The 71,805-nt window shown below is 43.6% G+C and overlaps 1 protein-coding gene and 1 pseudogene across 10 annotated transcripts; one reads left to right on the forward strand and one right to left on the reverse strand.

Annotated features, from left to right (window-relative positions):
* Positions 1–16,020: 16,020 nt before the first annotated feature.
* Positions 16,021–52,865, forward strand: ADNP2 (ADNP homeobox 2). Of its 10 annotated transcripts, none has more exons than XM_070628005.1 (5): positions 16,687–16,891; positions 18,097–18,308; positions 22,965–23,085; positions 33,784–33,873; positions 34,657–36,560. In XM_070628005.1, the coding sequence occupies exons 3-5, from the start codon at positions 22,978–22,980 to the stop codon at positions 36,328–36,330; spliced, it is 1,872 nt and encodes a 623-aa protein (XP_070484106.1). In that variant the 5' UTR covers positions 16,687–16,891; positions 18,097–18,308; positions 22,965–22,977; the 3' UTR covers positions 36,331–36,560. The 10 variants fall into 10 exon arrangements, with proteins under 10 accessions (XP_070484107.1, XP_070484104.1, XP_070484102.1 ...); XM_070628004.1 differs by having other exon boundaries at positions 16,705–17,264; XM_070627999.1 differs by lacking the exon at positions 34,657–36,560 and adding an exon at positions 48,106–52,865 and having other exon boundaries at positions 16,706–17,264.
* A 312-nt stretch (positions 52,866–53,177) lies between these two features.
* LOC139084617 (phosphatidylinositol N-acetylglucosaminyltransferase subunit C-like) lies at positions 53,178–54,890 on the reverse strand (annotated as a pseudogene).
* Between the last annotated feature and the right edge of the window lie 16,915 nt (positions 54,891–71,805).

The raw sequence follows: 71,805 nt of genomic DNA on the forward strand, positions 1-71,805 counted from the left end.
GTGTATCAAAGGATATTATCAGGCAAGAAAAAAGAACCTACAGAATTGGAGAAAACATTTGCAAATTATACATTGATGAGTTTACTATTTGTAATATATAAAGAACTCTTACAACTCAACAACAAAGACAAACAACCCAATTAAAAAATGGGCAAAGGATCTGAACAGACATTTTTCTGAAGAAATATATAAATGGCCAACAAGTACATGAAAAGATGTTCAACATCACTGGCCATTAATGAAATGCAAATCAAAACCAAAATGAGATACCACTTCACATCCACTAGGATGACGATAATAATAGTAGTAATAGTAATAGTAATAATAGTAACAATGAAAAGTGGAAAATTTGACCAGGATGTGAATGCATTGCAGCTCTCATACATTGCTGTAAAATGATGCAGCCACTATGGAAAACAGATTGGCAGTTCCTCAAAGAGTTAAATACAGAATTATCATATGATCCAGCAATTTCACTTCTACGTATATATATCCAAACAATATGAAAACATATATCCTCACAGAAACTTGCACACAACTGTTTATAACAGCATTATTCAAAATAGCCAAAATGTGGAAACAATTCAAATGTCCATCAATGGAGGAATGGATTAAAAAAATGTGGTCTATACAATACAATGGAATATTATTCAGCCATTAAGAGGAATGAATTATGATAGAGGCTATAATTTGAGTGAACCTCAAAAACATTAGGGTAAGTGTAAGTAGCCAGACACAAAGGATCCCATATTGTGTGATTCCTTTTATATGAAGTGTCCAGAATAGGCAATCCATAGAGACAGATTAGTGCTTGTCTGGGGCTGAGGGGAGGGAGCACGAGGAGTGATTACTTCATGGGTATGGGATGTTAGTAGTTCACAGCTCATCCTCTGTCTTCCTCTAATATCCTTGCTCAAAAATTATAATTTCTCTTATGTTTTTAACCCATGCTTCAACATTGCCGTAATATATTGCTGTGTGTGAAAGTCCCTCCCGTTCCCCTTCTCCATCCATGTCATCAATCTTATAAAGTCAGGTGATAACGTAAATTATCGAGACTCTTGCCATTTTCCAGTCAATAAGGACAGTTACGATTTGTCTTTGATGTTATCATTCTCTAGAAGTGAGGCTTATAGCCTTACTCCATGGACACCAATGCATGTCTGCAGGCGGAAGGGAGACATCATCTGAGGGCTGGCCAGGTTCCAGGCACTAGGCTCAGCTGTTTACATGTGATATCTCATTCCATTTTCATACAAATCCTGCGACAAGTATTATCCCCAGTTCATAAATGTGGTGATCTAAAGTGGAGTTTCACAGCGGCCTGAGGACAGGCAGCTGCAGGAAGAACCTGTGTTCAGACTGTGCATTGTGTGAACCCCGCGCCTGTGTTGCCCCCACTGTGAACTGTGCCTTCCTAGCGAGTTCCTTAGAGCCGACCAGTCGTCATATCACCAAGGACGATTCCTCTGTTGAGTAAGGCCCTATAGCTCAATGTCCTTATTTTAATACACTGAGTGAGGCTGGGGCTTTCCAATATTAAGACAAATATTTATGAAACTCAAGCATTTTCTCTTTACTGACAGTTATGATTGTAAAAAAATTAAGAGACTTCAGACCAAGAGGCAAATGATTATAGTTGAAAGTAGCGTAGTCAGAGTAATACACTTGTCAATGCATTTTTTTGTTTCACAACTGGATCCTCTTTGATTGTGGGAAATGCACCAGCATCAATAACTTACTCTCAATCTGTCAGTCCAACACCTTGAGAAGAGGTTCTGTGGCAAGGGGGTGTGCCAAGCCTTCACCTGTTCCCTCTCCAGCAAGCAGAGCACTCACATGGCAGCCAAACCCACCAGTGGTTACTGCACAGCGGGTGTCCAAGACGGAAAGACACAGGGCAGTGCTGCCCGGGTTCATGGCTGGGGCAGCCTCAGAGGCAGGAGCAACGGTCCCTCATGTCAGATGAGCAGATCCTGGGCTATGAGCCCACGGCTGTCACTTCATTCTTTTGTGTCTTATAGACTTTCCTGGGTTAAAGTACAAATACCTCGAGGAAGGGCCCTGATCAGCTGGCACCTGACTCTCCAAATTCACCCCTCACTTACACATTTCTCCCTAAGTGCTGATTAGGTGAGAGCAAAGATCAGAAGCGAGATGGATGCCTGGTGCCTGAAAAGGAGGCCCTGGGCTCGGGGGCCTTTGACAGGAGGCTGGATGGGCGTGTGCCCACAACTTCATTTGCTTCACACATTCCGGACCCTTCCTGCACATGCTTCTTGAGATTCTATGTGGTTCTGAGAGATCGCTCATTGTGCCCTTTCAACCATGACTGAGAGAAGGTACTTACAAATGACAGTGGCCACAGCATGTCTGACAACAGGGGGCTGCAGCATTGGCCTAGAGAAGGCAGAACTTGGTCAGGACTGCAGATGCCCCATTTTTCACCCATGCTTCCAGCTCAGAGAAAGTCAAACACCTCCCCCCAACCCAGGACATAGGACACCCACTTCCAGGAGCTGCCCACAGCCCCCCAGGCCTCAGCCTCCAGCAGGGCACTCCTGAGGGTCCCTTGTTCTACTATGAGACTTGCCCACTCCCCGGCCTGCCTTTGAGTCTCTGACAAACCAGGTGATGGTGGCTGCCCCCTGGCCATAGCAAGCTCTGAAGAAACAGACTCTGCTTGCTCTCATCTGGGTGGTCTTTGTTTATGTCCACAGTTATCATGAAGGGTCCGGTCTGCCCTGCCCGTCGCTGTGGACCCCAGCCTCTGACAGGTGTGGTCCCCACAGAGGCCCTTGTGGTAAGTCAGCACAGGGTCTGAACTCTGCTCTCTTTGATTTGAGATCCTCACTGTTTGTTCTGTTTGGTGCCGAGGTCTGTTACTGGCCGCGTCTGTATGGCTTCCTGTGGAATCAGACTCTTCCTTCCCATCCCTTTTTGCTGTCTTTGCATTCCTGTTTTGAGTTGTGCTGTGGTCACAATAACGAGGATCACAGCGTAGAACCCTTCATAGGCCCCATGAGCCTGTGGTTCAAGCTGGCCTCACAGACCATGGGTTTGGAGTTCTCACAGACTGGAGTCCTCTTGGACAAACTTTGCTGTGGGTCACCAATGAAACCAGGTGAGGTTGTCCTTCTGTCTACGTTTTGTGACCTGAGAGCCTGGCTTTGATCCAGAGTGGTCTGTCTGGTTTTGCACCTGCTGTGGCCACCTGTCAGGTGGGAGCCCAGGACGGAGGTGTGTGAACATCACATTCCCACCAGCAGTCGCCAGCTCTCATGGGTCATCTGACTCGAAATCCTCTCCTCCCGGGAAAACTGCTTCTGACATGGGCTCCCATCATAGCCATAATTCTCATGCCTGTGTTTCTCAAGGGCATAACTTCACCACAGATGATTCGGGCCTTTGGTGGCCACTCAGGGGAACATCTGGCTTGAAAAACTGTTCATTTGAGAACTATTTAGAAGAGAAAGGGAATAACCTTTCTCAGGCCCAAACAGGCAGCATTGTCTGATTAATATGCAGAGCCCTCCAAATTAAATTCTGAATAAAAAGTTATTTCACTAAAAGATTATTTGGCCAAAGCTAAAGAACAACTTGACAGACTTCAGCCACAGCCAACTAGACCCCTTTCCCAGGGACCCCCTGTCCTGCGGTGCCTTGTGCCCCAGGTCTCGTCTTCCCCTCCCCCCCACCTCTTCTGCACCTCCACCGACTCCTCCCTCCTATTCCCTGTGCACACCCCTCTCCTTCCCCAGCAATGCTCCTAAAAACCAAAATTGCCAGTTGCCTCTCTTGAGGCAAATAATAAATAATCGATCTATAAATCAAAATTGGGGTGAGTTTATTATGAGCCAGGTCTGAGGACTATAGTCTAGGGCCTTCCTTCCCCAAGCAAGGAAGGGCACCAAAGAAGTGGGGTGTACAGAGGGGTCATATACTGTCTTGGAACAAAGAGCATACATCACATATGACAGGCATGTCACTTTTACTACTGTCACGAGATGCTTAGCTGGCACAGCAGGTTGGTGGTCAGCAGGTCAGTGGTCACGGGGTGAGCGCAGCAGGTCGGTAATTAATCCTCAGTTTCCAGGAAGAGATGCTTATCCTTAAAGATGTGCCAATATGGGGGGAAGCTACATCCCTATCTTTAAGGGCATCATTCTTGTCTTTGAGACACGTAAATGTTTAAAGCAGATGTACAATGCATGCTCAACAGGCCACGTCAGGCCCTTTTGGAAAAACAAGGTCAGGCCAAATTAGTTTTACAGGAAATGGCTTCCTTATATACTCCAACATATCCCATTGCTTCTCTTTTATGTATCACCTCTGAAGATTTTTTCTTTCCATAAGCCAGATATCCAGGCAACTGTATAATTTAAACCTTGTATCAAAGCCAAATTAAGAAGTATAATTAAGGATTTCCTTAAACCCAGATAAGACCAGCAGCTATTATAGGATTTAGAATTCTTCTGGATCCATACGACCCAGAGTTACCTGGTCAGCAGACCTAGGTCAGCAGAACCTTAGACTCCAAACCCTGGATGGCAGGAGCTGACAGGACTGACCTGGAAAGGGACTTAGAAAATCCCTCTTTCCACAATAAACCTGAGGGTCCAAAAGGCCAGAAAAGTAGGTCGCAGTCTACTAAAAGCCATACCTGAAGCGTTACCTATAAAAATTGATTGGACCGTAATTCATCATTCAAACAAACGAAGAAAAATGAAGCTCTAGGAGATTTCAAGGACGTTTGGGACTTAAAGAAGATGCTGATGTAACAGCAGAACCTTTCATATCATCCTGTCCGTGGAGTTAAACTTGAAACTGGAAGCCTAGTTCAAAAACAGAAATTAAAATGGGAAATAGCCCTTTACCTGAACTACAATACCTGGCAAACATTTTGAAAGGGCTTTAGAACAAAAATGAGACAGGACCCGAGATAAACTTGTGGCCCTGCAGTCACGCAGCCGAGCTGCCCACTCCCCACCAACCACCTACTGACGAGGAACTTGCAGATACTGTACACAGCAGGGGCCCTGGAAAAAAGATTGTCCCGTCTGACAAAGGAAAAACCAAGACAAAGAAAAATCTCTCTATTCAGATGGATGAAGACGGTCCAAGGAAGAAAAAGGGCTTGATGTCCCGCCACGCCCTTAGACACTCCAGGTGAATTAACTCAACCGACATGACTCAGGGTGATGGTCAACTCCTCAATTCCTAGTCCATACCGGTGCTACTCTTCCTACACTAAATCCTGCCACCTTGGAGTAAACACACCACACAAGTGGGAGGCATTTCAAACAACCCCTAGATCTTCCTGATCTCTCAGCCCTTGATTGTAACGTTTGAGGCCTTGACTGAATGACGTCCCATCCTGCTCTGCGATAGCTTCAGCAAATGCAGCAGGGAGAGACTCCCTCTGCTAAGGGAACTGTAACATGAAATGCACACCACAGGGACTATTTCTTGATACCCAGAAGATTCCTCTGTCCATAATCAAGTTGTGTCCACTCTGGATGTACCTGTGCCTCCTCCATGATATTTGATGCAGGCCCCAGATACAAATCTTGACACTGTACCTGACAAGGGTAAAAATTCCACTGACATAGGAAAAATAACTGGATCAGAATCTAAAAAAGTTCAACTACATTCTATCAAACCATTACCTAAACTTCCCCCATATTCCTTGAAGCCAGAAGCAAAGGAAGAGATCAAATGTCTAGTCAAAGGCCTTACATCCACAGGCTTCTCATGCCCTACACTAGCCTTGTTACATCCTGTCCCTCTGGTAAAGGAACCAAATGGGTGAGGGTATCAATTGTTCAAGGCCTCAGGGCCATCAACAAAATTGTTCTTTCTTGATTCCCAGTGGTACTTAACCCAAACGCCATCCTGCCATCAGTTCCTCCTGATGCCCTTGCCTCACTGGGTGAGTCTTTGCCCCTTTCAGATGCCCCGGGGATGACACTCAGCCTTTCACATTTACCCAGGGAGCACGCAGTCATGTCCCAGGGCTCACTGAAGCTTCCTCCTACTTTTCCCAGGTCTTCAATCAAGACTTAAAGGATCTTGGGGCCAGCCCGGTGGCGCGGCAGTTAAGTTTGCACATCCCAGTTCGGTGGCCTGGAATTTGCTGGTTCGGGTCCCAGGTGTGGACATGGCACCACTTGGCAAGCCATGCTGTGGTAGGCGTCCCACATATGAAGTAGAGGAAGATGGGCACGGATATTCGCTCAGGGCCAGTCTTCCTCAGCAAAAAGAGGAGGATTGGCAGCAGATGTTAGCTCAGGACTAATCTTCCAAAACAAACAAAAAAAAGACTTAAAGGATCTAAATTTCTCTCATGATTCAGTTCTGACACAATATGTAGATGATCTCCTACTTGGCTCAGAGAACTAAACCTTTGAAAAGGACTCCATTTACTTTCTCTCAGCCTTGGCAGAAAAAGGACAAAGTTTCAACAGATAAATTACAATTTTGCCAAAACAGAGTCCATTTTTAAGGGCATGATCTATCTAAGGAGTAAAAAACACTCTCTCCTGGTAGACTAAGAACTAGCTAAACTTATCTCGGACCCCACACGAAATGACGTTTGGGGTGATTTCTAGGTTTAACTAAATGTTGCGAGCAATAGGGGCCAATTTTTTCTGATATTGCAGCACATCTTTACAAAATGACTACGTCCTCAGTAGGGGACCCTTTCTTCCTGGAGTCTAAACATGACCAGGCGTCTAGAACCTGAAGAAGGCTCTCCACCGGCCTCCTTCCCTGGGTGTCCTAACTACAAAACCCCTATTGTCTATCTGTGGAGGTGCAATCTGGACAGCCCTTGGAGTTTTCACTCAACTTCCTTGGAACCAGCCAAAAGCATTACCTACTATGGTCCTGAGCGGAAGCACTCCACATATGAGGTCACCCGTTGCTCTGAAGGTCTCCTGTTGGCTGCCTGCTTCTGAAGATGGGCTGCTTCTCGGAAATCCCTGAAATTTGAGGTCCTTTATCGAAATAGTCCTCCAACTGTATGAATTCTGGATTGCTGCTTTAGTTGTGAATTATGAACCTAGTTGTGAAATGTGGCTTTCTGGAGTTTTACTGCTGTATTTGTGGTGAACAGTACACGGTATGGCACGTTCCGGTGAAGTTTAAGAGCAGTTTTCTCAGACGTCTCCTACGACAGACAAGGTCTCCGGGTTGAAGATTGTGAAGAGGCTGTTTAGGATGACGTTGTGGGAAGGCAGCCTTCACCTGCTGGTGAGAGGACTGGGGATGGTCCATGAGTCCCTTGCAGTATTTTGCCATGGCTGAGTGGAGCAGGGCAGAGGCTAGCATCAGAGGGGAAATCCCTAAACCCATCTGCCTTCCCCATTACCAGATCAAAGGAAACTGATATGTCCCGGAGGGAGTAAACCAGATGGCCGTAAGGCCAGTGGGGTACTTTTGGTCAAAGGAGCTCAAGGGTTTCTGAAAATTTTGCTAATTTTGATTTAAGGATATTGTTGATTCTTTCAACCTTCCCAGAATATTGTGGGTGGCAAAGGCAGTGTAATTTTTAGGAATGAGTAACACCTTAGAGAATTCTTTCATAACAGTTCCTATAAAGTGTGTGCCTTGGTCACCTGAGGTAAAGGTTGAGATGCCTCCCCGCTCCCCCCACCCCCGCCCCCACCGTTGGATGCAGAGAATCAAACAGCTTTTTAGCAACTGTAAGGGCTACAGCTTTTTGGCAAGGAAACACTTCAATACATCCTGAAAACATGCACACAATAACTAAAGCATGCAAATCCCATGGACAGTGGAAGCCTGGTAAAATCCACGTGCAGGTTTCAAGGGGCCCTGGAGGCTTCGATTCCTGGCCGTGTCCATTGTGAGGGTTAATTTTATGTGTGAACCTGACTGGCCACAGGGTACCCAGATTAAACATTATTTCTGGGTGTGTATTTTGTGAGTGTATTTCCAGATGAGATTAGGCTTTGAATTGGTGGACTCAGTAAAACAGATTGCCCTCCCCAGTGTGAGTGGGCATCATGCAATCTGTTGAGGGCCTGAATAGAGGAAAAGAAGAAGGAAAAAGGAATTAGCCCCTTTTTCTTCCTGCCTGCCTGCTTGAGCTGGGACGCTGGTCTTCTTCTGCTCTTGGACTGGGGTCTTCACCAGCAGGACTCAGACTGGATCTATGTCACTGGCTCTCCTGGTCTCCAGCTTGCAGACAGCAGACTGTGGGACTTCACCGTCTCCGTAATTGTGTGAGCAAATTCCTCATAATAAGTCTTCCTCACCTGAGACTTTGCTTGTGTCCCTGTCTCCCAGATAAAGAACTAATTATTCCAATCTATTGCTCAGGGTCTAGGTAATTTTAAATTTGAGTTCAACCTTCATAGAACAATGGGCCAAATACTTGCCAGCTGAAAGAGACGGAGATCCAAGTGTGTGACCAGATAAGCTGAGGCCTTAGTCCTACCTTAGGTCACAGGCAGACCCTTTTTTCCTGGGTCTCTGTGTGCCCCTACTAGACACTACTTTCTTTGGGTCCAGGACATTTGGTGCTGCTTGCCTCAGACCAACACCTCAGGCACTTTAGGAAGAGTATTCTAAGACTTGTCTATACACTGAGACCCTAATTCTAGAAATCACCAAACCTGGAAATTCCAACTCACACATGAGCTCTAAAATGAAGCCACCTTGATTATTCAGGCACTTTTCCTGGAGGAAGCACTGACTCACTGGGACGCCAACAACTGGAGCAGTGTTTCAAAGGTAGGAGCCACACAAAGAGGAAGGCTTTACCAGAGTTATGATGAACTCTGGCAGAAGTTGCGAGCACCACTGCCCTGGTGGACAACAAATTGGCATGAGCAGTGGCAGATGGGCGCATTGCCCTAGATTTCTCCTCGGCTAGTCTGGCAGCATCTGTGCCATTGCTAGTACTTCTTGGACCAACGAAACAGGCAGAGCAGAACAGACTAGACACTGCCTTAAGGAAAAAGCTACTTGTCTCTTTAAGTTTAATCCTCACAGCCTATGGGACTTTTTTCTCTTGGCCTGGGTTGGGCAAATGGGGTTCCTGGTCCCAAAGCACCCTGCAGGGACTATTAATTGTTCTCATCTCTGTCAAGTGGTCATGATGCTGGTCTGTTGCATTCTATCCAGTCTTAATGCTCCTGTGTAGCTGCTCTCTCATCAGATCAGATGATTGCCATGATGATACAACAAAAAGATAAAATAAATCTTATGATATGATTGACTATGGAGACAAGTGACTATTATCCCCAAGCTGTGGAGATCTGGAGCGCTAGGCTTCCCTGCATTGGTCAACCTCCTGCAAGTGAGAGAATGACCTAAAGGGGAGGGTGAACCGAAAGACTAAATCCACTTCCTATCGTCTGACTCACAATCTCTGCAGCAATCAGCCAGAATGATCAGGACTTGGTCAATGACTGCCAGCTTCTCTGGGGTTTTTTGTTCCCACTTCTAACTCAGGAGCAGCCAGAGAAAGCCAAATCTGCTCCCTAAACCAGTACGCTCCCCAAACAGAAGCTGTCCCGACTAGTTAGATGCCTCTCGCTGCCCTGTGCCAACAACCTCCAATCAGAGCACACCTGAAATCTCTCCTCTTTTACTCTAAAGGTTTCTTGCTCTTCTGCCCACCTCTGAGGCTCCACCAGACCCAAGTGGTGGTGGCCGACTCGCTTGCTACAGCAAGACCTGAGTAATAGCCTCTGTGTGTTGTCATGAGCATGCTTTTCAGTTATTTCCATGGACTGATTTATGTAGATTGTGAAACTGTCTGACAAAAACAGGTGCTAAAGACTGGAACTGGAGCGGCCTTTCCAAACCGTATACTTATTAGATCACCCCCTTGCTTTAAGTCCTCCAGTGGCTCCCTAGTGCCTTGGAGTAACTTCACCCTCTGTAACTGGGCATAATCTGCCCCTGATTGGTTTTCCAGCCCTCTCTCCCTTGCACTGGTAACCAGAATGGCCTTCTTGTATGTTGTGCAATGTGTCTGCTCTCTTTTCCTTTCTGGCTTCGGGACAGGCCATTTCTTCTGCCTGGAATATTCTATTTCTCTCCTCACCTGGCTACAGCCTCGCCATCCCTCAGGTCTCAGCTCAGACATCACTTCCCCTGGCCAGCTTTTCTCCAATGCTTGCCAGGATAATTGCTCCTCCTGTTGTTATCATAATACACCATTATTCCACTGATTATTGCCCCACTGATTATTAGCTTGTGTTCGCCATTAAACTGTGAGCTAAATTATACTTGTCGTATACCACAATAAGCCTAACCTTGTCAACCCTCCCAGTAGTTTTGCAATACTTAATCTAGGTAATCTGAATAACATATCTGAAAATTTTCTTCTGAAGAAATTATTTCTAGTATTATTTTCTTTTTTTTTTAAAGATTTTTAATTTTTTTTTGCTTTTTCTCCCCAAAGCCCCCCAGTACATAGTTGTATATTCTTCATTGTGGGTCCTTCTAGTTGTGGCATGTGGGACGCTGCCTCAGCATGGTTTGATGAGCAGTGCCATGTCCGTGCCCAGGATTCGAACCAACGAAACACTGGGCCGCCTGCAGCAGAGCACGCGAACTTAACCACTCGGCCACGGGGCCAGCCCCTCTAATATTATTTTCTATCAGTATGGGATCTAATGCTTTGCCAGTTACATAATAACACCAACTGACTGCACAATATCTAAGTTTCCATTGTCTTATTTGTCATAATAAACCTACCAATGCTGTTGTCCACAAAGTGATTTGTATTTTAACTTTATTACTGTATTATAATCATAGAATCACAGGGTAGAAGTGACTTCAAGAAGCAATCTCCATCTAGTCTATTCCTTGGGGGTGGGTTCACGCTCTGCTCTGCCTCGTGTGTGTTCCTGGCTTCAAGTATCATACGTATTATGGTGACTTTGCATTTCTACTTCTACCCCAGGCTCTCTGCTTCAACGCAGACCTGTATGTCCAACCATCTATATGACCTCAGCACCTAGAGGTCTCAGCAGCATGTGACCCCTCACCTCTTTCCAGTGTCTCCAGTACCCCTCCTCAAGGCCAACATTCTTAACACATCTCTCACAGCCATGTCCAAACTGTCAGCAAGTCCTGTTCATTTCACCTCCTAAATGTCTCTCAAAGCTGTCTGTGTCTCTTCGTCTTCATGGCTACTACCCTAATCTCAGTTCCAGATTACTATCCTCTTCTTCCACGTGGACCTCCCCAAAAATCTCCTAACTCTTATTCCTCCATCTGCCCTTCCTCCATCACCTGTCCTTCCTCCACACTAGAGCCAGCTGTACTTTTCAAATGCAAATCTGATTCTACCAACCTGCCCACTGCCATGGCTTCTCATTGGTCTTAAAAAAACCAAAATAGCTTTATGATCTGGTCCCTTGCCTCCCCCTGTAATATTATTCTTCCTGTGATTTGCACTTCAGTCATTCTGGTTTCTTTGGTTAGTCTGACTCTGCTGTGCTCCCTCCAGGCAGGGCCTTTGTAGGGGCTCTTCCCGCAGCCTGGAGTCACCTCCACTTACCACCTCTCGCTGTTTGATCTGCTAGTGTCCACTCGTCTTTCTGACCTCAGGTTGTCACTTCTTCAAGACTGCTAGCATAGACCAGGTTCCTGGGTCATGGACACCTGGAGAGCCTACCTTCTTCGAGAGTGTTTGCCTTGGTTTATAATTACACTCTCGTGGTGCAGTTATTTTACTGACGACGTCTCCCCACTGCACTCTAGGCTCTGTGAGAGCAGGACTAAGTGTGCTTTTGTGTTCTGCTCGTCGCTGTCTCCTCGGCGCCTGGAGGACACATGTGAAGTATGTGTAGAGCAAAGGCGAGAAGAGCAAGAGTGCATGTAAGTTGTTCACAAAAAATAACTGTCTCCCCTTTCTATAGAAATTTCAGTGGTTTTCAGTTAACCTAGGAAATTTATTTTACTGTAGATAAGCATGTGTACAGTTGTCTCTGTGCACAAACCAATCAGGGCTGCCGAATATAGTTGTATAGCGTGCACACTCCTCGCGGAGATGAACCAGGGTGGGAAACTGGGAGCTGAAATCCAGCCCGCTCTCCTTGCCCAGGTCTGCTCCCTGATGCAGGGGGCTCAGGGGAAGGGACACTTTTTCTTTTTTTTTTTACATATAAAGGCACTTTTATCTCGAAGTTCAGGCCCTCAGGACAGCACACCCCCAAAGGACTTCTCCATTATGTAATTTGCACAAAGGTGCCTCTGGGCTGACATGTCAGGCTCTGGGGCCAGTTTAAGATTTTTCTGTTCTGTGGTCACCCAGATTGCTCTCTTTATGCTGGACAACTATCTTCCAAACACTGGTGCTGATTATAGGGGAAACCAGATGAGAGACTAGGAAAGGGTCAGCATAGCATCTTCACTTTTATATCCAACTGAACAAAAATCAAAGCATCTGTACTCAAACTGACACCAAGTATGTTGAGAAGAAGCAGAACAAATTTGTGTGTTCTGTGACATGCCCAGCAGATAAGTCCTCAGGTCTAACTTCTGATTTTGAATGATTTGATGACATCTCTGTCATGTACTTTCCTGAGTCTTTGAAAATAATGTGGATGAGTCCCTCTGGGTCATATTGCTCATTCCTTCAGTAGCAGGGAGGGACAGTTCTTTCAACATCAAAGCTGTTGATTGTAGTTTTAAACAATATTCATTATATATTGAGGCTGAAGTGTTTAGGGATGTAGCAGACTGGTGTTGTTACCAAACCAAGTGGGTTTGCCTTCTGGCAGAATTAAGAATCAGTCTCTTGACCAGGAGTAGTTGTCACACAAAGTAGAATTTATTTGCAGCAAATAGGAGGCCACACGAAATCATTTCCAAAGTTGTGGTGTCCATGAACAAAGGGAAGCAGGGGCTTTTTATTTCAGATGGGGAATGAATATCCAAAAGGGAGGGATGGGCGTTCTCTTGCGCAGGCTCAGTTAGAAAACATGGTTCCACGTACTCTGCAGGTTATGGTAATAAGGCCTAAGCTCCTCACAGAGAGGAGATCTTAGCATTAAAAATGAGGCAAAGGTCATAGGTGTCATTCTTGTGGTGGAGCTTGTTCTGGGTCAGGGTGGTTGGTGATTGCATCTCTTAAACAGTTAAATGCTTCTGAACCCATCCTTGAGTTCCTCAGAGGATTTAGTCAGCAAAAGTGTCTGCAGTTTTCTTTGAAGGCATCCAAAAAAAAGGGTGGATCAAGAGACGAATAGTTGGATACCTGGGTGATAAAGCAAATAGAGAAAGGGTAATTGTAAGATCAGGTGACAGTGTGCACTGTACAATTATTTCAACTTTTCAGTATGTTCAAAATTTTTCATAGAAGATGTTGGGGGGAAACAATTCATTTAGTTTTATATAATAAAATGTAAAATTTTTTAGGTATCAGGGAATACAACAATGAATAACAAGACATGGTTCCTGTCGGTACAGCACCGCCTGAGAGACAAGCATGATAGCAGACAATGAGAAAACAATACAGTGAGTGTCCTAATAACATACACAGAATGTTCTGGGAACATCAAGGAGAAGTACCTACCACATTTTGCCATGTTTATGTGTGTGGTGGTGGCATCAGGGAGATCTTCCTGGAAGAGAGGCCCGCAGAACTCAGCCTTGAATGGCAATGGGCTAGAAACTAGTTTAGGTAGTAGGGAGGGAAGGAATTCTATGAACAAACACTGTGTGGTGTTTGCAGCAGCAGGAGATGGGCTGAGACTGGTCAACCTTGGAGGGCTTGTGTGCCATACCGACCAACTGGGCTTCATCTTGTGGGGCATTTGGAATGGCTGGAGGTAAGATGGGGATGACCAGGTCAGAGTTGCTTTTAGCTGGATCACTAAGATGGCCGACTGGAGAACATACCTGAGGGGCCAAAGCTGGAGGTAAAGTAAGCACCTGTGTTGGTGTTCCCGTCAGGAGATGACCTGAATGCAGAGGTGATAGTTGGGATGCAGGGGAGGGAACAGAGTTGAGGAATATTTAGGATGTAAAATTGGAGAACTGGAGATGGGAAAAATAAAGGACAGGTAAGCACACTGCTTTCTGTAAGAGAGGCTGTTGAGGAGGGGATGATGGGCTCAGTTTAGAACATTTTGAATCTGAGGTGCCTGTGGGACACCCAAGTGGAGCTGACCAGTTGGCAGCCAGAAAAATAAAACATAAACTTAGGAAAGAAGTGAATCTATTGATTTGGAATTGAAATAATGAAGTTTGAATCTGTGGTTGAGATTAACAGGGGAGAATATGCAGAGAAATAAAATGAAAGGTATGGATTTCTAATACCTGGCACACAGGACATGGGTAATGAATATGTGTTGAAGATGAAGGAAAGTAAGCAGAATCCTGGAGACCAGCATTCAAGGATGGGTTGAGAAAGGGAAGCTGACGAAGATGTCAGGAACAATCAGAGAGGTTAGAGAAGGTTAAGAGTGTGTTTGAGAACTGTCAGGGAGGGAAGGGCTTCAGGAAAGGGAGAGAGATTACAAATGAAAGATGAGAACTACACTCCATTCTTGGGCTCAACAATTAGCAGGTCACTGGTGACCAAGGTGCTTCTGCAGAATGGTGAGGGTGGGGGCAAGAGAGCATGAAGATAAGGAGTGAAGGGCGCTGAAGTCATCTTGTCTGGAGACGTGTCATAGAAGCTGTCACTGGAGAGCCTTGGTCTGCATTAAGGGGGACTGGAAGGCTTTAATTTACTTTTCATGGCACCCATAATTTCTCAAAGGAAGCTATCTAGAGGTATCGTACTCATTTACTGCTGCAATTCATTATAAAATTAAATCATAATTCACAAATAAATATAAAGAGCAAACTCTCCTTCAATTATGTCTTGTGTTCCTGTAGGGAAAAAAAAGCAAACTGTGGTCAAGTAACATAAGTCCAGCATTTAACACAATTTTTAAATTAATTCAGACATTTATTTAGTGCCTGTTATGTTTTTAGCCACTGGGCTAAATGGAGTGAAGGTACCAGGAGAGAGGGAGAAGCCAAAATTATGGGAGAGGGGAGATGACTGGATATTGGGGTGCCAGGCAGGACATGGCAGGGCAAACAAGGTACAAAGATGGACAGACTGGCTGTGAACATGGGCAGACACATCCTCTGCAATTAGCTCTAGGGTCAGGATGGTTGTTGAGGAAACAGGTGTGATTGTAGAGGCTGGGAGGTGGAAGGAGACCAAGTCTGATGGTCTTGGTGTTCCGGAAGAGGGAGAAGACATGGTCTTTGGCTGAAAAGGAAGTTGAGGAGGGGCAGGTGTTGCACAAAGAGCTTTGGTGAAGTGGGAAAGGTCTGGAATAGTCCTGAAGGAACCAGCATAGGACAGGGACCCCATCCATAAAAGTAGGTGTTTGCATACACACCTGGCCTCTCATTAAACTATAAGCTCTCTGGAGGTGGTGTGGCCCTTCTCTTCCCCTGGGGCTTGACTCAATGGATGAAGACCCAAAGCCATTTTGAAAGCTCCTCTCCATGTTTTCACTCATTTTGAGAAATATAATATTATTGCTTCACGATCTTTGAAAAATCTGGGCAAAGGTGAACTTTTAGGCCATGTAAGAGTTTTTACAAACGTATGCAATTAACCTTTTCCCTACACAACATATAGAAAGTCTAACTTAAAAATCAGAATTCTCAAAAAAAGGTGTGACTTTCTTACACAAGAATTATGAAGTCAAGAGACCCTATCCAATCACTTCACCAAGATGTCTCAATCAAGGGTACACTTCTCAAAGTTTTGATAGTCCCAGTTCTATTCTCCAATGGCAGGGCAGGATTCTCCTCACTGCTGGTTTCCTATTGGCTTGCAGATGTGGGCGGGGCCACCCATTCCTGGGGTGGCTACTAGCTCCACCCCATTCTATGCAAATAAAGTCAAAGCTCTGGTGAGCCCACGTGATTGGTCACGTGGCTGATGACTCCTCGCCCCACCCCCTTTAATGACATCACCACCCACTCAAACTCTCGCGAGAGTTTGCATAGATGCTGGAGAGTGGCTGGCAGGCCTGTCCACTGTGGCAAGAGAGGAGTCAGGGGAAGGGGCTCCAACAGAGGACCCCCCACTCCCATCCAGAGCCTCCAGGCCAGCTTTAGGCAGGGGCCCCAAGGGGTCTGTGGGCAGGGCCCAGGGGGGTCCCATGCACACTCTCCCCCCATTGGCTGGCTGCACCGGCATGCAAATGAGGCCGCGCGTCACTTCCGGAGGCCCATCGAGCGCCATTTTCTCTTTCTGGCGGTGCCGGGAGGAGGGGACGGGGTCGCGCGGGGCGGGCTCGCCGAGGCCGGGGTCCCGCCGCGCGGGGCGCAGGCAGCGGGCCCGGCGGGCGCGGCGACAGGCGGCGGGGGACGCAGCGCGCCCCGGGCGCCCAGCGGTAGGTACGGCCGCGGCCGGCCCACGGCGACGCCCCCGGCCCGCCCGGCCCGCGGCGTCCCGGCGGCCCCGCCCCGCCCCGCCCACACCGCGGCCTCTCGCGAGTCCCGCAACGCTCTCCGCGCGGGGTTCGCGGCCCGCCGGCGCCCCTCGGTGTCTCCAGGGCCGGGTGGTCGCCGCGGGCCTGGGGGACGGGGGCGGGGGGAGGGGGGACGGGGGACGGCACGGTGAGACGGCGGGCCGGCCCGGGGTGGGGTGGGGAGGGGGCGGGGGGCGGGGACGGGTGGGGAGGGGGAGGGGCGGGGGTGGGCGCGAGGCGGGGGCGGCGGCCGCCGGGCCCTTGCGGGGTCACCCCGGCGCGGAGCCTCGCCAGGGCCGCCTGAGGTGGCGGTCGCCCTCGGCCTGCCCTGCGGTGGTTCCCCCGGAGGGGGCGCGCTTTTGGAAGAGCAGCCGAACCGCCGAGAGCGAATCTCTTTTCTTCACCCTGAGCCTTTGGTGTGAATATTGATGATTGATGTGCGGATGTTGAGAGGAAGATTTTAACTTTTCGTGTGTCGTTGCTGGTCGTGTTGGCGTAGATCCTGTTTGCAAAATTTCTCCTAACATTTGGCTTTGGAATGTCAAAAGTTAGAACTGCCAGTTCAAATAGTGCACAGTTGCAGAATGATAACTAACTAAATGTTTTAAGTATTTTCTTTGAGTTTGAATGGGAGCCTTGCCTCAATGCTGTTAAGCCTCGTTGTGATTGAATACGATGGGTAATCGCTGCCTCTCGAGACCTCGAGGGCTCTGCTGGGGGGAGGAAGCTGACTACAGTGCTGGCTGGCAAGTGCCCCGAAGGCTTGGGGGTGCACACAGGTTTCATCGAGTGAGTGGTAGGGTTTGGAGTCTGGGCAGGAGCTGGGGCGTGGGGGGCTTTTGTGGGAGAGAGAGGACCACAGGCAAAGTAGGCGCCACGAGACGCGCACGTTCATCTTTGGTTGGAGGTCGAGTGATGTGTGTGGAACTTTAGAGCTGTTCCTGGAGCGTGGGCCATATCATTAAGGAACTTGATATTTAGGTTGCAGTTGGGACTTTGTCGAGCCAGTGGTCTTTAAGCGTGGAAGGGAGAGATCTGTGTGTAGAAGGGAACTGTCCGAGTCGGAGGACGGCCAGGGGTGGGGAGGAGAGAGGTTCAGCTGTCTGATTGAGAGGGCGTGAGAGTGTGAGGGCTGGACTTAGCGTTAGGCATTGATGATTTGTTATGGGGGAGTGAAGGCAGAGTGGTGGCAGAATTTTTCGAAGAAGGGATCCTGGGGCACCTTTTTAGTTTGCACCCAGGTTGTAATATGCTGTTGGTGAGTTTATGGTTGTAGTCACTTGGAGGGGCTAGGTCCCCAGGATTCTGCCACGCCCTCGGCTCTGGCTGTCACACTTGTTAGGGCGGTGTGTTAACATAGAGGAAACAGGAAGGCTGATGACCTGCTGAAGACCAGGTGTCTGGGGAGGATCTGCCAGTGTTTGAACCCGGACCTGAATGTTGTTTCATGGATGGCACAAAAACAAAAGCCCTGTATTCCCATACTTGGGACGTTTCATTTAGGTTTTTGGAGTTAGCTAATAGCAAACACAGTGCTTATGTTCTAAGTGCTTTTCTTGTGTTAACTCATTTATCCTCACAACTGCTTCATGGAGTAGGTTGTACTCTCCCTGTTTTACAGGCCAGGAGCTGAGGCCCAAGGATTACGTAATTTGCTGAAGATTGCACAGCTAATTAATTATGGAGCTGATTTGAACCGAGGCAGTACAACTCCAGAATCCTTGCTTCTGAGACCATTGTGCGGTGTTGCCTCTCAAGTGAAAACCTTTCGGTTTTACTTAGCTTTTGCCAGATTTCTTTGGACTTCTCCTTTACCTCAGTCGGAGCTTTTTGGTGAGGAAGATTATCCCTGAGCTAACATCTGTCCCCATCTTCCTCTCTTTTGTTTGTGGGGCACGGCCTCAGCATGGCTTGATGAGCAGTGCTAGGTCTGTGCCCCGGATCCGAACTGGTGACCCTGGGCCGCCAGAGGGGAGCGTGAGAACATAGCCACTAGGCCACTGGGCTGCCCTTCCTCAGTCGCTTTTTGATGCCGATGTATTCACCTGGAAGGTCTTGGCCTTCCAGGTCTCCAAGCCTGCCTAGCTTGTCCATTTTGAACCTCCATGTCTTAGGATTCTTATCCTGTTTTATTTTTTGTTTTGTTCATTTATTATAAACATTCCTGTGTATTATACTCTGTGATTGGCCCCAGACATGCAAAGACAGTATGAAGAAGTTCGGTCCAATAGGGGAAATAGATATATAAATAGAAAATTGCAGCACAGTGAGATGAGTGCGATGAAAGAAGTATAAATTGGTGACTCTGGGAATTCCTAGGAGGGCACCAAGCTTATCCTTGGAGGAGGAGGGGTTACAAGAGGAGTATAGAAGTGGAGTTGCCATCTCATAGAAATTGTCGTTTAAAATCTTGGGAGTTACTACCGAATTGGCCTCTAAACATTTAGAAATCATGATTTTGCTGTTTACCCTCACTACCAGTGGATATATCAATCTTGAAAAATTATTGCTTTGATGATAATAAATTGGCATTCATTATTTTAGCTGGTGTTTCTTTAATTCAAATTTGACTGATTTTGTTTTTAGCTTTTATAACTTACACATTAAAAAACTTTTTCTGAGAGAGTTGCAGATTTATAGAAAGTTGCAAGTACAGTACAAAGAACTTTTTCCCCTGAATCATTTGAAAGTTGCCAAACAAGATGCCAATCACCCCAAATATTGTTTATTTCCTACAAATAAGAACATTTTTCTACATACCCAGAACACAACTGTCAAAATCAGGAAATCAGTAGATTATTACCATCTAATCCTCAGACCCCATTGAAGTTTTGCCAGTTGTTCCAATATCGTTTGGAGTAAAAGAATCTAGTTAGAACTGTACATTATATTTAGTTATCTTTAGTCTCTTTCAACCTGCAACAGTTCCTTAGTTTTTCCTTCCTGATCTTTTTTTAAAAGTGTGTAATTCATTGATTTTTGTAAACTTAAAGGGTTGTACTACCTTCACCACAATCTAATATTAGAATTTCCAGCACTCCCCGCAAAAACCTGTCCATTTGCAATTACTAGCTTTTCCCACCCCCAGCCAACTTCTCATCTACCTTCTATCTCTGTAGATTTGTCTTTTCTGAACATTTCATATAAATGGAATCAGAAAGTATGAGGACTTTTGCATTTGGCTTCTTTCACTTAGCATAATGTTTTTGAGATTCATTCATGTTGTAGCATGCATCAGTACCTAGTTACTTTTTATTGCCAAATAGTATTCCATCGTATGGATGTACCACATTTTGTTTATCCGTTCACCATTTGATGGACATTGGATTGCTTCCACATTTTGGCGTAAACAGTGCTGCCTTGTGTGACCTGGACACTTCTCAATATTATAGGCTAGTTATTTTGTAGTGTCTCTCAATTTGGACTTGTCTGCCAGACTTTTGTGAATTACTCTTTTTCCCTTGGTTATTAATAAGTATTTTGTAGGGAGGTGCTTGGAAACCATGTAAATATCCCATTCCTCATCACACTTTGAATTTCTTTGATTACTTATATCACCATGGACTTGTTTATATTCTAGTGGGTTATATTTTAGTTACTATTTTTGTACACCAAACCACCTCAAAACTTCATGGAATAAAACGTTATATTAAAAAAGCTCTATAGTTCTTTGGGTCAGGAGTTCAGGCAGAAGTGTGGGAGATAGCTTGTTTCTGTGTCAGGCTGTCTGGGGCCTCATCTAGGAAGACTCGAAGGCTGGGGGTGACTTTATAGGGGCTCCAGAGGCCTGTTCACTCACTGGTGGTTGAGTGGAACACCTCACCTGGGCTAGTTGAGCTTCCTCACAACATGGTTTGTGGATTCCAAGTGTGATGGTTCCCAGAGAGCAGGCAGAAGTGTGTGGCATTTTTATAGTCTAGCCTTGGAAGTCACACAGCGTTACTTCTGCCATACTTTATTTGTTGAAGCAGCCACGAAGTTCTGCATAGTTTCAAGGAGTTGGAGCGTAGATGTCTCCACTGTTTGGGAAGAGTGTCAAGGTCATAATTTAAGAAGAGCACGTGGGATGGGAAGTATTGTTACATTATCTTTGGAAAATTCAGTGCCACAGGGTATAGTCTGTTCCCATCATTATTTATTAGATGCCCACGTCATGCCATATTTGGCTTTTGGGAGCTTCTCAGGCTGACTTCTTTTGACATGTCTCACCCTTCTTTGAGCAACTTCTATGTTTTCTGGCGTAAGACGTTCTGGGCTTTTCTTGTCCTTTCCATGTTCCTGCTGTGGAATCAGCCATTTTTCCGAGGAGCTCTGGTTCCTTTGAATGGAAAATGGTATTTAGAAAGTAAGATTTGGGCCCTAGGGGTACTCACTGCTACTGGGATGTGTAACTGCTTCCAGGCTCTCTCAGTGGACAGAGCTACGGAATATATGCCCACACATTTACAACTATGTTTATTTTTTATTGTGTATATGTTAACAACAATAAGGTCACACCTGTACCTCCTATTTCGGTCAAGTACCACAGGGTTTATTTTAATTTTATGCCTTTTCAGATGTTTTAAAAACAGTTTTATTGAGATGTAATTTACATACCATACAACTTAGCTATTTAAATGTACAATTCAGTGCTTTTAGTATATTCACAGGGTTGTGCATATATCACCACGGTTGATTTTAGAACATCATCATTATTACAAAAAAACAAACAACCCTGTTCCCCTTGGCCATTGCCTTCCACTCCTCCTCAGCCCTATGCAACCAGTGCTGTACTTTCTTTTTTTATATGTATTTATTTATTTATTTGACTTTTTAATTCTTTTTTTAATTGCGATAACTGGTTTATAACATTATATAAACTTCAGGTGTACATTGTTATATATTTCGATTTCTGTGTAGATTACAGTGTTTGCTACTCAAAGACTACAGTCCATCACCACACACGTGCCTAATCACCCTTTTCACCCTCCTCCCTCTCCCTTACCCCTCTGGTAACCACCAATCCAGTCTCTGTTTCTGTATGTTTGTTCGTTGTTGTTTTTATCTTCTACTTATGAGTGAGATCACATGGTATTTGACTTTCTCCCTCTAACTTATTTCACTTAGCATAATGCCCTCAAGGTCCATCCATGTTGTCACAAATGGCCGAATTTCATCGTTTCTTATGGCTGAATAGTATTCCATTGTGTATATATACCACATCTTCTTTATCCATTCATCCCTTGATGGGCACCTAGGTTGCTTCCAAGTCTTGGCTATTGTGACTAATGCTGTGATGAACATGGGGCTGTGTATATCTTTATGCATTTGTGTTTTCGTGTTCTTTGGATAAATGCTCAGCAGTGGAATAGCTGGTCTACTTTCCGTCTCTTTAGATTTGTCTGTTCTGGACACTTCATATAAATGGAATCAGGCAACATGTGGTCCTTTGCCTCTGGCTTCCTTCACATAGCATAATGTTCCCCAAGGGTCATCTACATTGTAGCATGCGTCAGTACTTCATTTCTTTTTATGGCTAAATAATATTGTATTGTATGGATATACCACATTTTATTTATCCATTTGTCAGTTGATGGACATTTGGCCTCTTTCCACTTTTGGCTGTTAAGAATAATGCTGCTGTGAACATTATTGTATGAGTTTTTGTTTGGATGCGTGTTTTTAATTTTTCTTGGGTGGAATTCCTGGTTCATATGTGCCTATATATTTAATCTTTTGAGGAACTGCCAGACTGTTTTCCAAACTGGCTGCACCATTTTACATTACTCCCAGCAATGTGGGAGAGATCTAGTTTCTCCACATCCTTGCTAACACTTGGTGGTTTCTTTTTTGAAGATTATAGCCTTCCTAGTAGATGTAAAGTAGCATTTCATTGTGGTTTTGATTTGCATTACCCCATGGCTAATATTTAGCATCTTTTCATGTGCTTAATGGCCATTTGTATATTGTCTTTGGAGGAGTATCTGTTCAGATCCTTTGCCCATTTTTAAGTTGAATTGCTTTTTCATTGTTGAGTTATAAGAGTTTTTTTTTATGTTCCTTATCAGAAATGTGATTTGCAAATCTTTTCTCCCATTTTGTGGATTCTCTTTTTGTTTTTTTGATGGTTTCTTTTGAAGCATAAAAGTTTTTAATTTTGGTGCAGTCCAGCTTATCTTTTTCTTTTGCTGCTGGTGCTTTCTGGTGTCATATCTAAGCATCTGCTGCCAAATCCAAGGTCATGAAGATTTCTGCCTATGTTTTCTTCTAAGAGTTTTAAAGTTTTAGTTCTTATGGAGATGTATGATCCATTTTGAGTTAATTTTTGTATATGGTGTAAGGAGAATCCAAGTTTGTTCTTTTGCATATGGATATTTAGTTGTCACAGCATAATTTGTTGAGTTACTCTAGTCTTAGTGTTTTACCAACCCTGTTAAAAGCAAAAATATATATGTGTGTATGTATCTATCTATCTATACTTATTACAGTTTTGTTTTCTTCCTTTTTAAGGAAAATTTCAAAAATGTTTCAAATTCCTGTGGAAAATCTTGACAACATCAGGAAGGTACGGAAAAAGGTGAAAGGCATTCTTGTGGATATTGGGCTTGACAGCTGCAAGGAGTTGCTGAAGGTAAGAGGACCTGAGTAAGCTTTCAGGAGCAGGAGTAATACTGGAGATGCGAGGTTAGCTTTATGGAGGTGAGGTCTGAACTGGGAGTTTTTGAAGAATGGGTAAGATTCTTCAAAAGGAATTTGCTAATACTTTCAGTGACTGCCTGAGAGCACCATTAGTTCTTATTTATGTCTTTCTGACTTACAGTGAGCTACTTAAAGCTGTTCAAGTTTTTAAAGTTACTTTTAGAAGGGGCTTTTTATATTCTTTAGTTATAAAATATATTTGTTTTTGATCTTTGAGGGGAATGTGTTGAATTATTTATTATTGTAGCAAAAGAAGACCCTAACTTAATTTCCCAGTATTGTTGGAGTAATCAGTAAATGGGGATACATACATGATATGATAGGGTTTTATTTTTTTTCTCTGATTTGTGAATTTAATACCTGCAGTCTTCTAAAAGTTTAAAAATTAAGGTCACAGTCATGCACTGTATTGATTAGTCATGTTCTCATATAATTTTATACTTATAACTTGAGAATATATGGCTGGCATATATAGTAAAGTAGTAAAAATTGTTAAATAAGGCTTGCTGTGTATCCTTATAGCTGTTGATAATTCTATGCATGTTTTATTCATATCTGTTGAAATAGCAACTGTATCTGCTTTGAAATTTTTAAACTTGTGAAGAATTTGAGTCAAACTATTATTGGCTTGGGAAGAGTTCAGTTTCTTTATTTTCAAATCTCAGACTTTTAATCAGTGATTTTATTTATAAAAAGGCAGTCTGATACTGAAAGATTTAATAGTTACCAGGATTCTCATTAATAGTCAAGTGATTTTTGCTCTCAAGTAGATAACTATTGATTTGTGAAGGGCCTCAGATAGTTCTCTGCTCAAAATTGCCACCCCAGAGAGATGTTCCCTCTAAAATGTGGCCCTCCTGCTATGGTCTGCTCTCTGACCTTCTAGTGCCTGATGTTGTTGTCTTAGACTCTGTCTCCCCAATGTGAATGTAGAAGGCAAGGATCTCATAGATTTGTTATCCACTCTGCTACCTGCAATCAGAATTGTGTCTGCAGATAGGTGCTTAACAACTCTATATTTATATTTTTCACAAATATTTTTTTAAATGAATGAATGAAAGCAAATCCCAAGTGAGAAATACTTTTAATAACAGACTGTGACTGAAAGTGCATTCAGAAATGAAAGGGCAGGGTGAGACTGAAGTGGGAGCTCTTAGGTAGATGTTCTTGCTCAGGAACAGTCTTCACATAAGAGAACTCTCAGTTCTTTGCAGCTCTGTCTATAAGTCCTATCTTGTGCGTGAGGAAGAAAACAGGGTCATTATTTGGAGACAAGATTGAGAAGTTAGATAGTAGGCACATACTCCGTTAATGTAGATGAGTATGTGTATATAAGTAATATTTACAGAGAATGTAAAAATAACAAGCTAAGAATACAAGTGTATGTGTATAGACTGAGAAAATTTCAAATAATATATGAGAAGCTCCTAAAATGATGCCTAGCATGTGGTAGATGCTCAAAAGATGAACCCTAAAGGTATAGTGGTATCCTTCAGTAAGCAGACTAGAATATTCTTGGATCGTCCTTTTGTTTGTTTATTTTTTTTTTCAGATTTTATTTTTCCTTTTTCTCGCAAAGCCCCCCAGTACATAGTTGTATATTTTTAGTTATGAATCCTTCTAGTTGTGGCATGTGGGACGCCGCCTCAGTGTGGCTTAATGTGCAGTGCCATGTCCGCACCCAGGATTGGAAGTGGTGAAACCCTGGGCTGCTGAAGCAGAGCATGCGAACTTAACCTCTCGGCCACGGGGCTGGCCCCCGTCCTTTTGTTTTAATCCTGGCTATTAGCTAATGGTGTGACTTTGGGCAGATCAGTTTATCTTTGGGTCTCAGTGTCCTTATCATTATAGTGAAGAACTACAGAGTTAGTCAGGAGACTAGCTTGCTATTTGGGAGACAATAATCTAGCAGGAACTGAGAGATGAACTCAAAACAATGATAGTAAGAGACAGGCAGGAAGATCTCTTCCAGCTGGAAGCTACTGTAGCCTTTATAGAGGAGATGAGATTGGAACGTTGTTTGTAAAGAGTGAGTAGGATTCTCCAGTGGAAGGAATGAGAAAGGGTATTCCAGGAACGTGGAATTTAGAACCACAACCCACTTGATAACCCTCATCAAACCAGACTGAGTGAATTAAGTTATTTTAAAGAAAATCGTTCTATTTGGAAATAATTCAAACTTACAGAAAAGTTACAAGAATAAAAATAGTACAAGGAACATTCATTACTCTTCACCCAGATTTCACTTATCAACATTTTATCCCCTTTGCTTTGACATTTGCACACTATTGCCTGTGCTGTGTAAGTAGTGTTTTTCCCTGAGCCCTTGAGAGTACCTTGCATATATCATGACCTGTCTTTAGTACCTAAATACATCAAGTGTGTGCTTCCTAAGAATAAGGATAGTTTCTTATATTGCCACAGGATGGTTATCAATTCATACATTTAACGTTGATAGGATATTTTTGTCTAATCATTTATGGCATTTTTCCTGGTCAGTGATGGACCCAGTCTAGGGTCAGATATTGCCTTTGGTTGTCATGTCTCTTTAGTCTCCTTTAATGTGGATTCCATTTTTAAACGGAATTCTGTTAGAAAATTGGCTTTGTTTTAACAAAGGCAATAAAACGTAATAAATGTCAGTAACAACTAAAAATTTTCATCCTGGAGTCCTTTGTTTTTGGCATTGTGTAAAACTGAACATTCCTCACTAACTTTTACTTCCTTAGTCAGCCTAAGAATGTGTTTGCTCATCTGAATTTGTTCAAGACTGTTTACTTTGTCTAAGACTGTACTGACACAGATATGTACATACTGCACAAGGGAACGTTAAGAGAGTTGAATGGCTTACAGCTATTAAGTTAGTTAGATTAACTGTTGGGTTAAATATAACTAATTCTTTTGGGGAAAATTTTTGTTTTTATTAATTTGTAGTTGGTCCTATATTTTATGAAATTTAAAAAATTCTAACAGTATAAAAAGTTCATTGTTGAAAAATTAGAAAGTATACACAGAAATATAGAGAAGAAAATAAGACTCATTTGTAAATCATTACCCCAAAATATCCATTGTTAACATTGTTTTATATCTTTCTAGAGTTTTTTAAATGGGACATAACCAAATATATAAGATACTGTACTAGCTTTGTTTTGTGTTTTTGCTGAATCGCATATTAAGAACTTTTTTCCACGTCAAATGCATTTATTCTTAATCCACCACAGTGTTTAGAGTTTCTTGGTTTCAAGCAACAGAAACAAACACTGACCAACTTAAAAGGGGAATTTGTTGGAGGTCTCTTGGGGGCTTACAGAGAGGCAGCCCTGGAAATAGAATGAGCCAAGGGAACACCTGTCCATGGCCCTTTCCACTTCCTCCCCAGCATTTCAGACTTCACAATGAGACATCACTCTGCCTTCTCTGATCGCCAAAGCATATATGGCTCCATTGCTCCCAAGAGTTAGGACCTCATATCATAGGCTATACAGTTCTTGTCAAAAGCCTGAGAAAAGTGAAAAAGTGAACCTTAGGGAAGATAGACTCTTGCAAGAACCTTATTTCCTTTTCTAAAAGTAGATCTAAACCTTGCCATTCATTAGAGTCTCTTGAGGGGTTTTTTAAAAGGTTAACATTTGATCGGTTAAATTAAGGCCTTGCTACATGATTTGCAGAATACTGTGCAAAATGAAAATCTGGAGCCCTGGCCAGGTCCCACAGACCTGCTGTCCCAACCCACAGCAGATGGGTGACTCCCTAGGGATTGCAACCTCTGTGTCAGGATGCTCATGGTACCTGGATCCAGGGTGGGTTTGAGGCCCCTGTTGAGTTGCCTGCCAAACACCTTGGTGCTGCCAACCCAGGACAGGATTGGTTGCTACCTTGGCCCCCCACCCCTCTTGAGTCTGTGCCAGGTTTTCCACTGGGGGCGACGATGGAATGTGGACCTCTTGACAACTTGGTTACTGCCCCAGGTTGTGGATGAGAGTCTGGGAGTGGTTTCGGGGTGAGGGCTGAGAGGGGGAGGTCGGGGGCAATGAGGTGGCTGGGATGGAGAGCAGGGAAAGAATCTGTCCCAGGAGTACTGGAGGTAGGACCATGCATGAACTGAAGCTCCAAGCCCCTAACATGTACCCATTGTCCTGTCACATCAGACTTCCCCTTTTATAAAACAAATTCAAAGATAACATTAACAAGTTCAAGATGGTGACAACAGAGCCTTAAACCCTAGCACTGGCCGTTCTGAGCACAGGTCCCTGTGCACCTGCCCTGGTTGCATGGCCGTGGAGTCAGCCGTCACTGATATTTTTCAAGACCCTCCCAGGTCTTTTTCTTTTTAATTTAATAATTTAGCTTATTTAGCCTCTTATACTCAAAATACTGTTTCCGTATGTCATCACTTTAAAAAAGTAATGAAATATTTTGTACTCTTTTTTCTTTTAAATCTTCAAAGTATATTTAAGAATTTTTTGTTATAGTAAAATATATATAACATAAAATTTGCCATTTTAACTAGTTTTAAATGTACAGTTCAGTAGTATTAATTACATTCACACTGTTTTGCACCTATCAGCACTGTTTCTAGAACTTTTCATCACTTCAGACAGAAACTCTGCAACCATTAAGTAACTCCCCATCCCCTCACCACAGCCTCTGGTACCCTGTGATCCATTTCTGTCTCTATCAGTTTGCCTATTACAGATATCTCACCTAAGTGGAATCATACAATATTGGGCCTTTTGTGTCCAGCTTATTACGTTTAGTTTAATGTTTTCAAGGTTCATCTGTGTTGTAGCATGTATCAAATGTTATTCCTTCTTATGACTAAATAATATTCCCTTGTATGAATATACCGCATTTTGTCTGTCCGTTCATCTGTTGATAGACATTGGGTTGAGTCCACCTTTTGGCTATTGTGAATGATGCTGCAGTGAACATTGGCTTACAAGGATCTGTTTGAGTCCCTGTTTTCAATTTTTGGGGTATATACCTGGAAGTAGAATTGCTAGATCACATGCTAATATTTTGTTAGCTTTTTGAGGAACCACCAAACTGTTTGCACAATGGCCGCACCTTTTTACATCCCTACCGACAATGTAGGAGAGTTCCAGTTTATCCACATCCTTGTCAACACTTGTTATTTTTCTTCTTTCTCTGTCTCTTTTTCCCTCCCTTTCTCTTTCCTTCTCCTTCCTCCTCTCCCTCCCTCCCTCTCCATCCTAGTGGTTAATGATGTTGAGTATCTCTTCATGTGCTTATTGGCCATTTGTGCCTTCTTTGGAGATTTCTATTCAAGTCCTTTGCCCATTTTTAAATTTGATTGTCTTTTTGTTGTTGAGTTGTAATTCTTTATATATTCTGGGTATTAAACCCTTATTATATATGTTGGTAGATATTTTCTCCCATTCTATAAGTTTCTTTTTACTTTCTTGATAATATCTTTGAATGCACAAAAGTTTTAAGTTTTTTTTTTTTCTGCTTTCTCTCTCCAAACCCCCCCCCCCCACCCCCTGCCCCGTACATAGTTGTATATCTTAGTTGCAGGTCCTTCTCATTGTGGGATGTAAAAGTTTTAAGTTTTGATGAAGTCCAGTTTATCTATTTTTCTTGTTGTTGGTGGTACTTTTTATGTCATACCTAAGAACCCATTGCGAAATCCAAGTCGTGAAGGTCTCCTCCTGTGTTTTCTTCTGAGAGTCTTATGGTCGCAGCTCTTGTTCACATCGTTGATGCACTTTTAGTTAATTTCTGTGTATGCTGTGAGCCAGGGGTCCAACTTCATTCAATTCAGTTGTCCCAGCAACATTTGTGGGAGAGACTGTTTTTCCATTGAATGGACTTGGCACCCTTTTCAAAAATCAATTGGCCATAGATGTTTGGATTTATTTCCCCCAATTCATATGGAATTGTATGGGGTCCCAAATAGCCAAAACTATATTGGGGGAAAAAAAGAACAAAGTTGTAGGGCTCATTAACAACCTGATTTCAAAACTTACTACGGAACTAGAGTAATAACATGAGGGTGGACGTAGAGGCCAGTGGAGCAGAATTGAGAGTCCAGAGGTAAGTTGTGAAAGGGTGTTGGTCTTTTCAGATGCCGTCTCTGTGTCAACTGAAATGATTGTGTGGTTTTTCCCTTTGTTCTATTGTTGTGTGGATTACACTGATATATTTTCTCACACTGAACCTCTCTTGCCATTCCTGGTATAAATCCTGCTTGGTCATGGTTTATAGTTTTTTTAATATGCTGTAGGGTTTTTTCCTTTGTGCTTTTGCTAGTATTTTGTTGAGGATTTTTCATCTTTATTCCTAAGAAATGTTTGTCTGTAAATTTCTTGTGATGTCTTTGGCTCCAGTATCAGGGTAATGCTGGCCACACAGAATAAGTTAGGAGGTGTTACCTCCTCTTCTGTTTCTGGGGGAAGGGTTTGAGAAGAATTGGTGTTAATTCTCCCTTAAATATTTGGTAGGATTCACCAGTGAAGCCCTTTGGTCCTGGACTTTTCTTTGTTTTGAACTTTTTAATTACTGTTTCAGTCTTTACTTATTACAGGTCTGTTGAAATTTTCTGTTCCTTCTTGAATCAGTTTAGGTCATTTGTGTGTTTCTAGGAATTCATCCATTGCATTTAGTTTTTTTTGTTAGCATACAGTTATTGAAAGCATTCTCTTCTAATCTTTTTATTTCTGTAATGTCCCCTCTTTCATTTCTGATTTTATTTTTATCTTCTCTTTTTTCTGTCAGTCTAGCTAAACGTTTGTAAATTTTGTTGATCTTTTCAAAGAAACAACTTTTGGTTTCTTTTATTCTCTCTATTCTATTGGTCTTTGCTCAGTTCCCAGGTCATTTTAATTTTAATTTTCCCAAAGGGTTTGAGACCCCTTTCTCTGAATTATTACTGCTCTTGAATCAGTTTTGAACACCAGGAAGCTGAGCGTTAGATCATGTGAGCTTTCACTGGGTTATATTTTAATGCTATAAAATAGTCATGGGAAATTTTCTACTGCATTTGCCTTTAAAATGTTTTTGATTACATTCCTTATTTTACTCAGATTTCCCCATGTGAAATCTGACAGGAAGTTTCTTTTCAGAACCAGTGTTAGAGTACTTGGCATATCTGAGTGTCCTGGACCCACAGGCTGGATCAGTCGGGACCCTCCTTTTTGGCGCTTGCTCAGCCCAGGTGGGCAGGCCCCTCCCCTGAATGATGGCTCTGTTTCCCTCATTAAAGTGTAGAGGAAACCAGTACTGGACTGGCTTACTTGACTAAAAAGAACGCAGAGGTAGTCGTGGGAAAGGGGGAAGACATCGAATGTCCTTTGTGTGTGGTGTGCACGTTGCCTGGAGTAGAGGTTCTGACACGTGTTGTGGGCCCTTGAGGAGTGTGCGTTACCAGGGAAGCATTAGTGTCTCTGGTCTGAGAGTGCAGAGGCGAACGAGGCATTGTCTGAGATTTGAGTAAGTGATCTCTCCCCTTGTGTTAACTGTTGTATTTCACATGTTCATAGAAGCGGATGTGAATTATAATGTCCAAATTTATTTAGAAGTATTACTGTTCCTAGCAGCTTTTGTCATCGTGTGTTTTCTCAGTTAATAGCTATAAGGGATAAAAATACCATTCACACGGAGGCCAGAAATCTTTGATGTTAAAGTAGTAGGGGGAAAAAAGGTTAAAAAAATAAGGTCCCTAGGTTAGTTTCAATGTATAAGATTTATTGAGGGAGGATGAGATAGAAGGGAATTAATGGGGACCACCATGGATCTGTAATCATTTTTGCCTTTTTTATCAGTGTGAGGGTAGTTGCCTTGTTACACTTTTTTTCTTATCAATCTCCTGTTGTATTCTGTCTACTCTGAAGCTCTTCCTGGAGGGACTGTTCTACCTCCTCAGAAAAACCCCAGGAAGGTGTCCTTGGTGAGGAAGTTTGACGACTCTTATTCTCGGGTCTTTGCTCCACTGCATCTAGTTCCTTTCTGTGCTGTCCCGTTCAGAGTTGCCATTTCTGAGGTACCCCTACACTTAACTTCTATGCATCAAGTCACAGATTACATTGAGACATTTAAACCAGTGTTTACAGATTTGGGGTTGCAGCATCTGAATCAGGAAAGTTTTAAAAAAAACAGATGCGCTGAACCCACCCCTACAGCAGTCTTTAGGGACCTATATATGTATGAACAGATTTCTAAAAATTATTCATCTGTTTCTACATGTTATCTACAGAAGTGTATTGACATATTGTTAATACTTTCCATTTATTTCCTAATTATTGTTTTTTATTTTTTTCTCACCAGCTCTTTTCTGCTGCATCTGACAGTGGAAAGCACCCCTTCCTTTGAACTCTTCTCCTGTCTCCTGTGACACAACTTTACAGTTTCTTTCTTCCTTTTCCAGTATTTCCTTATGAAAAACTTAACCCTACAGAAATGTTGACAGGATTGTACAGTGAAAACCCATATACCTACCACCTAAATTCTGCAAATTAACATATGTAGCTCCGCTCATCATTCTGTCGTATTTTTTGGTGCATTTCAAAGACAGTTGCAGGTGTCAGTACATTTTACCCTCAAACTCTTTCAGCATACATATCATTAACTAGAGTTTAGTATTTGTTTACAGTTTTCGGGGGAGGGGAATTTATATGCTGTGAAATACACCTTAAGTGTCTTCAGTTAAGGATTTTTGACATGCATATACTCGTGTAATACAAATCCCTGTCAAGATGCAGGGCAATTCCCTCCTCCAGAAAGTTTCCTCAGGCCCTTTTACAGTCAATCCCTGACCCCACCCCACTGGCTACAACTCTTATGAAATTTTCTAGCACAGGTTAGGTTGCCTGTTGTTCGTGTGCATGCCTGTGGAGGTTCTTCTGTGTTGCTGCACGTGTGATCGGTCCTTTTCGTTGTGAGTGGGGCTCCAGGATGTGAATGGATTAGCTTGTTGATCCCTTCTCCTTGTGATGGGCACCTAGGCTGTTCAGTCTTTGGTTATGATGAATAAGGTCCCTATGAATATTCTTGTAAAGGTATTTTTGTGGACATCTGTTTTGATTTCTCTTGGAAAAATACCTGGATGTGGAATTATAAGGTTGTCTGTTGAGTTTTGTAGGAAGTGGCTTACCGTTTATCCTAAGTGGTTGTGTGACTCTCTGTTCCCTTCAGCAGTGTCTGAAGGTTTCACTTGCTCCACATCCTTGCCGACATTTGGTGGTGGTGGTTTTTAAAAAATTTTGAAGTAAAGCTTACAATAGCAGTAAGAATACTGTTCCTGTGTTCCCGCACAGTGTGATTGTTAGCTGCATGTGTTCTGTAGACCCCTTTTTCAGGTCGAGAAAGTTCCTTTTCCTACTTTGCTGAGAGCAGAACTTATGACTGGATGTTGAATTTTGTCAAATGATTTTCTGCATCTATTAAGATAATTGTCTTTTTAGTCTAATAGTGAATTACATGGTTTGATTTTCTTTCTTTCTCTCCCTTTCTCTCTCTCATTTAACTTTGTGTGTGTGTATATATGTGTAGAGCTCATATTGATCGTGCTTTTTTATTACTTTTCTCAGTTACCTCTTTTCTGTGACATTAAATACTTGTCTTATCTAATAATACCCAGTCTATATTCGGATTTCTCCAGTTTTCCCCCAAGTATTTTCTACACTTGGTTTGTTTGAACTGGGATTCAGTCTGGACCCCATTGCATCTGGTAGTTAGGTCTCAGTGTCTCCATCCTCTTTTGGCTTTTCATCGCTCGCTGTCTTGTTAGTCAGGCCCTTGTCTGAATTGTCCTCCCCATGGCTGACTCTGGTGTCCTTGGTCGTTCAAACCCTTGGAGCTCCCACTTCATACTCCGACCACCCTGGAATTCTGCAAAGTGCTCACCACTGAGGGAGGACGGTGTTCCCTCACACAGTGTCTCTCTTTTAGGAATTGCTTGTGGGAAATCTCATCAATTTCTGTCTTTTTTTTTTTAAAGATTTTATTTTTCCTTTTTCTCCCAAGTCCCCCCAGTACATAGTTGTGTATTTTTAGTTGTGGGTCCTTCTGGTTGTGGCATGTCGGACACCGCCTCACCGTGGCCTGATGAGCGGTGCCATGTCCGCGCCCAGGATCTGAACTGGTGAAACCCTGGGCTGCCGAAGCAGAGTGCGTGAACTTAACCACTTGGCTACGGGGCCGGCCCCCAATTCGTTTCTTATAAAACTATAATTGTAACTTAGATCACTTCAGCCTTTTCCTAAGTCCTCATGCTTAGTGGGTGTTCTGTCACAGTTTGCTTGTGGGCTGCATTTCACTTCACGACTCCCTTGTGTGTAGGCTGCTTAGGGGCCCAGTGTCCTGTCAGGTTCTTTTTTTTCTTAAAGATTTTATTTTTCCTTTTTCTCCCCAAATCCCCCTAGTACATAATTGTATATTTTAGTTGTGGGTCCTTCTAGTTGTGGCATGTGGGACGCCGCTGCCTCAGCATGGCCTAATAAGCGGTGCCATGTCCATGCCCAGGATCCAAACTGGCGAAACCCTGGGCCGCTGAAGCAGTGTGCGCGAACTTAACCACTTGGCTATGGGGCCGGCCTCCGTCAGGTTCTCATAAAATAGTTATCTTCTGAAATTGCATAATGACCTCTCCCTTTTTCTCCCTTTTCAAAAGGACCTTAAAGGCTTTGATCCAGGAGAGAAGTACTTTTTTAACACATCATGGGGAGATATTTCTCTCTGGGAACCTTCTGGAAAGAAAATGGTATGTATTTTTGTCTTTGATTTTCATGTTTCCTCAAAAGTTGGGGTAAGTGTCAGTTTAGTTCTGGGGAATGTCACATGTCTTGGGGTGGCTGATGAATGAGTCGGGAGGAAGTGTAGTGTGAACATTCAGGGATGTAGAAAGTAAAAGCTAAATGTTTTCTAATGTAAGATTATTGGTGTTTTGAGAGTTTTCTGCATATAAAATTGATAAAGTGATATGGTGAAACTATTATTTATCCTTGATTATAAGATCCCACTGATGTAAGAAAGGCCTTTAATTTTTAACTATGCTGAGTAAAAAGAAATGCCATGACATTAAGTACAGTCACATTGCATAACTACGTTTTTTTCAACGACAGACCACGTATATAATGGTGGTCCCATAAGATTATAACGGAACTGAAAAATTCCTGTTGCCTAGTGATGTTGGAGCGTTATAGTGCAACGCATCACTCACGTGTTCGTGGTGATGCTGGTGTAAACAAACCTGCACTGTCGGTCATGTAAAAGTATAGCATGTACAATTATGTACAGTATATAATACTTGATAATGATAATAAACGACTGTGTTACTGGTTTATGTATTTACTATTACCATACTTTTTATCGTTAAGTTAGAGTGTACTCTTGCTACTTATTAAAAAAAAATCACTGTAAAACAGTATGCCGTGTTACGCCAGCAGCATCCTCATACACCTCGTGTTTGCCACATCTCTTGATTGCATCATTTCTATTGTGCTTGATTTAATCTCATGTTGTTTTGTTCATCATGGCCCCTAAGCGTACAAAATCCACTGCTAATGTTGCCAGTAAGAGGCCACGTCGTGTGATTGACCTGGAAACAAAATTAAAACTGATTAAGGACTATGAAGGTGGAAAATCAGTGATGGTTATTGCTCGCCAGTCAGGCATGTCCCATTCCACCATAGCTACGATATTGAAGAACAAGAACAAAGTGATGGAAGCTGTTAAAGGATCTGCTTCATTGAAGGCAACAAGACTAACAAAAATTCGAGAAGGGCCTATATCAGACATGGAGGAACTTCTGATGACCTGGATTAAAGACCAGACACAGAAGCGTATCCCTCTCAGCAGCATGATGATCACGGCCAAAGCAAAAAGTTTGTTTGCAATGTTGAAAGAAAAGGCTGGATCTGACGATGATGTTGAATTTACTGCCAGCTCTGGGTGGTTTAAACGATTCAAGAATCGTTATTCATTACATGATGTGAAAGTGAGTGGTGAGTCTGCAAATGCTGATGTGAAGGCAGCTGAAGAATTTTTAGAAACTCTAGATAAGCTGATTGTGGAGGAAAATTACTTGCCAGAGCAAATATTCAATATGGATGAAACCTCTTTATTCTGGAAACGGATGCCTGAAGGGACTTTCATCCATAAGGAGGCCAAGTCAGTTCTAGGTTTCAAGGCTTTTAAGGACAAGATAACAGTCTTGGTTGGGGCTAATGTTGCAGGCTATAAATTGAAACCCTTTGTGATCTGGCACAGTGAGAACCCCAGGGCCTTCAAGCATATCAGTAAGCACACACTGCCAGTGTACTACAGGAGCAATAAGAAGTCATGGATGACCCAGCTCCTCTTCCAAGATGCCCTTCTGAATTGCTATGCTAGTGAAATAGAGACATACTGTTGGGAGAATAACATACCTTTCAAGATTTTGCTTATTATTGCTAATGCCCCTGGACACCCTCCTTTTGTTGGTGATCTTCATCCCAATATTAAAGCAGTGTTTTTCCCTCCAAATACCACTTCTTTGATCCAACCAATGGATCAAGGAATTATAGCAGCTTTTAAGGCCTACTACCTGAGGAGGACCTTTGCCCAGGCTATTGCTGCAACTGAGGAAGGCACTGGGAAGACACTGATGCAATTCTGGAAGGATTACAACATCTATGACTGCATTAAGAACCTTGCTTGGGCTTGGGGTGATGTCAGCAAGGAGTGTGTGAATGGCATCTGGAAGAAGACACTCAAGAGGTTTGTCCATGACTTCAAAGGATTTGCCAAGGATGAGGAGGTTGCAAAAATCAACAAGGCGGTAGTTCACATGGCAAACAACTTTAACCTGGGTGTGGATGAGGATGACATTCAGGAGCTCCTAGAGTTGGTTCCTGAGGAATGGACTAATGTGGAGTTGTTGGAACTGGAACAGGAATGCTTAGCTGAAGAAGAGGCAAGAGAAAAGAAAACTGCAGGAGAAGAAAAAGAACTTCCAAGAAAATTCACAGTAAAGGGTTTATCAGAAGCTTTTGCAGACCTCAGCAAGCTCCTTAAAAAGTTTGAAAACATGGACCCCAACACCGAAAGATTTTCATTGATAGAGAGGAATGTTCATGGTGCATTATCTGCTTACAAGGAAATCTATGATGAAAAAAAGAAACAAACCAAGCAAACCACCATGGATGTATTTCTGAAAAGAGTGACACCTCCTCAGTAAGAGCCTCAGGCAGGTCCTTCAGGAAGTATTCTAGAAGACGGCGTTGTTGTCACAGGAGGTGACAGCTCCATACTCCTGAAGACCTTCCAGCGGGATAAGATGTGGAGGTGGAAGACAGTGATACTGATGATCCTGACCCTGTGTAGGCCTAGGCTAATGTGTGTGTTTGTGTCTTGTTTTTAACAAAAAAGTTTAAAAAGTAAAAAATAAAAAAATTTAAAAGTAGAAAACAGCTTGTAGAATAAGGGTATAAAGAAAAAAATTTGTACAGTTGTACAGCGTGTTTGTGCTTTAAGCTAAGTGTTATTGTACAAGAACCCAAAAGTTAAAAAAGATTTGAAAGATTATGAAGTAAAAGAGTTAAAGTAAGCTGAGGTTAATTTATTATTGAAAAAAAATATTTTTTTGTAAGTTTAGTGTAGCCTAAGTGTTCAGTATTTATAAAGTCTACATTAGTGTACAGTTATGTCCTGGACCTCCACATTCACTCACCACTCACTCAGTGACTCAGAGTGACTCCCAGTCCTGCAAGCTCCATTCATGGTAAGTGCCTGCAGAGGGCTCCTGGACCCAATTCCAGTGTGGGTGTGGTGGATCCCCACACCAGCAGGCAGTTCTCAAATACCAGCAGGCTGTCTGAGAATTCAACTCAAATCTGACACGATCTCCCTCCATCTCTGATAGAATCAGATTCCCCAGGCAAAGGACTCAGTCCCCCAAGACTGCCCTCCACTTTGTACACCAGCCACAAGTTCAGGTTGTCTGTGCATCTGACTGACCTGCTACAAACTGGAGATTCCAACAGCCCCCCGCAACTCAGGATGCCAATTGCAAGTCCAGGTTGTTACCTGTACTTCTGGCCGACTGGCTATATATCAGAGGTTCCCACGACCCCCTCCTTGGGTTCAGTTAATTTGCTGGAATGGTTCACAGAACTCAAGAAAACCTATTTAGTCACTAGATTACCAGTTTATTACAGAGGATATGAAAGGATACGAATTAACAGCCAGATGTAGAGATAGATACATAGGGCCAGGTCCTGAACAAAGGAGCTTGTGTCCTCATGGTGCTTGGGGCCCAGCTCCGTGGCTCGTGGAAGCGTTCTGGTTGCCCAACATGGAAGTTCTCTGAAAAGGGCTGATGAGCTGTCCTTCTGGTTTTCTATGGAGGCTTCATTACGTAGTCATGATTGACTAAGTCATTGGCCATTGGCGATTGATTCCAGCTCAAGCCGCCCTCCTTTCCCTGAAAATCAGTGTGGGACTGAATCCTCTGATCACAGAGCTGGTTCTCCTGGCAACCAGCCCCCCACGCTTGGGTGGGGTCAGGAGCTGAGGACAGGAGCTGATATTGCTCAGGAAATTCTAAGGGTTTTCGGAGCTGTGAGCCAGGAACCGTGGGTTGAAGGCCAAATATATATTTCTTATAAATTACAGTATCACAGTCCATACCCTGGTTTTCCAACACAGATCCCTTACAGCAAAGCACTCTTAAAAGTCAAAAGATAGTGGCACATTACTAGAATCTCATTGAATCATTAATAACTATCCAGTCCATCATCACATCGTATGAAAATGTCTCCGAGGGTGAGAACACTCAGGTTTGCAGGCTTCCTTTAATCTTGTCAGGTTCCAGAAGCAGGAGTGGTCTTGGCAAACATATAGTTTCACCCCTCCAAGCATCTGGTATACTTACCCTGAGAGAGAGTATTATTCCCTTGCTCTGAACTTCTCTTGAAGTATTAATAAAATGTTGGGTCTCCGTCATTGCATAACACACTTGCTCAGCCCTTTACCCTCAGCTGTTATTTCTCCACCCTTGGAAGGGCCATTGGGTTTGGCCACTGTGCTGGCGTAGATGGCTGGCAGCAACACCAACCTAGCAGAGCCTCCCTCTCAGTCCACGTCACTCATAGAGGGTACGGTCACACCGGTACAGAACTACCGGGTTGTCCTGACCACTAGGCAGTACAGCCGCATTCACTGTCAGCCCCAACTTTGCCACAGTCTACCCCATCAGGCCCTTAGGAATTCTGACATAAGGATTTAAAGGTAAAGTTACAGTTTCTTGCTTAGGAATCATCCCTAATCTTGGGACTGCAGCAGGTAGGGAAAGAGAAAGTTGTGGTGATGAGGGGAAGTATTGTATGACTCCAGCGCTCACGCATACCTCCTTTTCCTCAGATACCCCAGAACACTGGAGGAGTCTGTCCAGGGGGAACCGTCCCTTGTTATGTTCATGTTGAGTGTGAGCACTCCCTCAAGAGGGCATGCAAGCCAGTCCTTGGCTCCCCTGCTTTAGACAGCAGATGTTTTTAATTGCCCATTTCAATCTTCTATAAACTGTTACTCTGAGGAGGATATCTCTCTGCCCATTGTTGGAAATTATGGGCTGTAAAGTGAATTCCTTCGTCTGAAGAAATGACAGTTGGCTGTGCAATATCTTCTGGTTCTTTCATGTCACTGAGCATGTGCATCTACTACCAGGCGAGCAAAGCCCAGTCCAGCGTCAGGGTCTGTTCCTCTCAGGACCCATTTAATGCCCCCAGGACTACTAGCCTCAGTCTCCCACAGGGGCTTCCCAGAGGGACTCTGCCACAGAGCCATCTGCAGTCTCCATCTATCTTGTGGGCAGAGAGAACAGTTCTTATTGGCATTTAGTGCCTCAGACGGCAAGAGGACTAGATCCTGCGTTGCTGCACTGCCCCCATTTCCACTCATTTTATGGACCCAGTGCACTGGGGGCTATCAGCTTATTGATTCCAGTCACCTTCCAAACCTGGAAGGGTGTTCTGATGGGCATTGACATGTGCTAGTTCAACACACTTCTCAAATTTCCATAGGGCTATGCCCCATACGGACATGCCTTTAATAGCCCAGATTTCCATTGCCCTCCTGCCTGACTGAATGGCCAGGCCATTCGCCACTGCCTATGAGTCAGTAAAAACGCAAATATAGGGTCTTTTACCATAGTTCAATTTTTCTCTCACTGCTAGGAAAATAGCAAGAAGTTCAGACTGAGCTGATTTGTTTTTGTCTTGTTGGATCAGAGTGGTGACCATTCAAACAGGATGTTGTCCATTTGCCTTGGAACTTTTGTGCACAAGCCAAGCAGCTCTTTGTTGGTCAGCCGAGGGCTCTTTATAGGGCACTGTCCGAGTGATGGTAGAATCAGGCAGCTCCTCATGCAGTTCCAAAGGCAGCCCTAGGGAAAAAGAGGCTCCCTGCCTGCGAGTGTCTCCTTGTGTTCCCCCAGGCAGCATGAGCCTGTCTTAAGCCATTTCCATCTTATTAGGGAATACTCTAGGGCAGTATTTCTGTGTTTCTCTGACATCAACCAAGACAATGTGGGTATTTCAGGTTTTACGGTTATTTTATGTCCTCAGTCTTAGCGGTAACTTCAATTAATGTCACATAGCAAGGTAGTAAATGCCCCTCAAATGGAAATTCTCTAGTCTGAAGTCTCAGTAGTTGTCGCTGGGAGGCGCTCACAGGCTCTTGCTGTGAGCCCCAGTCCATGCTCCACATGGGGCCATCACAGAGAGAATTTGTCCCTGCCTGCGCTCTACCTTCTATTCCACATTGTGGGTTCTGGCAATCTTACTGGTTCCCATTTAGCGTGTCTAGTTCATACTGGTTGAAGGGTGGACTTACTTGCCTTATGTTTTACAATGCTGGGTAGAGGAAATGTTCCCTGTGAAATGCAATGTCTAGTCCCATATTACAATCAGGTAAAAGAGATGCAACCACTTCACATAAAGCCTGTTCGAACATACCAATTCTGCTATAAACTTTTACCTTAATTCCACCAAGTCTTACATTCCTAACTGTATCCTCTACTTGGATTTCATCTACAAATGTTGGTTTTACCATACTAGGTAAGGGAAGTGTTCCCTGGCCAGACATAACACTCTTTCCCATAAAACAGTCAAGTAAAGGAGATGCACTTATTTATGTAATACCTGCTTATACATTCCATTCATAATCCTATCAACCACTGCGTTTTTATGTTCTCATTCTATTGTACCTGAGTCAGGGCTTCACCAATGAGTTTGGGTGCACCAGTTTATGGGGCTCCTGTATCAAGGACTCCTGGAAACTTGTCTTTTCCACTCCCTGACCATTTTAGCCACTCGTGCAAAAGGCTTTGGGTCCCCAGTGAGGGGTGGAGCCAAGGGACCCCTGGCCCTTTTGTTTGTCTTGATCTTCATTAATTGGCCTGTCACCCTAAGAGATTCCTGTTCAGGTTTCTCACTGTAATCTTCGCCTTCTGGCTTAAGTTCCTCCAAACTGGGGTAAAGAGAGTGGACTTGTTTGGGACCCTTTAATTTTGGGGGACGAAGAAGGGGGTTCACTGGTCCACCCAGTCTCTGATAGTGCTACCTCAGCACCTTTGTTTCAACTCCATCGCTGTTCACTTTATTCACCCCTTTTCTCCAACCGTCTGAAGACTTCCGTTCTGCTGGGTCGAGTCCCTTGACACTCTCCTTCCTCTTTCCTTATTTTCTTCATTAGTTTAATGTTCTTGGTATCAGTAAGATCCGTATAGGGAAGCTGAGAGAGAAAATCTGATAAGGCTTCTTGAACTGTTGTTCCGTTTTGTAGCAGTAAAGTTACATGGGGTGCCCGTGCAACTGGGCCCCGTTAATCACAGCATTTACCGTAACCTGGGTAGTGGGCATATTCAGTGGGTGAAAATCTTGGTCATCATAAAGCCCGTCCCACATGGCTTGCTTATGAAGCTTAGCTGCTTCATCTGGAGTGTTCTATTTGGCATCTATAGGGGAAATTGAACAGTACTCTTTCTCAAGATAAACATATTTTATAGTGGCTTTTATCAGTCCACCAGGCTGGCGGTTCCCTTGGGAATAACCTCCTATGTGTCTGGATCCTGTACAGCTGTCACTAGTGAGCTGCGGGTTCTGCATCAAGCCAAACATGCTCTCCTACTCTGCAGCATTCAACCCAAAGACAGCCCCCAGACTGATCACTCTCACATCTATTTTAGTAAAGGTTCTTCAGGAAGCTGATGATAGTGATTCACAAAATGACCAGTTCCTTCCTATTACATCCCCTGATTTCAATTATTTCTTGGTTTTGCCCTCCCTCTACATTAACTACTTTCTCGGTGACCAGAGGTCTTAGAGATGCTTTCTCTTGTCCCTGCATAATTTTTCCCTTTCTAGGGGGGCTTTGAGGCTAAAGGCCAAAGCTCAGATAGACCCAAATCTGAGCTTGCTTCAGGATCAAGGCTGACCCAGCACTTTTCTTTTACCTTTGTTTCTGCTATTACAGATAGCTACCAGGGAGTTGTATACTTAGCATGCTTCTGATTTTGCATTTCCTTATGTTTTAAGTGAGTCAACTCCTAGGGAGTCAGGTCTACTACTGTTTCTAAGTTCCATTGGTAACTTTTACCTTTAGTAACTGATCACAGTGTAGCTGCAGTTTCATACCATGGGCAGCCATCCAGGGATCAAAGGTTCCTCGTCCTCTGCCCTTTTATTCTTTCTTCAAAAACCACGTTTCTGTGAGTTAGGGCCAGTCTAGCAAATCACACTTCTGACACTTAACTGCAAGGGTTTCATGGACCCAATTCCAACATGAGTGGTGGAAGCTTCCCCACACCAGCAAGCATTTTTGGAAGACCAGCTGGGTGTCTGAGAATTCAACTTAATTCTGACACTATTTATCTGGATATAGAATCAGATTCCATGGGTAAAGGGCTCAGTCCCACAAGACTGTCCCCCACTTCAGATGCCAATTGCAAGTTCCCCTTGTTATGTGTACTTCTGACCGACTGGCTGTAAATCAGAGGTTCCCACGACCCCCTCCTTGGGTTTGATTAACTTGATGGAACAACTCACAGAACTCAAGAAAACCTATTTAGTCACTGGATTACTGATTTATTACAGAGGATATGAAAGGATACGAATCAATAGCCAGATGTAGAGATACATGCGTAGGAACAAGTCCTGAACAAAAGAGCTTGTGTCCTCATGGTGCTTGGGGCCCAGCTCCATGGCACGTGGAAGCCTTCTGGTTGCCCAACATGGAAGCTCTCTGAAAAGGGCTGATGAGCTGTCCTTCTGGTTTTCTATGGAGGCTTCATTACGTAGTCATGATTGACTAAGTCATTGGCCATTGGCGATTGATTCCAGCTCAAGCCGCCCTCCTTTCCCTGAAAATCAGTGTGGGACTGAATCCTCTGATCACAGGGCTGGTTCTCCTGGCAACCAGACCACACGCTTGAGTGGGGTCAGGAACCCAGGATGAGAGCTCATTTTGCTCAGGAAATTTAAAGGTTTTGGGAGTTGTGAGCCAGGAACTATGGTTGAAGACCAACTATATCTGACAAACATATTTTGGTCATCTGAATGACCAAATAGATATATTCGAAATCACCATATCCCAGTACCCTATACAGGAGTGCCATTTGTTATCTCTTGTACCTTATTTTTACTAAATTTTCTAAGTTTCGATATTTTTAGATACACAAATACTATTGTGTTACAGTTGCCTACAGTATTGGGTAGAGTGACATGCTACATGGGTTTGTAGCCTAGGAGCAATAGCTCAGGTGTGCAGTAGGTCACACCATCGAGGTTTGTGTAAGTACACCCCCTGATGTTTGCACGATGAAATCACCTGACGTGTGTCTCAGATGGTGTCCCCGTGGTTAAGCGAAGCATGACTGTATGTGTAATGAAAGTTCATCCTGTTTTCATAGACTGAAGTACAAACAAATATGCATCTTTGAATTGAGGAACACAACTTATAATAATTTGAAACCTCAAACCTAAGCAGATTCAAGCCAAAACGTGGCATACTGCTAAGTTCTCCTCACTAAAGTGTTTTCTCCTGGAAAACTCTCCCTGCCATTAGGTTAGTACCCTCATTGGTATCAAACTCAGTGGATCTCCGATTTGACTTCGCTACCTCCCTTCTGTTTGTCCAAGTTGTGCTGGTCTTGGGAATTTTGGCTTTAAAAAAAATTCATGTAACTAGTCATTGTTCTGTCAGAATTTTCTGTAAATACATTTCTATTGTTAACCTGCCATCCTGAGTCCCACTTTTGGGTCTCTTACCTTCCTTGACCCTCCCCTCTCTACCATCAGACACAAGCTTCCTTGAAAGCACTCTGGTTTGTTTTTTCTGTGCAGAACAGCTTGTGGCTGTTCAAATAGGCCTTGCTGTGAAGAACTTGACTTCATGTTTTTTTTTTTTAATTCAAGCATCTTGGTTTTTTTTTTTTTTTTTTAAAGATTGGCACCTGAGCCAACGTCTGTTGCCAATCTTTTTTTCTCTTTCTTCTCCACAAAGCCCCCCAGTACATAGCTGTATGTTTTAGTTGTGGGTCCTTCTAGTTGTGGCATGTGGGACGCCGCCTCAGTGTGGCCTGACGAGCGGTGCCATGTCCGCGCCCAGGATCCGAACCTGTGAAACCTTGGACTGCTGAAGCTTAGTGTGTGAACTTAACCACTTGGCCACTGGGCTGGTTCCCCCTCCCGCCTTTTTTTTTTTTGCAGGGAAAGATTCACCCTGAGCTGACATCTGCTGCAAGTCTTCCTCTCTCTCTCTTTTTTTTCCTCCCCAAATTCTCAGTGCATGGTTGTATATCCCAGTGGTAAGTCATTTCTAATTCTTCTATGTGAGCCACTGCTACAGCATGGCAACTGACTGACAGGTGGTGTGGTTCTGCAACTGGGCTGCTGAAGTGGTGAGCACTGAACTTTAACTACTAGGCCATCAGGGCTGGCTTGTAGTGAATCTTTTTTTCCTTTTTGGTGAGGAAGATGGGCCCTGAGCTAACATCTGTTGCCAGTCTTCCTCTTTTTGCTTGGGGAAGATTGTCGCTGAACTAACATATTTTATGTGGGACACTGCCACAGTGTGGCTTGATGAGTGGTGTGTAGGTCCTGGCCTGGGATCTGAACCCTTGAACTCTGGGAGTGTGTGAACTTAACCACTATACCACCAGGCTGGCCTCAGTCATGAATCATTTTTTAGGTGTCACTGATTTTTCTCATCTGAATTCTTTAAAAGATCTTGTAACATGCAGTATAATATATGCTATATGCTTTTCATCAAGAAACAGTTTTTGAATTCCTGCTACTAAGCGGGTAAAACTTTTTGAGTGCCTGATACAAAGAGGTAAAAGTTAAGGTTGTTTTCTCACGGAGTTTTTTGCTGGGGTGAATAGGGCCTAGGCATAAGCTGTTAAATAGCAGTGTGAAATTCTCCTTTGAAACACTGTTGCCTGGCCTGGAGACTGCCGTCTGCTGGTTTAGTTCTCACTCTTCTTCATCTCTAAGGCAGCCTTCCTGCTTGAATTTGTCTCTGGGGAGTAGGATTTATGAAAAGAGACAGTTTGGGCAACATAGCAGAAATAGCAAGTAGCCATGATGATTATGGGTCTCCCTCGAGGGCTCAGGGAAACGACACGTGTTAGGCTTTTAGGTGTAGGGGACAGAACCGTGCTAAGGAGTTGGCAGGCGATGGACTCAGTTATCGTGGGCCCTGAGGAGGCAGCCTCAGGCTGATGGGCAGATGACATACTATTCTGGGACAGGATTTCAACCTGTACCCAGTGCTCCTGACTCCACTTCTCTGCTTCTCTCTTTGGCTGTTTTTCTTCCTTTGTTACTAGTGAACCAAGGTCTCACACTCAGATGGTTTCTGGTTGATCACTATCCTGGAGCTTTCACATAGAGGTTTTTGTGTGAGCATGTGCTTTCATTTCTCTTGGGTAAATGCCTGGGAATGAGGTTGCTCAGTTGCATGTGGTAAATAAGTATATATTTATCTTTATAACAAACTGCCAAACTTTTCCAAAGGGGCTGTAGCATTTGCTTTCTCACCAATGCTATGAGAGGTCTGGCTGCTCTGCAGCATTGGCAGACTTGATATTGTCAGGGTTATTGTGCTTATGGACCTACCTGTTTATTTCCACTTGACTAGGTTTGTGGTGGCATATTCTCTGGTTTTAATTTGCCTTTCCCTAGCGACTGGTGATGTTGAGCATCTTTTCACGTGTTTCTGTGGCATCTGGATACCTTCTTTGGTAAAGTGTTCAAATCTTTTTCCCGTTTTCTAAAAATTGAGTCATCTGTTTTCTTCCTGAAACGTGGAACATGTTTACAACATGTATTCTGGATACAAGTCCTTTATTAGGTATGTGGTTTGCAAATCTTGTCTCCTAGCCTGTGGCTTCTCTTTTTATTTTTTAAACAGTGTCTTTCAAAGAGCAGAAGCTTTCTTACTTGGATGAAGTCCAGTTTATCTTTTTTTTCTTTTATGGATCATATTTATGGTGTCATATTTAAGAAATCTTTCCCTAATCCAAATATCTATTCAACACTAACAGATAGTAACATGCAATTGTTAGTAAATTCTGTCGGGTCTTTCATTGAGTGTAATTTTCATTGAGTATCTGGTTTCTCAATATAATATTTTGAGTATAAGACACACTGTTTTTTTAAATGAACCACTAATAAAACTAAAAGAATATTTCACTTAAAGGGCTGGCCCCGTGGCCGAGTGGTTAAGTTCACATGCTCTGCTTTGGCAGTCCAGGGTTTGCTGGTTCGGATCCTGGGCCTGGACCTTCACACCGCTCATCAAGCCATGCTGTGGTGGTGTCCCACATAGAAGAACTAGAAGGACTTACAACTAGGATATACAACTATGTCCTGGGGCTTTGGGGAGAAGAAAAAGAGGAAGATTGGCAACAGATGTTAGCTCATGGCTAATCTTCCTCACCAAAAAGAAAAAAAGCCAAAAAGGTAGTTTTGGGAGGTGACTCCTGGAGCTGCAGTTCTCCTTTAAAAAGAACATTTCATTTAAACTGTGTTGCGCCATTGATCCATCAGTTGTAAGGTGTAGCCAGATTTTGGAGATACTAAAATATGAAAAAAAATGTATCTTAGAATCATTGAAATACGTTATTTTTTTAGTCTGGTTGGCTGCTGCCCTCACTTTATTATAGATCCTACTAGAAATGCTAGAACCTGGGGTTTTGTTAATTGCTGAGAAGGCAGTAGTATGTTGCTGAATGTGTTTGGGTGATTTCTCTGACCTATGACCCATGAGGGAAAACTGCATGAATAGGAGAGAGAGGATGACAGAATGTACAGAACTGGAATCTGTGTGTATGTGTGTCTGAGAGGGTGATCATGAGAGCACATATTTAGGAGGGATGGGAGTTGACCTGTGGCCACTGTGATAGCAAGAAGCAGTGTCGCAGAGTGAGGAGACCTCTGCCACCGCCAACAGAGGGAGCTTGAAGGAAGCCTCTCGTTGTTTAGGTCTTACTTTCCTCCCTGTGAGCCTAGGGCCGGGTGTTCTGTGGCTCACCAGCCCTGGGACCTGGAGACTCACGAGACCAAAGACTTCGCCACTCAGAGCATCACCACCCATCAGGTCTTACTGGCTGCTGGGGCAGAGTGCGCTCCTGAGTTGCCCAGCTGTTGTACACAAAGAAGTCTGTTCTTAGCCCAGGGTTGTTGAATTCCCCCATATTTGCCTTGAAGAGAACTCGAGCATCATTAGTGCAGTGTTCTGTGGCCTGAAACTTACCTCAGAATTATTCCTAGTGAGTTTAGGCACATCCCTCTTTCTTTACTGTTTGTCACATAGTTTACTAGATACTTGCATGTGCTGTCCATTTGGCTCCTACGTTCTCTAGGGATGGAGGAAATGAAAGACAGTAATGATGGGTTTAACAATTTGCAAGTTAGGTTATTTGTGGATAAGTTCCAGAGGTTGTAGAATTTGGATTAAAAACAATATTAGAACTAAGAGAAATAGGATGAGAAGGGGAGACAATAAGTTTCTCTTGCAGAGAATTAAGTGAGTTTATTTTAATTCAAAGCATAGGACTGAGTATGAGCACATCTCAGAGATACTGTGGGTTCACTTCCAGACCACCTCAATAAAGTGCATATTGCAATAAAGCAAGTCACATGAATCTTTTGGTTTCCCAGTGCATATAAAAGTTATGCTTACACTATACTGTAGTCTGTTAAGTGTGCAGTAGCATTATGTCTAAAAAAACTACATACCTTAAGTAAGCCATACTTTGTGGCCAAAAAATGCTGACCGTCATCTGAGCCTTCAGTGAGTCATGTTGAAACATTTCAAACAGTGTGAGAGTCACCAGATGTGACACAGACACGAAGTGAACAAATGCTGTTGGAGACGTGGCACTGGCAGAGCTGCTTGCTGCAGCGTTGTCATAGACTTCCAGTGTGTAAAACGCGGTATCTGGGAGGTGCAGCAGCACAAGGAAATGAGGTCTGGCTGTAATGAGATTCGTGGTTTCAGTGGATGGCTTGGAATGGGTTAGCAAACTGTGTTGTGGGCCATATCCTGTGTTTGTGCGGCGTACGAGCTAAGAAGAGTCATTCCATTTTTAAATGATTGAGAAGAATTCTGTTGTGTGACATGTGAAAACTGTATGAAGTTTGAGTTGATGTCTGCTGGGTTGCTGGCACAGAGCCACGTGCACAGATGCACATGTCATCAGGTGCTGGGGTCACCGCAGCAGCACTGAGGAGTTGCACAGGCTGCATTGGGTGGCCCACAGAGCCTGACAGGCTCACCCTGGCCTTTAAGGAAAAGCTTGCACTGGCTTAGAAAAAACACTGTTCCCTGAGGTGATAGTGGTAAGCTCCCTGGGGCCTTAGAAGAGAAGAGTCGCCCGTTTGTGAACCACAGGAGGCGCAGTACCTGATGGTTGTATTAAACTGTGCTCGACTTTCTTTTCTCTTAACAGAGATATCGGACAAAGCCATACTGTTGCAGCCTCTGTAGATACTCCACAAAAGTGCTTACTTCATTCAAAAACCACCTGCATCGCTACCATGAAGACGAAATTGACCAGGAGCTGGTGATCCCTTGCCCAAACTGTGTCTTCTCCTCTCAACCCAAAGTTGTGGGGAGACACTTCAGAATGTTTCATGCACCTGTTCGGAAAGTCCAGAACTACACAGTGAATATTTTAGGTGAAACTAAATCATCTAGGAGTGATGTGATAAGTTTTACATGTTTAAAATGTAACTTTTCAAACACTTTGTACTACAGCATGAAGAAGCATGTGCTGGTAGCCCATTTTCACTACTTAATTAACTCCTACTTTGGCCTGCGAACTGAGGAAATGGGCGAGCAACCGAAAACCGAAGATACCCTTTCTACTGAGAAGATGCCACCATCTGACAAGTATTACTGTAAAAAATGCAATGCCAATGCCAGCAGCCAGGACGCGCTGATGTATCACATTCTCACATCGGATATACACAGGGACTTGGAGAATAAGCTTAGGTCCGTGATTTCAGAACATATTAAGAAGCCTGGACTTTTGAAGCAAATGCATATTGCTCCCAAACCAGCTGCACATGTGGCCATGCCACCGCACACCAATGCTCCGGGCCTCCCAGCTACACCCCCTTGCTTTCACCTTGCCTTGCCACAGAACAGTCAGAGCCAAACCGTAGTCCAGCCAGTTCAGGGCACAGTGCAGCCCGTGACTGTGGCCTCAGCTGCGTCTGGAAGTGTCACCCATTCTCCGCCTGCCGTTGCCCAGTCCCGAGTGACTCTAGTCTCCAGCCCTCTGCCCGTGGGCCAGAGCAGCCTCACTCTGCCGCCCGCAGCTCCCCAGCCTGTCTTTCTTTCTCATGGAGTCCCACTTAATCAGTCAGCAAATCCTCCTGTGTTGCCCTTGAGTCAGCCAGTTGGACCTATAAATAAGTCTGTTGGAACTGGTGTCCTCCCGATAAACCAGACCATCCGCCCAGGGGTTTTACCCCTCAACCAGCCTGTTGGGCCTATTAGCAGACCAGTTGGGCCTGGAGTTCTTTCAGTAAACAGACCTGTTGGGTCTGGTGTCCTTCCTGTCAGTCCCTCTGTCACCCCTGGGGTTCTTCAGGCCGTCTCACCAGGGGTGATTTCTGTGAGTCGGACAGTCCCGTCAGGGGTCCTTCCTGCAGGCCAGATGACCCCTGCTGGGGTTATCCCTTCGGGACAGACAGCAACTTCTGGGGTTCTCCCTGCGGGCCAGATGGTGCAGTCAGGGGTTCTCCCCATTGGCCAGACGGCCCCATCGGGGATTCTCCCCACGGGGCTGACAGTCCCTTCACGGGTTCTCCCTCCTGGCCAGACGGTCCCCCTGAGGGTTCTCCCTGCAGGCCAGGTGGTCCCACCTGGGCTCCTTTCTCCCAACCACACAGTCTCGTCAGGTGTTCTCCCTGTGAACCAGGGTATTAATTCTGGTGTTCTTCAGCTCAGTCAGCCTGTGATGTCAGGAGTTCTTCCTATGGGCCAGCCAGTGAGGCCTGGGGTCTTGCAACTTAATCAGTCTGTGAATACCAAAATTCTGCCTGCAAATCAGTCAGTTAGACCCGGTGCTTCGCAAAACACCACTTTCCTCACGTCAGGCTCCATTCTCAGACAGCTGATACCTACAGGGAAACAAGTGAATGGGATTCCCACATACACCCTTGCCCCGGTGTCTGTCACTTTGCCCGTGCCACCTGGAGGTGTTGCGACCGTTGCCCCTCCCCAGATGCCCATCCAGCTCCTGCAGTCAGGCGCAGCTGCACATATGGGCAGTTCCGTGGCCAGCATGCCCTCCTCTCCAGTGGTAGTGAATACCACTCAGAATATGTTTGTTCAGGCCTCCTCATCTGTGGCAGAGGGGAGTCAGGCGCTCAAACAGGCAAAGCAATGGAAAACCTGCCCGGTTTGCAACGAGCTCTTCCCTTCCAACGTCTACCAGGTACACATGGAGGTGGCTCATAAGCACAGTGAATCCAAATCTGCTGAAAAGCTGGAGCCTGAAAAACTGGCAGCATGTGCACCGTTTTTAAAGTGGATGAGAGAGAAAACAGTTCGGTGTCTCTCTTGTAAATGCTTGGTATCGGAGGATGAGCTTATCCATCACTTACTCATGCACGGCCTGGGGTGCTTGTTCTGTCCGTGCACTTTCCATGATATTAAAGGTCTTTCAGAGCATAGTCGGACTATGCACCTAGGGAAGAAGAAATTACCCGTGGATTATAGTAACAAAGGCTTTCAATTGGATATTGATGCTAATGGCAACCTGCTGTTTCCCCATCTTGACTTCATTACCATACTGCCAAAGGAAGAGCTGGGGGAGCGGGAAGTCTACTTGGCAATACTAGCTGGGATACACTCCAAGTCGCTTGTCCCAGTGTATATTAAAGTGAGGCCTCAGACCGAGGGTGCGCCTGGGAGCCCCACCAAACAAGCCTTGACCTGCCCCTTCTGCTTTGGCACCTTTGTGACGACTGAGGCGTATGAGCTGCATTTGAAGGAGAGACACCACATCATGCCCACAGTCCACACGATCCTGAAGTCTCCGGCCTTCAAGTGCATCCACTGCTGTGGGGTTTACACTGGCAACATGACCCTGGCCGCCATCGCCATTCATCTGCTGCGCTGCCGGAGCGCTCCCAAGGACAGCAGCTCAGACCTTCAAGTCCAGCCTGACTTCATTGAGAACGGCGAACTGCTGCTGGTCAACGGCGAGGTGCTACACGACTCCAGTTTTTCTGTAAAGAGAAAGCTGCCTGAGGGCCACTTTGGGGCAGAAGACCAGAGGGATGGGGACGAGCGACCTGTCGTCATCCATGCTGATGCAGCCCCCTCTGCAGAAAAGGTGACGAGCGTCGTGCCTTTCAAAAGACAAAGGAATGAAAGCAGGACTGAGGGACCCCTTGTTAATGATGACGCTCTTCAAATTTTAGCATTAAATCCTAAAAAATATGAAGACCGTTCTTATGAAGAAAAAAAGCAGTTCCTTAGAGATTATTTCCACAAGAGACCGTATCCTAGTAAAAAGGAAATAGAACTGTTATCCTCACTCTTATGGGTGTGGAAAATTGATGTGGCTTCATTTTTTGGAAAAAGAAGATACATTTGCATGAAAGCAATAAAAAATCACAAGCCTTCTGTACTTTTAGGCTTTGATATGTCTGAACTTAAAAATGTTAAACACAGATTGAACTTTGAGTATGAACCACAAAACTTGTAAAAAATAATTAGGAAATCTAAAGTACTAGATAATTAGTAGTTTTTCCAATTGAGATTTTAAAAAATGTTATTTTCTTCACTGTATGTTGAACTAATCAATTTCAGTGGTCTTTATGCTGCTCTTTAGATTTATTTCAGGTGCTCAGAAAGACTTCTATATATAGAAGTGAATAGTTCTTTGAAATTTATTGTTTCCTGAAGTTTGATTTTGTAACAATTATTTTTAGTTTTTTCCTCTGTCATGTAAATTAAATCTTTTGATATTTCCTGCACGCCTTGTTTTCCTAGTAGTGTCAGTATTGGATGATTAAAACTGAAATCTACATGTTTGTTTTTTCATTTAAGGAAGTTTCAGCTTGTTTGAGATTACTTGATTAACTGCGACTTAAAGCATTGGTCCTCAGTTAGCTTCTCATGCAGCAGCAGTTGATACAGTAAATGTGTGTAGAGAAGTGAGTACCAGCCCCCGTGATGTGTATGGTTCCTTAAGGATGCACTGCGTTAACTTATGCTGATTTCTTCTTTGTGAGGTATTTGTTTATTAGATTATAATTTTGATTTACATTTTTTCAGGTATATCCTAACAGCTGTTTTTGATTATAACTCATAGGAAACCAAACATTTTCATTTAAAAAAAATTACTGAACCTGAAATCTGCTATTTAGCTCATAAGTCAAAAAGTTATTTTACAAATAAAGTAATTCTGTAGGTGCAGAAGTACTTTTCAGTGTAGACTTTCCCCTCTTTTTGATATGGTGATAGTCATTTTTCCATTCAAAGGTAAAACCATAAGTCTTAGTGCCTTTAGAATAAACACTGAAAACACACACACCAACTCTCCTCCTCACCTGACTGTCCATAAGCCAGTGAAAGGGAAGGGCCGTGTTCCTCAGGAATGAAGTTTTTACACCTGAGTGTGGACACTCACTGAAATGTAAGCTAGGTTTTCAGGGGACAAGGTGGAGTGACAAGTCCCCATGGCTGGCATATGAAATCTCGGATGGTTTCCTAGAGGGAAATGAATTTGTTTTGGAGAAATGGGCTTTTCCATAGTTCAGTTGTCCAGGTTAATGGGCCAGGATATTGCTAAAGAACGCCTTTGTATTACTCTCCTTTGGACAGTTAAACCTCGGTTGTTTTCACACAATATAAAATAACTTAAAGCACCAGAACAGGAATGGAGGCCAGCCCCTGTAGACCGGAAGTCAGGCTGCTGGTGACACACAGCAGAGGCGCCTGTCCAACGTATTCAGAGGATGTGACCGTCTCTGGGAAATAGATAACGTTGCTATATGGATTATAAAAAAATACAATACTCGCATGTAATTGCTATAATGTGCATTTTTGAGGCAGTTGTGAAACTGGTCTGTGATTGTTGGTGTACTCTGTTGTAAATTCAGAAAGAGCTTGTTGAAGTTTATTTTTTTTTTACCTATTGTTTTCAGAGTGTCTATTTTGAATTAAAATTTGTTATATTACTGCAAATACAACTGTTTAATTTTTTTGACAGTTAAAATGTCTCTGTGACTCAGGAATAATCTAAACAAGGATACAGATACCACATTTATTTTCTGAAGAACATTACTTGTCATTGTGAAAATAAGTCGGCATAATCCAAAAGGACTAATTAATTACCAGTGTCACAAAACAGATGTGGCTGGAGATGCTTGACGTGTCAGAAGAGGATGCTGGGGAGCCGGGAGCTTGCCTTGGTGGAGGCTGCTCGCCAGTGCTCGTGCCCGTGCGGGGAGGCCAGCTTTAGAGGTGCCGACAGGGACAGTCTGCTGTTTGCGTGGTTTCATCCCCCTTTAGTTCACATCAGTCAGGTTTCTGTTGGCGTTTTGAGCCTGATCATTCTTTGTTGGGGGTGACTGTCCTGTCCATTGTAGGAGCAGAACAGCATTCCTGGCCTCCACCCACTCCAGGTCAGTAGTATCTCTGCCCCCACTCCCCCAGGTGTGACAACCAAAAATGTCATTGCCAAGTGTTCCCTGGGGGGCACAGCCCTGACTAGACCCACTGTGTTAAAGGAATTCTGATTTTGAATTATATTTTAGTTGTCTTTCAGCTTGTGATGCTGAGTTTTTGTATGTTATGTTAGTTTACTGGTTATTAATTTTTTAGGTTCACAGATCAAAATTTGATATAAGCCGAGCTTCAAAAGCACATGTGGGAGTTCTTGCAAATATAGAAAATGAGTAAATTTATTATTTGAAAATAAAAAGCTAAACCATAGATGAATAGTTTAGTGGTGGGGGCTTTTTAAACTGATGTCTAAAAGATGATTAGAAATTGAGAGAGATGGAGGCAGTTCTTTTTTTATATGATGGTTACAAAACGTATATTTTAAAAATTTTTTTAGCAATGTAGCTTCAACTTTAAAAATGTTACGTATTTGAAGTCTAATTGAAATTTCAGTTAAAAACAAAATGTATTGTACTATTTTAGCTTCTTGAATTCTGTTACCCTTCTGTTTGGCAAATAGAAACCACATTTCATTTGTTGCAGCGAATAATAAATGACAGGCAATAATTCAAGAGGGGCCCCAAAACTTTTCATCCACAAAATAACAAAAATGAGAAGCCCCTTCACTACCCAAGCCTTTGTTAACTTTTTCTTTTGATTGCACTTCTCCCACCCGCATCGTGCTGTTTCCACAGTGGAACTCTGACTTCAGATCTTACACGACTTGGGAGCCAGTCTGTCAGCTTGCCTTAACAGAATGGAGGTCTCTAACTTAGTTGAGGGACCTGGACAAGCTGTCTTTGATTTCAGCCTCGTCCTAAGGCCCAGGAATGTTTTCTTTAAAATCTGCAGGTGAGTGAGGTGGAAAGGGCAGAGACAGGAGACGGCAGCCAGCAAAGTGTGGCCCCACAGCACTAAGGACAGCAGCCTCCCGAGTGTGAATCCCACACAGCGCGGGAGGATGCCTTCAGTTACTTCTGTAATGTGGCCACAGGGCAGACGTCTGGATGGCAGACGTCACCATGATGAAGGCATGGAGACCCGGGCAGGCGTGAAGCCAGGCAGACAGAAGCGGAGATGCCCATGTTCAAGGATGGTGTGCTGGATACAGAAGCAGCATTGGCACCACAGTCGAAGATGTGGCCCAAGAGCGTGAGGCTGGCATGGCATAGATGGTGTCAGTGCTGACAGGCGGGTGCTCTTCAAATCAGCCTACCAGGTTCACCATCCCTTCCTCCTTCACCTCCATCAAGATCAAACAAAACAGCCAGTCAGTGAAGGACCCTCGCTGGTCCACATACCACTAGATAGCCACAACAGCACAGACGGCACAGCTGCCATATCACCACCCTGGACTGGTATTTGTGGGCACAGATGTTTTTCTGGAGCTCTTCCGGGAACCACTGGTGCATGTAGTTAGCAGGAAAGGGCTGTGGCTCCTGCAACGCCTTCTGCCACCTTTTCGGTGTTGGGCACACACTATCCTTTCGTTCCATCTCCCTTGCTTTCAGAGCTAGCAACCCAGGCTTGGCCTGCAGTGGGTGAGCGTTCTCTGCAGCAGCAGTCACGTTCCTGCCACGAGCCCCAGGGGTGCACGGCGGGGCGGGGTGTCCCCCTCCTGTTAACTCTGTTAACCTGATGATGATTGCGCAGTTCTGTATTTCTTAACAGTTCGCTGAACAAAGCAACAGATAACGCTGACTAAGGAAAGAAAAGAAGAAAACAGCCCCAAAACGCTAACCTAGTTTTTACATTAGTTTTTAGGCAAGCCGTCCTAGTAAATAATAAACATTGATCAACTGTTTACTATTGCTAGGAAATAGGCTGAGTAGTAATAATAATGTCCTATGTATTCCTTACTGTGATCTCTGCACTGTTAGAAGAGTGATGATAACATTTTAACGTTCACAACAATCCTACAAAGTAAATGGTAGTATCCCATTTTACATATTAGGAAACTGAGGCACGGAGAGGTTAAATAAACTGTCCAAGGTAGGGAGCTACAGGGTGGAGAGAGCTGGGATGACAACTGGGTTGAAGCCCGGCTTCATGCTCTTAGTTGATGTATCGCCTCTATTCATGTAATACCCCACTTTGACCCATAATAACCATATGGTGTAAGTCTTAACTGCATTTTACAGATGAAGAAGAGAGTCCCTGCTGAACTTCCATCAATTAAGGAGTAAAAACTCCAGCCATGATATGCAGCGAGGAGACTTTTTAGCTTTAAAAACTGAAGCCAAATTCCATTCTCTCACCGGTTACTATAATTTTAATGTTCTGAAATCAATTCCCTTTCCCTGGTGGCGAGAGCCTGTTTCTAGCCCTCCTGCCTTCCTCGGTGGAAAGCTGCTCTTCGAGGCACACTTGCTGACGTACACTTCTGGAAGATAGGCAGTTGTTAAATCTCAGCTTTAGAATTTTTCTCATTTTTGATACTTTGTCCGAATTACTACTTAATCTTTAAAGTTATAAGTTTGAAAATAATTTTAGCAATAAAGACATTATATCGGGAAACTTTCACAGTCCGTGCAGTGAATGCACCATAAGAACATGCTGCTTAGAGCAGTACCCCGTCGTCACTTCTTTCAGATTCTAGGCTCAGGAGTTTCTTAATTTGTGATCCATGAGCCATCGGAGTAAAAAGTGTAAATGTCCACGAAAGCTAAAGTCTAGATTACATTCTCAGACTTTTCAGAATATGCAGCCAGAGTGAGACTTTACCTGTACCGTCAGCCTCGAAGACCTGTGATAATGAGCCATGAAAACAGCCTAAACTGTGTACTTGTTTGGGGTCTGCTGTCTGGGAGGGACAGCCTATAGGATAGAGTAAAATAAAAATAAAACTCGGTTGTATCTCACAGGGATCTTTAAGTCCACCGTATTGTCATGTTGAAAACAAATAGTAATAAAAGTCATTCACGCAAATGATCCAGCTACACAATTTGAGAGGAAAAGTACATATAATGCTACCCAGTAGTAGCTAAGGTTAGTTTTTCACAGCCTTTTAAAGAAGCTGCCCCCAAACCACTTTTCTTTATTCCGTTCATAAAATCATGAGCAATACGATTGTTTATTTTTAAACAAAAAAAATATGTAAAGTCCTTGTCAGAAGGGAAGCTTTTCCAATAAAAATTTAAAATTTTATTAATATTTAAATTATAAACCAAACTTCAGCAACCATATAGACAAACTGTTTACTGTGAATAAACAGACTGTGTGGTCATACTTTCAGATACAAATTCAGAATTAGTTGTCATGAATGAATATAGTTTCTCAGAGGTTAGTTTCTTACAGTTTACAATTCATGCTATGGAAAGTTTAATATAATGTTAAATCATTTATTATTTACCTAAAAGTAAGCTAGAGAAAACTGAATAACAGCAATGAATAATAAAGCTTTAATGGTTCAGTAGTTTTTCTTAAGACAATTTTTCTGTATAGATATATAGATATATTTTGAAAAGATAATACTATTAGTTGAGTTGTACAATCCACAAAAACAACACTTTTGCCAAAGTTTACAGATAAGTTGATTCATTTTGCTTCCCCAACTCCCTACCAAGCAGCGTTCAGAACTGGAAGACTGAAGACAGAGAAGATCCGACATCGAGCATGAAATAACGAGACTGAGAAGACAGCTGAAGATAAACTGAAAAGCCCACAGAACAACGTCAGACGTGGATGTGAATGTGATATCAAACTCAGACTGCGTCCCACAAATGCTGGGAAGAGTTTTCACGCCGAGTTCGATGTAAGGTCTTCTTGTTACAAGGAGAACTCATTACACTGGTTCTAAAAGGACGGGAGATTCATCCATGGTTTGCTGTTGTCTTGTGGAAGATGTCTTCTGAAAACAATGGGAAATTCCTAGGAGATCATTTTAAAGAAATTATGGATTTTTCAGGGAGGGTAATTTTGGGTTATTTTTAAAAACTAATTTTGTCTACATTTTATATGTGCTTTCAAACTTACACAAAAGAAGGAGGGCATGGTAACTGATGCAGGAACTTTTGAAACGCACTGGGGAAGCCCCAGTTCAGCCCTGCCACTCTAGTCGCAGGACTCCAGTACTAACAAGGCCTTTCAACCACGTTCAGTCCTCACATGAACACTCTTGTGATGTGACACATATGTCAGCCTAGCACCCTTAAGGATAAATTCAACCCAGTAAAGTTTTCTAGCCATATTCTAGCTATTGGCATTGTCAGTGTTTTGGCTTCTACATAACATTCTGTGTTCACTGACTTGATGACTGAAGGGAAAAGTTGAGTTACTAAAAATAGATGTGTTGCTACTGAAATGTTAAACATGGTATCAACACAATATTTTAAAAACGAAAATGAAAGACTTGGTGAATTCAGTATGAGATCTATTCAGTAATGAAGTTAGATTGTCTAGGGACATTACTATGTCTATACGTTCTTATCTGAGTTCCACTTAGCAACAAACCCTTAAATATATGTTTAGAACTGCACACTGTTGTTCAAATGAAATGTATCTTGTTTCCTGGATCAAAATACTTATCCATAATGTCTGAGGGACTTGGTATAATTTAAACAATATCCCCAATCGAGTTTTTCAATACTTAGTAAGTTCTGAATCTGAACTGTTTAACTTGCTCTGTGGCATCTGAGAATCTACACCAAGCTCCTGGCCCACAATCCTGCTTTTCTGTTTACAAAATGGCAGGGGGAGGTGGTTCCTTCTGTTTCACAAGAAATGGTCTCAATAGCATCACACGTTTCTTCCATGCACTAGGAATGGGGTCTTTGCCATTCCCGAGTGGCTGATCACCTGCTTCCTCGCAGCGACCTGCCTAGGGGTGGATTAGTTGGTGTCTGTACCTTGCTGTCCCACAGGGCTGCCAAAGCGGCTGCAAAAAACGACTGGATAGGCAGATTCAAAGAGTTTAGAGCACAGTATATTTTCAAGGGTGACCATACCAGTCTTTTTGCTTTCTAATATGAGGTCTACCTCAATCCAGATCTCTTGGTTGCATAACTCAGACTACTTAGGTTAGCATAAAAGTCTTGAGAGATTTTCTTTCCTTACACCTTTCTATGCATCCTCAATAGTCAGGTACCTTTGCCTTTGAGGATAAGCGATGTGCAGGAGAGACCACCAGGAAGACAGTGAATGATTAATTTTCTTTGATTTAAAATTTAATATTCATATATTAAAAAAATTAAGCTGCTACCTGCATTTGGTAATGTTATATTCTTCCAGTAGGGTTTGTTCCCTGTTAAAACACTATTTGTGTGCATACGCTAAGATTGTCAGCAACATATTTTATAAGTATTCCACTATAGGGAAGATACTGCAGACCTGCCTAAAGCAGTAAAGTATCTTTGGACCAAATGTCTCTGGGTATGTGCTATATACATCTGTCTGCGTATCAAAGCTTATATCGATTTAGATGAGGTGTCCAGTAGTAGAAAGATGCTAATAAAAATACAAAGGGAAGCTTAAGACCCAATAAGACAAGACAAAGTGCTTCAACTGTTGAACACATTCCTTGTGAGTTTATTTGTATCAACTTGAGTTTATTGGAATCTTTCAGAATGCATTACACACCTCAAGTTTGCCTCATTTCTGTGGCTTTAGGGTAAGTGTGTGGTACGCTTTCATTTACAAGATGTGCAGTCTCAGCAAATCTAAAATCTAAGCATAAAAGGGGAGCTAGAATAAGTGATTCCGACTACATAATTCTGAATAAATGTGGTCTTCATTACTATATTACATATGGTAGGTTTCTGAAATTTGTCAGAAACAGGCATTAATGTTGGATGAAAAGAGCTCAAATGAATCAGTCCATCAATGGAGACAACAGTGAGTGTGACGTCGTTGGTCCTTTATTGTGTCAGTCCCCTTGTCGGGTCTCTTCACCAGATCCCCACGTGCGCTGGTGTCACAGTGCCACAGACTGAGAGCATGATCTGCCCTGTGCTCGCATCTCCACCTGATCCCCACGTGCGCCGGTGTCACAGTGCCACAGACTGAGAGCGCGACCTGCCCTGTGCTCGCATCTCCACCTGATCCCCACGTGCGCCGGTGTCACAGTGCCACAGACTGAGAGCGCGACCTGCCCTGTGCTCGCATCTCCACCTGATCCCCACGTGCGCCGGTGTCACAGTGCCACAGACTGAGAGCGCGACCTGCCCTGTGCTCGCATCTCCACCTGATCCCCACGTGCGCCGGTGTCACAGTGCCACAGACTGAGAGCGCGACCTGCCCTGTGCTCGCATCTCCACCTGATCCCCACGTGCGCCGGTGTCACAGTGCCACAGACTGAGAGCGCGACCTGCCCTGTGCTCGCATCTCCACCTGATCCCCACGTGCGCCGGTGTCACAGTGCCACAGACTGAGAGCGCGACCTGCCCTGTGCTCGCATCTCCACCTGATCCCCACGTGCGCCGGTGTCACAGTGCCACAGACTGAGAGCGCGACCTGCCCTGTGCTCGCATCTCCACCTGATCCCCACGTGCGCCGGTGTCACAGTGCCACAGACTGAGAGCGCGACCTGCCCTGTGCTCGCATCTCCACCTGATCCCCACGTGCGCGGTGTCACAGTGCCACAGACTGAGAGCGTGACCTGCCCTGTGCCCTGGGAGCTGACTCTTTCCTGCACATGTACACGTGTGTTATTACTGCACACATGCATGTAACCCCCGTTCTGTCCCTGGGAGCAGTGGCACCAGGAGCAGTGAGCATACCTAGGGCCCAGATCTTGGCTTCTAAACACAATTCTCCACAGAAGGGAATCAGAGCTTCTTGAAGAAAAGCCTTACTTTAGGTCTGAGGCAGGAAAACTATAAACATGAAACATCTTGTTGAACCAGAAAGTGAGAATGTGCTTCGAAGAATGATGGGGGAATGTGAAAAAGATATGCAAACCAGCTTTAAGAGACTCCCACTAGCCAAATATGGAACATTTGGACATCAAAATAAATAATGATGTAATGGATTGTAACTCATTGAATGATATAGGAATCCATGGGTTTATACTGATATCAATGACTTGAAAATTTGATGAGGAATGCGGTATTTCTATAGTCTCAAAATACATCCCTACAAAATACTTCATATTACTAAGGAGAGAAAAGCTTGGGAGGCCCGCAGATGCCACCTTGATGAAGTGGTCAGTGAGTGGACATCATCAGTAATGGGACAGATCAAAATGGTGTGCCGCCTGTTAGAATGTATGAAGAAGATGCCATTGCTTCTGCAATTGTTCTTGCCAAGGGGATGTCACCTGAGCTATCCTCAGACAAAACCGAATTACAAGATAACTAGCCTGTAACCTTCGGAGGTGTCAAGGACATGAAAATCAAGGAAAGACTGAGGAACTGTTCCAGACTGAAGGATACTGAAGACAACTAACTGCAACGAGTGATTCTGAACTGGTCCTTTTACCATAAAGGGCATTATTGAGGCAGCTGGCAAAGCAGGAATGAGGTGAAAGATCAGGCAGTAGTAACATAATGTTAACTTCTGCATTCTTTTTGTCACCATAGGGGATTTTATAATAATAAAAGTAGAAAAAATCCAGTGCTAGGAGCCAGGATATTTGGGCTCTCACTTATTTTTTATTTTACTGAGGTATAATTGACATATAACATTATCTTAGTTTCAGGTGTACAACATAATGATTTGATATTTATATATATTGCAAAATGATCACCACAATAAGTGTAGTTAAAATCTATCACCATTCATAGTCACAATTTTTTTTTTCTTTTGATGAGGACTTTTAAGATGTAATCTCTTAGCAAGCATCAAATGTGCAGCACAGTATCATTAACTGTGATCACCGTGCTGCACAGGACACTCCAGGACTCATTTACTTCATACTTGGAAGTTTGCACCTTTGACCACCTTCACCCATTTTTCCCCACCCCCCAGTCCCTGCCTCTGGCAACCACCAATCTCTTCTCTGTATCTATGACCTTGGTGTTTTTTTTTTTTCTTGAGGAAGATTAGCCCTGAGCTAACATCTGCCTCGAATCCTCCTCTTTTTGCTGAGGAAGATTGTTGCTGAGTTAACATCTGTGCCCATCTTTCTATATGTGGGAGGCCCGCCACAACATGGCTTGATAAGCTGTGTGTAGGTCTTTGCCTGGGATCTGAACCAGCGAACCCCGGGTCACTGAAGCGGAGCACAGAAACTTAACCCCTACACCATGGGGCCAGCCTCAGGTTTTGTTATGTTTAATTCCACTTATAACTGAGATCACATGGCATTTGCCTTACCCTTTTTGACTTATTTCACTTAACATAATGCCTTCAATGTCCATCTGTGTTGTTGCAAATGACAAGATTTCATTCATTTTTATGGCCGAATAGTATTCTATTGTATGTATATATGCCACATTTTCTTTATCCATTCATCCATCAATGGACACTTAAGTTGTTTCTATGTCTTGGCTATTGTAAATAATGCTGCAATCTACATAGGGGTGCATATATCTTTTTGAATTACTGTTTTCATTTTCTTCAGATAAATGCCCAGAAGTGGAATTGCTGGATCATATGGTAGTTCTATTCTTAATTTTTTGAGGAAACTCCATACTGTTTTCCATAGTGGCTGCACAAGGTTACATTCCAAACAACAGTGCACGAGGCTTCCCTTTTCTCCACATCCTCATCAGCACTTGTTATTTCTTGTCTTTTTGATAATAGCCATTCTAAAAGGTATGAGGTGATATCTCATTGTGATTTTGATTTGCATTTTCCTGATGATTAGTGATGTAGAGCATATTTTCATGTACCTGTTGGCCATTTGTATGTCTTCTTTGGAAAAATATCTATTCAGATCTTCTGCCCAAGTTTTAATTGGTTTATTTTTTGCTATTGAGTTGTATGAGCTTTTTATATATTTTGGATATGAACCCCTTATCAAATATATGACTTGCAAATATTTTCTCCCATTTGGTAGGTTGCCTTTTCATTTTGTTGATTTCCTTAGCTGTGCAGAGCTTTAGTCCCACTTATTTTTGCTTTTGTTGCCTTTGCTTTTGAAGTGAGATCCAAAAACTCATCACCAAGACCATTGTCAAGGATCTTACTGTCTAGGAGTTTTATGGTTTCAGGTCTTACACTCAAGCCTTTAAGCCACTTGGTTAATTTTTGTGTATGGTGTAAGACAGTAGTCTAATTTCATTCTTTTGCATTTTGCTGTCCACTTTTCCCAACACCAGTTATTGAAGAGACTTTCCTTTCCCTACTGTATATTCTTGGCTCCTTTGTCATAAATTAGTTGACTATATATGCATAGATTTATTTCAGGGCTCTCTATTCTGTTCCATTGGTCTATGTGTCTGTCTCTATGCCAAAACCATACTCTTTTGATTACTGTATCTTTGTAATAGTTTGAAACCAGATAGCGTGATGCCTCCAGCTTTGGTCTTCTCAAGATTGCTCTGGCTATTTGGTGTCTTTTGTAGTTCTGCACAAATTTTAGGATTGTTTGTTCTGTTTCTCTGAAAAATGCCATTAGACTATTGATAGGAATTGTACTGATTCTGTAGATTGCTTTGAGTAGTATGGGCATTTTAACAATATTAATTTTTCCAATCCATGAGCATGAACTATCTTTCCATTTATTTGTGTCTTCTTCAATTTCTTTCATCAATGTCTTATAGTTTTCAGTGTACAGGTGTTTCACCTCCTTGGTTAAATTTACTCCTAGGTATTGTATTCTTTTTGATGCAGTTGTAAATGGGATTGTTTTCTTAATTTCTCTGATAGTTTGTTATTAGTGTATAAAAGTGAAACTTTTTTTATATTGATTTTGCATCCTGAAACTTTACTGAATTCATTTGTTAGTTCTATCAGTTTGTGGTGCCTTAGGGGTTTTCTACATATAATATCATGTCATCTGCAAATAGTGACAGTTTTACTTCTTTCTTTCCAATTTGGCTGCCTTTTATTTCTTTTTCTTGCCTATTGGCTCTGACCAGGACTTCCAATACTATGCTGAATAAAAGTGGCAAGAATGGACATCCTTGTCTTGTTCCTATCTTACAGGAAAAGCTTTCAATTTTTCACCATTGAATGTGATGTTAGCTGTGGACTTGTCATATGTGGACTTTATTATGTTGAGGTACATTCCCTCATACCCACTTTGTTGAGAGTTTTCATCATAAATGAATGTTGAATTTTATTAAATGCTTTTTCTGCATCTACTAAGATGATAGTATGATTTTTATCCTTCATTTTGTTAATGTGGTGTATAAGATGGATTGATTTGCAGATGTTGAACTATCCTTGCATCTCTGGAATAAAACCCACTTGATCATGGCGATCCTTTTAATGTATCATTTAATTCAATAATCCAATTGTTGATTTGATTTGCTAATATTTTGGTGAGGATTTTTGCATCTATGTTCATCAGGGATATTGGCCTGTCATTTTCTTTTCTTGTGGTTTCCTTGTCTAGTTTTGGTATTGAGATAATGCTGAAATGAGTGAAATGAGTTTGGAAGTGTTCCCTCCTCTTCTAGTTTTTGAGAGAGTTTGAGAAGGATTGGTACTAATTCTTCTTTAAATGTTTTGGTAGAATTCACCAGGGAAGCCATCTGGTCCTGGACTTTTTGTTGGAAGGTTTTTCGTTACTGATTCAATCTCCTTACCAGTAATTGTTCTATTCAGATTTTCTATTTCTTCATGATTCGGTCTTGGGAGATTGTATGTTTCTAGGAATTTATTCATTTTTTCTAGGTTGTCCAATTTGTTGGTGTATAATTCTTCATAGTAGTCTCTTATGACCTTTTATAGTTCTGTGGTTATCAGTTGTAATGTCTCCTCTTTTATTTCTGATTTTATTTATTTAAGCCCTGTCTCTTTTTTTCTTGGTGAGTCTAGTTTGTCAATTTTGTTTATCTTTTCAAAAAACCAGCTCTTAATTTCCTTTTTTGATTTTATTTTATTTTTTATTTTTTGAGGAAGATTAGCTCTGAGCTAACTACTGCCAATCCTCCTCTTTTTGCTGAGGAAGACTGGCCCTGAGCTAACATCCATGCTCATCTTCCTCTACTTTATACGTGGGACGCCTACCACAGCATGGCTTTTGCCAAGCGGGCCATGTCTGCACCTGGGATCTGAAGCCGTGAACTCTGGGCTGCTGAGAAGCGGAACATGTGCACTTAACCACTGCACCACCGGGCCGGCCCCCAGCTCTTAGTTTCATTGATCTTTTCTATTGTCTTTGTAGTCTCTACTTCATTTATTTCTGTTCTGATCTATGTTATTCCCTTCTTTCTACTAACTTTGGGCTTCATTTGCTTTTCTTTTTCTAGTTCCTTTAGGTGTAAAGTTAGGTTGTTTATTTGATATTTTTTCTTATTTCCTGAAGTATGCATTTATCACTATGAACTTCCCTCTTAGAATTGCTTTTGCTGCGTCCCATAAAGTTTGGTATGTTGTATTTCCATTTTCATTTGTCTCAAGGGTATTTTTTGATTTCTCCTTTGATTTCTTAAGGGACCCACTGGTTATTCAGTAGCATGTTGTTCAATCTCCACATATTTGTGAATTTTCCAGGTTTATTTTTATAATTGACTTCCAGTCTCATACCATTGTGGTTGAAAAAGACCCTTAATATGATTTCAATCTTTATTAAGTTTATTAAGACTTGTTTTGTGGCCTAACATATGATCTATCTTCGAGAATGTTGCATGTGCACTTGACAAGAATGTGTATTCTGCTGCTTTTAGATGGAATGTTCTGTATATATCTATTAAGTCCGTCTGGTCTAATGTGCCATTTAAGGCTGATGTTTCCTTATTGATTATCTGTCTGGATTATCTATCCGTTGATTTAAGTGGGATGTTAAATTCCCCTACTATTATTATATTACTGTCTATTTCTCTTTTAGGCCTGTTAATATTTGCTTTATGTATTTAGGGGCTCCTATGTTAGGTGCATAAATATTCACAAACATTCTATCTTCTTGTTAGATTAACCCCTTTACCATTATATAATGCCCTTCTTTGTCTTTTATTACAGTCTTTGTTTTACAGTGCATTTTGTCTGATATAAGTGTAGCTACCCCAGCCTTCCTTTGGTTTCCATTTGCATGAAACATCTTTTTCCATCCCTTCACTTTCAGTCTGTGTGTGTCCTTATCTCTCAAGGTGAGTCTCTTGTAGGCATCTATAGATGGCTCTTGGTTTTTTTAATCCGTTTTCCACTCTATGTCTTTTGATTGGAGCATTTAGTCCATTACAGTTAAAGTAATTGTTGACAGTATGCACTTATTGCCACTTTGTTAATTGCTTTCTGGCTGTTTTGTAGCTTCCCTTTGTTCTTTTTCTTCCTTTGTGTCTTGATGACTTTCTTTAGTGTTATGCTTAGATTCCTTTCTCACTATCTTTTGTCTATCTTCTACAGGTTTTTGCTTGGTGGTACCATGAGACATACATATAACAACCTATATTTATAATAGTCAATATTTTAAGTTGATAACTTAAGTTTGATCACATTCTAAAGCTCTACATTTTTACTCCCTTTCCCCACATTTTATGTTTTTGATGTCACCTTTTACATCTTTTTATCTTGTGTATCCCTTAACTAGTTATTGTAGTTATAGTTCTTTTTACTACTTTTGTCTTTTAACCTTCATACTAGCTTTGTAAGTGATTAATCCACTACCTTTCCTATATATTTACTTTCACCAGGGAAATTTATACTTTCATATGTTTTCTTGTTACTAATTAGCACTCTTTCTTTTCAGCTTATAGAAGTTGCTTTAACATTTCTTGTTAGGTTGGTCTAGTGGTGATGAATTCCTTTAGCTTTGCTCGTCTGGAAAACTCTTTATCACTCCTTCGATTCTGAATGATAACCTTGCTGGATAGAGTATTCTTTGTTGAAAGTTTTTTCTTTCAGCACTCTGAATATATTGTGCCACTCCTTCTGGCCTGGAGAATTTCTGCTGAAAAATCTGCTGCTAGTTTTTTGGGGGTTCCTTTGTACATAACAAGTTGCTTTTCTTTTGCCACTATTAAGATTTTCTCTTAGTCTTTAACTTTTGACATTTTCATTATAATGTGTCTTGGTGTGGGTCTCTTTGGGTTCATCTTATTTGGCACTCTCTGGCTTCCTGGATCTGGATGTCTGTTTCCTTCCTTAGGTCAGGGAAGTTTTCAGCCGTTATTTCTTTAGATAAGTTTTCTGCCTCTTTCTCTCTCTTTTCACCTTCTGGGACCGCTATAATGTGAGTGTTGGTCTATTTGATGTTGTCCTATAAGTCTCTTTAGGTATCTTCACTTTTTTTGATTCTTCTTTTTGATCCTCTGATTGGGTCTGTTCCACTGCCCTGTCTTCAAGTTCACTGACCCTTTCTTATGCTTCATCTGGTCTGTTGTTGAAACCCTCTAGTGTTTTTGTTCAGTTCAGTGATTATATTCCTCTGCTCTGTGACTTCTATTTGGTACTTTCTTAAATTTTTTATCTCTTTGTTGAAATTCTCGTTGTGGTCATCCATTCTTCTCCTGAGTTCAGTGAGCATCTTTATGAGCATTACTTTGAATTTTTTTTTTTAAAGATTGGCACCTGAGCTAACGTGCTGCCAATCTTCTTTTTTCCTTCTTCTTCTCCCCAAAGCCCCCCAGTACATAGTTGTATATTCTAGTTGTAGGTCCTTCTAGCTCTGCTATGTGGGACGCCACCTCAGCATGGCTTGATGAGCAGTGCTAGGTCCGTGCCCAGGATCTGAACCCATGAAACCTTGGGTTGCTAAAGCGGAGTGCGTGCACTTAACCACTCGGCCATGGCGCCAGCCCCGACTTTGAATTCTTTATCAGGTAAATTACTTATCTCTATTTCACTAAGGTTTTCCCTGAGGCTTTGTCTTGTTATTTCATTCGGAACATATTCCTTTGCTTTCTCATTTTGCTGGACCACCTTGTCTGTTTCTATGCATTGGGTGAAGCAGCCACCTCTCCCACTCTTGAAGGAGCAGCCCTGTGTAGGAGATGAACCCTGTCGTTCAGCCCTGCCCTAGCACTTGGTGGTCTCGCAAACCTTTGTGATTGTCCAAGCTACCTATTTTAATAGCTCCAGTTGTTGAGGGTTTGCCAAGACCTGTCAATGTCCCAAAGGGGAAGATCTCAGTCAGTCAGCACCTACATTCAGGCTGATTTGAAACCAGATCCTCAGGCAGCAGCTTTTAAAGTATGCAAGTAGATACAGCCCTGCAAGATTGCAGGCATAAGCCCTGCTGGCCACCAGATGTGGTGACCTGGCGATGTCCCTTGCGCAACAGTCGTAAACATCAGGGCCCCAGACAGGTGCATAAACTGTTATCTGGGAGGCACTGGTGAGCTGTGGTGAGGCCAAGGGAGAGGACAACCATGGCGCCCCTGGCTTATGTTCCTTGAGAGCCCCTCTGTAGGTCTCTAGCTGTGTGCCAGACAGATGCCTGCCCCTCACACCAGAGCCCCCAGCAAGCACACAGGCCCTCTCCTCAGAAAGACTGAGCTGTGTTTCAGCCTGCTGCCTGGGCAGTGCCCTGGGGATCATGGTCTCACAAGAGCTCTCTCTCTGTCAGAGCTATCTCTGACAACCCCATGGGACCCATGAACGCAAGCCCCCAAGCTGTGAGAGCCAGGGGGTCAAGGGGTGTCCCCTGGGCAGCAGCCACAAAACACAGGGCACCGGCTGTGTGTAAAAGCTCCCCTGTGAGACACGCTGGTGCTGTGGAGCACAGCAGAGGGAACACGTGAAGATCCATATCTTCACCCTCTGAGGAAGAAGAAAAAAATCCAAAAATGGAGGCACTTGCCAGCTTTAGCGAGGCAGAGAGAGTGTGCCAAAGTGGCGCCTGCCAGTGCCCCTGTCCCAGAGAGAATCCCAACAGGCCTGGCCCCTCAGGCCGATGATTTAAGGTTAGCAAATGAATCTCCTTCAAATATAGTCTGGGCACTTTCCAGCGGCTGCTCTGCACTGGGCCCTGGGGCAGTGCATCTGCACGCAAGCCTTTAAGAGGCCTTTCTCAGTTTGCTGCAGCCCTTTGGGGCTTGTGGACATGAGCCCTGTTGGTTTTCAAAGCCCAATGTTTTGGGGGTTTGTCTCTCAGGTGCAGGCCTTGAAAGGTGGGTGGGGTGGCTGATGTGGGTTAAGAGAGCTTGCTCCCTGGGGAGGAGCCCCGGGTGTGCGACTTTCCTCCTTACTGCAGGTCACCGCGCTTGGGCGGGGTCTTGGCGAGACCGCCTCGGCCTCTCCTACCTGCTGCGATGGGGCCTCTTCTCGTTTGTCAGGATGAAGCGGCTGCTCAGCTAGTTTCCAGGTCTTCCTGTAGATTCCGTGAGTCTGTGGGAGGAGGTGAGTTCAGGACCCTCCATGTCGCCGTCCTGAACCACCCCCTCCCAGTCCCAGATCTTGGCAGCTGTGCTGGGCTCTCTAGGAGAATGTCCTCCTTAGGAGGAAATTGAAACCAGGGTTCCTAGGGCATCAGTTTGGTGGCTGACTCCTCAGCTTTTTTGCTATACTTGCAACTTTTCCATAAAGTTGTTTCAAAAGAAAAAAAGAACTTCAAAATGTTCATGTCCTTTGATTCAGTGATTTCATTTCTAGGAATCTGTCCTAAGGAAATATCAGAAACCTAAGCCCAGATGTATGTATAAAGCTTCTGTACTTTTTGTAATATGAAAACTAACCCACTATCAGGAAAATGGAAACTCAGTTTAGGTATATCCATATTTTGCAGCTATTAAACATACTGTTCTGGAAGAATTTTTGTTGCCATGGGAACATTGTCGTGACATATTACATGAGAAAGCAGGATGCACAATCCTGCGTGGTTTCTCCCTTACTTGTCTAGTATCCATCGAGTTCTGCAGAAACGCCTCAGTGGGAACAGTGATTCTCTGCTGGGATTACTGCTTCCTTATACATGATATTGCTCAAACTTTCCAGAATGAGCATATATAATTTTTATAACAAGAAGAAAAAGTAAGGTTAAAAAAACCAAATGACGCCCTTGTCTCCCGGAACCTTCCAGAGATTTCCAAGGTGTCATGACACCCCCGGTCCTGTAGCCACACAGCAGTCCTGGGTTTATCTCTGTTGCCCTCAATTGCTTCATTTACTACTTTTTTTAAAATGGAAGAATCTATATTTTTTCTGACTACAGAATTGATCGCTTGCATTTTCCTGAAAACCTCAAAGAGTTAGAAAGGAGAAGTCCAAAACCCCATCCCCGAGACAGCCTGTTGTGGTGCATGGCCTTGGGTTTTGTGTCCACACTGTGTTTGGTTTCAGGGCTCCCCTGTCTGGACCTACGGGCCCTCCTTCCTTGGGGCTCTGTTTCTGTGACCCGCATGTGCTGAAGCACTTTGTGGGCAGTCTGGGCTGGTGCTTTAGAAGACAAGGGGCAAAGACAGGCAGTGTGGTCAGAACGTCGGAGCAGCATGACGATGCCTTCTGTGAGCTTCTGTGCGTGGTTCCGACTTCTCGTGGTGCCTAGGGCTCCCGGCCTGGACACCCACAGGGGCTCGATGGAGATCAGGTGCCGGGGGGGGACTGTTTGGATGGCCCCACATCTGTGCCAGTTCTGTGTGGTGGCAGGAATGTCAACTTTGAGTCAGAACACCCTGGGTTTGTGTCGGCCACACGCAGCTGAGTGACTGGGCTTTCTCAGCCTGTCCCCACTTTCTCTGAGGTGCTGACATCAGCGCGGGTCACTCTGTCACCTGGGGGCTCTCAACAGTGTGAGTCGCTATTATGAATAAAAGTGGAGAATCTGTTGAGGAAAGACAGCTGGTCTGAAGTACAGGCCTCCATCACGGGTGGTGGGCACGCCCTCCCCCAGCAGCGCTCGCAGCACAGCCCATCAGCTCCCCTCCCCTCCAAGCAGGAGCCACCCTGTGGGGCTCCCTGAATTGCCAGCCCCCGTGGCAGTCCTCTGTTTCTGTCTGTGCACCCCACCCCACCCAAAGCCTGAGGGTCCACACGCACCTCCAGGTCCCCCTCCTCCTCCTGCACTCCGGGGTTGCCCAAGTGCATGTCAGTGCCAGTCAGGGTCCAGTTAGGAAAACAGCAACTGTGCCAGGTGTTTCACACAGGAGAGATTCAATGTGGGGCAGCGATGGCATTGGCTTGGGATCCTGAAGGAGGAAAGGGACTGAGACATGCATCCCGAGGGCTGGTGGATCACAACAACATGACAGGTGCTGATGCCCAGAGCCCCTGTCGAGGCTGGCACGAGGGGAGGAGGATGGGAATGCAGAAGAGGCTGGACCCCTTTCTCTCACCTGCCACCACCTGCCACCAGCAGAACCACATGAAAGCCAGCATCCTGGGAGTCAAGAACTGAGGCTGGCACGCTCCCACCTCGGCATCAAACGTCTAGAAGGGTGGGCGTGTGGCTGGGGACGGAAGGTGTTCTCATTCACCTATGATCGTGGCACTGCTGCCAGGTAGCAGGCCGATCCAGTCCTTTACTGGCAAAGCCCCAATTTTGTTTGGGCGGCCGGTCCTCCCATCACAGGGGAAGTGGAGAGCCATGTGACTTGGAACTGGCTCCACCGTCCACCTGTGGACAAAGCTGGTCTTTATGTCTAGTAAGGTGTCGCTAATTCTGGCTTCCTGTGGACCCCAGTATGCATTCTCATTTACCGTATGTCTTTTATGCATTTATGTTCTTTGATCTTAATTTGTGCCTGAATCTAGATTTACAGTCTAAAAACTTTAAAGTTGTACCAGTGCAGGCTGGGGAAATTGGGCTTTGCATGGTTCATGTGCAAGGTCGCACAGCTCCCAGCCCCCAGCGCTGCAGGCCGCAGTGGTATGCTGTCCCGTCAGCACTAAAAATCCCGACCTCAGTGCAGCCTTTCCTGTGCTCTGAGCCAGAAGTGTGGCATCTAGGATGCCAAGTTCAGCCTGGGACGCTGCATTTTAAGAGGGATATTGGCAAGGGGACGAGATGATGGAGTGGAAACCACACAGCACCTGAAGGGGCAAAGAGAATGAGCAGCCAGAGAACAACCTTCTCCACGGGAGAGACAAATTAGGCATGACACAGAGAAGTTAGGAGTTTCTGTGCAGGAAGGTCTCACACACCTGTTCAGGCTGGGACCTTCACTGCCACGGCTGAGCCAGGTGGCAGCGCCAGTGCGTCCGAGGCCTGACTGCTGACTGAGGGGCGGAAGGGGCTGGACGTGAGCAGGAGGGACATGGTGGGGACGGCACGGTGCTCGCTGGTAAGGACGACCGGACCTCCTACTTAGGTTAGCACTGTAGTATGATCTCTCCAAGGTACTTCCAGACACAAAAACCAGGATCCTAGGAAAGGGAAGAGAAGGGGCTTAGAGAGATTTTGTTTCCATCTGTGGGTCTGTGGCCCAGAACAGGGAAAGTTCCCTCTGGTATCTCCAGTTTCTGAGGCTTCTTCACGCATGAGCAGCCACTCAGTTTGTGTTTTGAGGTCACTTATGGTGGATGATACATCCTGTGC

Source organism: Equus przewalskii, chromosome 7, assembly GCF_037783145.1.
Source record: "Equus przewalskii isolate Varuska chromosome 7, EquPr2, whole genome shotgun sequence".
NCBI classification, from domain to species: Eukaryota; Metazoa; Chordata; class Mammalia; order Perissodactyla; family Equidae; genus Equus; species Equus przewalskii.

Bases quoted from the DNA above. Each gene is read 5' to 3' on its own strand.
- ADNP2 (XM_070628001.1), top strand. From the start codon at position 22,978: ATGTTTCAAATTCCTGTGGAAAATCTTGACAACATCAGGAAGGTACGG. The intron at 23,086-33,783 runs GTAAGAGGACCT...CCTTTTCAAAAG, and splicing joins GCTGCAAGGAGTTGCTGAAG to GACCTTAAAGGCTTTGATCC. The intron at 33,874-48,105 runs GTATGTATTTTT...TTCTCTTAACAG, and splicing joins AACCTTCTGGAAAGAAAATG to AGATATCGGACAAAGCCATA.